Source organism: Balaenoptera musculus, chromosome 20 (genome assembly GCF_009873245.2).
Source record: "Balaenoptera musculus isolate JJ_BM4_2016_0621 chromosome 20, mBalMus1.pri.v3, whole genome shotgun sequence".
NCBI lineage: Eukaryota > Metazoa > Chordata > Mammalia > Artiodactyla > Balaenopteridae > Balaenoptera > Balaenoptera musculus.
The window spans coordinates 33,729,583-33,801,076 of NC_045804.1; the positions used below are offsets into that span (position 1 = coordinate 33,729,583).

Here is a 71,494-nt window from a genome sequence, read left to right on the forward strand (position 1 = left end):
GGGAAAACCTCCACCATCCCCTCTACATCCCGAACCCAGGTCTCTCCAGAGAGGACCAAACAGCAGGGCCCCTTGAGAAGAGTGGAAACACCTGGACAGCCAGGACTGTTAACTAGCAACTCGGTGAAATAACACTTCCCATTCCAGACAAAAGCAACATAAGGAACTCTTCCTCCAGCTGTTTTCACTGAGTCAATAAAGAGACGAAAGCAATTATCAGAGGAAGTTTAGAAAGCCTCAATTATATATGAAACAGATGTAGGTATCCAAAACTTTTTTAAAACTGGTGTCAGATCCATCTTGATGTGCTGTCTGGTGGTACTGTCACTCGGGTACTTGTCATCTCTCTCTTAGCCTCCTTGGAGGCAGCAACCATGTCTTAATCACCTTTGTATGCCCTTCAGTGCCTAACAGTGCCTGGCACATTGTTGGTACTCAGTAGACATCTGATGAATCTAGTTGAACATAAATGGGTAGGCAACCCGGCCTAAAACCCTTTTCAAGTAAAGAAACTGGATTTAGAGCATGCAATGTTTGAAACCCACCTGCTCTGGGCTTTACTCAAGCTGACTGGCGGAGGTTACTTCTCTTACTGCAGCCAGTCTGGTGCATTTCCACTCTCCCTTCTCAGTGGTCAAACCGGCCTGACGTTAGTCCTTCCCTCTCTCTCCAGCCCAATATCAAGATGTGTACACCTGGAGAAGCAGTGCTTCAAAAATGTCTCTATCATCATGGCGAAATGGTGAAGCTTCTGAGGTATTAAGCAATCCATCATAACATTTGTGACCGGTTAACTTTAATTTGTCAAAATAAATCTGCAGTTTTTGCATGTTAGTAATACAGTGCTGGTATTGACAGGAAAAATCATCCATCTGCTTACATAGAAACCTTCGTTTAGGAGCACACCTTAGGAGGGAAATGGATACACAATAAAAGGCAAATGTAGGCCAAGCAGCGAGCCCTAGAGCGTAACAGGCTGGATGTCAGATTTGAGGATGATCTAATACAACTGTTTAGCTGCCAATCTGATAAAGGGGAAGCTCTCAACCAGGTTACAACCAGAAGAGAAAAACAAACTCTCTGCTTTTTTCGTGAGCGGTGGCCGTCGTGCCTTCAACACTTGGTTGAATCAGTTCATCAGCATCAAAACTCAATTCCAGTGCCAAGACAGGAGAATTTCACCACACAACCTACTCGGCCCCTGCTTTCAGTGGACCACTGCCACCCCCAGCCTGCCAACTCTCTCCCTCCCAGAAGAAGACACGACATGGGTTTATTATTGCAGACAAGCTTAAGGTGAATAAAGAATGCATACAAAATATCATTTTAACTGAAGTCATACAATGAAGTCTCACTCCTGTTTATTATACAATGAATTGATAAAGCAATCATTCCTAGTATATATCTTTTTTTTTTTTTAAAGAACTAATACTTTCAGGGTTCTGACGACCACACTCTAGCCTGGGGGTAGGGTCCACACCTGCCCCCACTGAGGACTGCTCCTTGGGCCATTGTGGAGGAAGCTGGGGCCGTCTCAATCATAGAGGATTGTGATTGCCAGCCCAGCCAGAGAGAGACGGCAGGTCCCAGCAGGCAGAGCCAGAACCCGGTCCTGGGGCTGCATGCCAGGAAACTTTGGCTTCCTCCAAATGTGGCCACGACCTGCCCAATCCAGGCCTCAGCAGGGCCACGCCTGGGCCTTCCCTACACGAGTCCTTCCAGTAGTCCACACATAATGCTCTACATATTAAAAACAAACCATTTTGGTACTGTGGATAGGAACAGTTGTAACAAAGTCATAGCTACATATTTTTCTCTACATTTTGTTTATTGAGACAAACTAATTAAAAGGCACAAACATAGGGCATGTTTACATGGACATTATAACAAACATATACATTAAAAGTGTAGGAATGTGTTGCCTTCCTGCTAAACAGAAAGTTCCTAAGCTTTTATATATACAAAAGTTGTACAATTTAATGTCCTAAAGTACAAAAGATCATTTATAAAATTATTTTACACTAAGTACTATTTATTTCATTTTTTTACTACGTAGTTCAACCCCCTCGAACTGTTTTGTATAATGACACACAGATACCTGTCCCTGATGTAGGAAGTCTGCCTCTGATGCAAGGTATTTTGATGCTTGAACTGACACAGTGGGGTATAAATGGAAGTCATCCAGTTTGATAGTCAGTCCTGCAAACATTCTGCAAGATTAACACAACTAATGTCCATTTCTCTTAACTGCAAGATTAAAAAAAGGAAAAAAACCCAAAAACATATTGCAACTTAAAAAAAAAAATCACAGCGTCTTGGTTTTAGTAACTTTTTTTCAAAACACAATGCTTTAAAAACATTAATGTGTGGCATGATGGTGTAAAGAGTATCTGTCTCCCTAGCTTTTGGTTTCTACTTTATGTACAGAGATAAAACATCCTGCTAAGAAATAAAAAGCACATGTCTTAACGTGCACAATCATTGCTGGATTTCTGCAGGGAGTGCAGACAGCTGTCTCCCTGAAAACCCGACAAAGCTGATACAAGTGTTTTCTCAAAGAAAAAAAAGTGATGTCCATATTTACAAAGTTGAACAAATCTGCACAATACTTGATTAAGAAACAGAAGGAGAAATTAAAAAAAAGATACACTCTGCTTGTTCTGAAGGGGCATACTACCTAGTTAGTGGTTAGAATAAAAACTGTATACAATTTAATATAAGACATAAACTCTAGTGAGCAACTAACACACCTTTCCCTGTTGAAATATCAACAGACTCTGATTGGGAGAGAGAGGGGCATATCACATCCCAGTGCCTCCAGCGTCTTCCAATTAAAGCAATATATTTTAACTGTTCCAAAGTACTCCTTGACCCCTGGATAGGAGTCCCATTGGCCTCTGTTTGTTAGGAGTCTGCCTGTCCGCACACTTGACTTCTCCTCTGTCAGCTGCGGCCTTTTCTTACCAAAACACAATGTGTATATTTTGTTTGTTTGTTTTTTTTAAATTTTTTTAAAAAGTCAACTACAATGCTATATTCCATCAGGATTAGTATGCTGAGCAATATTTACATCTCCAAATATCAGGTCACAATCCCTATTATATGTTGAAGATAGAATGATAAATTATCATATGCTTTGCATATCAGAGCTGGTATCACCTTTCCCATAGGGAATGCTGCCTGAAATTAACATATTCCCAAAGGTAAAATGCATATTCTCTGAAATGCATTTTATTATGACAATGCATGTATTTACTCATAAAAACAATAAACACAGACAATTTTACACTAGCTCTCAATCCGTGGATTTAGAACAGGTTAAGATCAGCCAGCCACCTTGTATTTATGGGGAGAAGAGTTCTGCTAGTGTTCAGAATAAAATGATTTCTTGGGATCAGAAACAGTAATGCTGCTTTTTAATTTTGAAATGGGTTTTGTTTTATTATGATTGGTTTTAATTCCGGCATTTCATCTTGCCAACTACTATCCTGTTTAAGCAATGCTGTCAGCTAAAAGGAATTTCTGATTAAACTAAAGTGGTCCAGTGATAAGTGACATACACACCCTACTTTGAACAATCCCAGCCAAATTGGAGAATAATGCTACTACACTATTATTAACTAATGTAATAAATCTCCCAATTTCATGGTTTACTTTTTGCTTTAATAAACTAAAAGTTGCTGGTAAGTATTTACTTTAACCCATATTTTGATTTTATAATACTGTTTACCAAGGTGGTGATGTAGGCAAAGCTTGGGGTAAGAAAGGCATGCTCTCTACAGGCCTCATTGCTATATTGAGAGGGGCAGCTAAAGTCATAGGTGTGGGCAGGTTCATTGGAGACGTGATGGTGACAGGGTGTGCTATATTCACTGGGGCAGTGACGGGGGTGGGGAGGTTGACTGGGGTAGTGAGTGTTAAAGGAGAGGTCATGGATAATGGACTAGTTATAGTCACAGGGTGCCCTATGTTCATTGGGCTGGTTATGTTAACTGCACTTGAAACATTTACTGGACTTCTCATGCTCATTGCAGCTGCCACTGTGACTGGGTTTGACATAGTCCCAGACGACACAGAGGACGTTATATTGAATGGAGTAGTGAGAGTCACAGGTGTCGTAGCAGCCGTGGAGGTTTGGCACAGGTTAGCAGCTTCTAAAATAAGAAGACAAAATGGCCTTTAGATTCTCAAAACAGTGAACACAGTTCAGTTTCTGAATCAACTTCTTTTAATTAAAAAGGACAAACATTTAATAAATTAAATTATAGTTTTCTACCCTGTGGTCAACAGGAAGGGAGGATCCTTCTGAGCACAAGACTGGGGGCCAGGAATCCCAGCATGAGAGCAGACCTCTTTTCTGATGCTGTGCCTTTCACAAGACTGAGGCAACTGGCTTAGTCTTGGTGCTTTTGGTTTGGAGTTTAGATTTACTTACCTACCTCACAGTGATGCTGGAAGATCAGGTAATTTCTGCAAGGCACTCTGGGGGGCAGAGATATCAAGTAGGGCTAAGTATTCTCACTACCACTTCCATGTAGTTCCTCTGAATTCTAAAGACTTTCCCGGGAAGAACCAAGCACCCACAGGCCAGGCTAGAAGAGCTTGTTTACACAGAGCTGGGCAGATGGTTACACAATAACAGATCATCAGAAAAATCTTCTCACAAGGCACACTGTAACTAGCAGAGAGAGGTGTGTGTCCTCGATGCTATGTACGCTAAAGCCTTCTCACAGGTGAAGCCACATTCTGTTAAGGTTTTAAAAATCCATTAAGTAGGGATGGATAAACAAGCTGTTTTAATATCATCTGTTTATTTTGGTCTTAGGAAAATCATTTTAGTTAAATAATCCTGTTGTTTCTGGTTGTTTCTTAACGCTGTTTAGAATGAACAAGTATCCCTCAGTAGGTTTATGTTGTCCTCCCCACTCCCGTTTCTTCTTCTCTTTCTGAGGCTAACATAATCACCTACTTTATGCCTGGTGTCATTTAACTGTACGTATTCCACACACCACCCGCCATACCAAGGGGGACTAGCCAGGCTAGGAGACCCTGAAGTGAGTTGGGGGACCGTGGTCCTTGTTATCAGCAAAGCCTGGGCACTTCTTAAGGAAAACTTCCCTCAGAGGTGACACCCCTTACACCACCCCTCAACAAAATTCAGCACCACCTGCTGGTGTGTCAGAAAAGTGCAGTAAGAAGACAGACGGGGGTGCTGGCTGTGACTTGGCTGTCAAAACGGAGAAATGCATTTGAGACTGAAGATGGAGGTCTGCCCGCATGCCACGCATGGTCAAATCACCTCAGGTGGACCCCTGAGTCAATGAGCAGCCCTTCCTTGATCAGCATGATGTAACCTTGGCATTGTTCCATACTCTATATCAGGGATTCCCAAACCTGGCTGATGATCAAAATCATTTATCTAGGGAGGTTTTTTGAAAAAAACTGCTTCCCAGGAAATTCAATTGTGAGATTTAGATGGAATCTGGGAAATTTATCTATCTAAAAAGCTCCTGAGATGATGATCTGATTGTCATCCAGGTTTGGAAACTTATATTACCTTATTTAAGCCCAATATTTAAAAGGGACGTGCTGATTCAAGTTCAGGTTTTCAGGTCAGGAGTCTCTCCTCCCCCCAGACGTGACATTTACTAACATGAACACAGAAGTTTCTAACAACAGTGGTCGTTTCCAAAGAGATTCATGCAACAAATGGGAATACAATAGCATTTTGTTTCATGCAGATCAGAAGATGAGCTAAACAACTGAGTCTTATTGTGCAAGCACACTGAAATACAATACCAAACAGAAGAATGCAGAAGAAAAGAATGAGGGAGAAAACCAACTCACTTCTGAGGTGATGGTAGCATGCTATAAATATTCTCCTCCTGTTTTCACCAAGTAAGCTTTCACTTACTTGGTGGGTGTGCCATCTCCCCACCTCCCCTTCGTTTTCTTTTTAATCTAACCCTATCCCTTTCTGTAACTTAAACACTTTTACTTCTTCTCTGAGCAAAACATCCTTCATAATATGCTTTCAACCCACTAGGCAATTATCACGGCACATACACACATATAAATTTTTCTCCCCTACCCGCCATTCTCCACCCCTTCTCTTATCACAAAACATTTTATCAAAATAATGAGAAATATTCATCTGGAAGACAGGAATAAGCAGCACCTGAGGCAAAGTGGAAAGCCTATCTGAGCTGCTGCATTCTTTTCCTCCAATGCCAGTAGATACATGGAAAAGCTATTCCTTTTATCTTTTTCCAAGTACAGGATGTTTAGAAGGGATCTGAGGAAGGGAATAGCTGCACTACATGAACGCAAAGGATGGAAGAAACTACACAGCAAAGGAATTACAGCAGAGCCTACATGCAGGGGATTCCTTATGAATTTAAAATAAAACAGTAAGACATGACAAGGGTGGGGAAGGAAAAATGGAATTTAGGAATCTGTCCTGTGGCTGATGATACACTGACAAAATTATTTAACTGAAATAGCTGCACAGTAGTCCAGAAGCCAAAGCTACAACTACTAAGTTAAAAAACGGTGCTGAAAACTGATACTCCAACCGCTTCTTTATAAGGTATATATGAGAGAAAAGCAAACCATTCCCAGTTTTAGTAACAATTACAGTAAAGTCACTAACAACTGAAGTACATACATGATAAGCTAATGCCAGCCCCAGTGACAGACTGAATTAGATTAAGGGTGAGACCAAGAAAAAAAAGACATCAGCATTACAGAGTCTGAAATATGTAATAAATAATACAATTCAGAAAGAACACTAAAGAGCAGAAAATAACACAGTTGTAAGAAAATGAACTTATGTACACATGAGGATATTTCATCTACCTTTAAGAGTGGGACTATTGTAGAAACACAAAAAGGAGCCTTTAATGCACGGAGGTTGACATAAAAATGAACATAAAAAGGAACTCTGAGCATACATAGCAAAGGACCAAATTTGGCTACAAATGTGTAACAAAATTAAGTCAGAAGAAAGAACCTGACAAGAAGTACTAAGAATTTTTATTTCCTAGTAAAAAAAACTTATTTGGAAGCTTGGAAGCTTTGTTGCTAATAACTTTACCAGGTATTTCCTAGCATAAAAGCGTTTCCACGAAGCTGAATTCTCTAAGCTGTGGCTGTTTTACTTTGTTACTTGCACACTAGGTAAAAACACTAGCCAGGCTGTGAGCACTGGACGCCTCGTCTTACCTTTCTTTCTCGCTTTGACAGCTTCTTCCCACAGTCTCAGCGTCTCTACCTGCTTCCCTGGCCAGCTCGTCACATGCTGCTGCTGCTGCTGCTGCTGCTTCTGGCTGCTGGTCTCTTCACTCATGCACGCTGCTCCAAAGACAAAGACAGAAACGCTAGATTTACCTGGAAAAAGTGTGGCTATTTTTTCAAAATCCGAACTTAGATACTTTGACTCCTCATGCCTCTATGATCTTTATCATTTGACCGGATAGTTTTTTACTACAGTACATCTTTTGTGCTGCTGTGTCTCTACTGGTCAAAATAGATAAATTTTAAAAATCCAGAGAGTTAGGGAAAACCAACATAAAAGAATTCTTTGCTACATTAAAAAGCAAGCATCTTTTAGAATGGAACTTGGGTAATATTAGCATGGAATAATTAATGCTCATCAAAATATGTAACATACTTAGTTACCTGACCACAACGATGTACATTAAAAGTAAATTTCTGTAAAGTTAACAAAGTTTGACATGCTAGATAATAAATCCAATGTACTTTACAAAGAAGCAAAAACAAATGAGATTGAAACACATTAACCATTCTTTCCCATTCACTTTTGGCCACCTAGTCTGAGAATCTCATGTTTCTGCTGCATGAAGTACATATATAATAGAATACAGAATTAGGAAAACACTTTCTTCTGGTGGTTAGGGAGATCTTAGAAAAAAGCCTGGGTAAATGCAAGTATTGAATTTTATCCACAAGTCCCTGGAATATTCTATCTTTTCAACTCTGAATTTAAGGTAAGCAAAGCATTTAAACATTCAAATGGGTACGTTATCCCTTTTCTCTATAGATTTGGGTTTGAGAAGTAAAATTATGTAACACTGCTTTTATCTTTAGGTTATGAAGGACATGTTATTAATACTATCCGGAGTTAGGGGGCACTCATGCCTGAGAATCTTCCTAACATTAAATAACAACAGTTAAAATTGCCTGGCATAAGATGCAGCTTCCTAGTATGGCTTCTGCTGCCACAATCCTAACACACTAAAGCTTTTTATTCAAACCCCACAGAAGAAGGGACACACTGAAAAACAGCTGCAGGGAAACTGTGCTCTTCTAACATGGACGTTATTAGTAGACAGTACAGGATTAAAAGCAAAATTAGTGGAGAGTTTATCACTGTTGCCTGTATACATGTACGTAAAGCGTATTTCCAACACTAATATACACCGTCCATTGATGCGTGTTTGCATACTTTAGTAACAGAAGGAAACAAGTAAGGTGAACATTAATATAGTCCTGAGAACACATGTGAAAATATCTTCAATATATTATAGAAAAAAATCTAGATTCCATCAATCTGAAACGCAAAAGAAATACAATTTGAAGTGTCACCTACTTTTACTGATGCCTTGTTTACATGTATTACAGTTGATACTTTGGCTCTGCCCGTGTGTCTTTAAGTGGCTGGTGATGTATGCTGCGCTCAGGAGCTTCCCACAGATGTTACAGGATACCTTGCCTTCGTGGCGTACCATGTGTGTCCGCAGTCTGTCTTTGGTGGCAAAGGCAGCAGTGCACGTCTGCATGAGGGAGGAAAACTTTTTTTAAATATAGACTATCCTGTTCTACTCATTTTAAAGTACGTTATATTCTAGGTATTACCCTACTCACGTCAGCAAGCAGACTGAGTTAGCTGAATTTTAATTGCATGTGTTACCTAGAATTGTACTCACAATAAAACACCTGGTGAATTTTGGACGCTTACATTTTGAGGGGAAGAAAAAAAATATCAACAGAGTAGTGAAAAGATGTGAGCTGTAGAGTCAGTTAAACCCAGATTTAAATCCAGCTCCCTGACTCACTAAACAATGTAATATTCAGCAAGTTAGCTAACCTATCTGAATTTATTTCATCTGTAAAATGAAAATAATACCTACCTCACAAAATTACTGGTGAATTAAGAGCCTGGCCCAAGGCCTCATGGCAGGTAATCACTCAATGACACTAGCTTCCTTCCTCCAATTGGATTTTTCTTAGAATTCAAATCACTTACTTAATAAAATCAGTCATTAACAAATTTAACTGAAAGGAGCACAAAAAGACTTCCAGCAAAAAACCAGAATTACTGACGCCTAACACGGTCATTTCATTTAGCAAGATTCTTAACCTTTTCATTACCACAACTTATGTTATTAGAGAATGCTCCAATCTGGCGATAGCAGACAAAAATCCAGTAAGTGGGTAACATTTGGGAGAAAATTCATATTTTCTTCGATCACGGTTAGAACAACCTCAATCATCAGCCCAGAAGTTAATTTAAAACACTGCATTCATTTATTCATTTCAAATAAACAACGACCTTTGCAAGACAATAAATTTTTTTTCTTATAACAATAAATACTGTTGCCCAAGGAAAATGAAATGTAGCTTAACAAAAACAACATTTACATTTTTAAATGATCTTGCCTCACAGAAACAGAAGCTGTCATTTATATTTTATAAAACCAGAATTCAAATGGACCACATTTACTCAAGTCAGTGATTTTAAGACTATTCAAGAAAGGTGAGATTTGACTGGCTCAGACCTTCTGGATAATGTGCATTAAGTGCTACACTAAGGATAAGTCATTTTAACTCTTACTTGGCATTTGAAGGGTCTTTCTGTTGAATGGACATGTTTTACGTGACAGCTTAAGTGGTCAGGCCTGTGAAAGAGAGAGTTTCAACAGAAGATGTAATGGAACACACATAGAGAAATGCTACTTACTGTGATGTTTACATGCTTGGCAGATATGGGTGGGGGACATTTTAAAGAAAGCTAGCAGAATTACCAACTCCCCCACCCCCCAGTGCAAGCCTCCTTACCTCTCTTACCATAAACAAAAGTCTTAGTCCTTTACCTGTTAATTTTCTCTCCTAGTCAACATCAAATCACATTAGGTCTTGATTCTTTACAATTACAAAATACCCAAAGTTTAGTCCTAACACTTGCCAGAGACAACTGCTACTACATTAACTTTAAAAGCCTTTAAAAATGAAAATTAGTGAAATGTTAGTAACCACAGAAAAATGGAAAAAAACGTTCTCTTAAAAGTTTTAAGAGATTCCAAGGTCATCCCAACTTCCAGGATATGTTTCTTTGATATGTGCAGTGAATCTCATGTCCAGCCACCCAAATGAATTGAAAACTAATGGTTTCGCAGTGATAAGAAGTACTGATGTGCCGAAAGAAGGCCTGAGTCCACCAAGGCACTTCTTAAATGAAATAATAAGTTAATCACTATGTCACCACTTGTCAGCCACACCAAACTGGAGTTAGACCTGGAGGTGTAATACTTTATCTGTCACCAATCTCCTCTAATAACACAGGCCTGCAAATATCTATTCTCACATAAACCTTCCAGATCACACAGAGATCGTACTGACACCATAATGAAAAAAAAGCAAAGCAAAATGCAGTACCTCGAGAAGCCTTTCCCACAAACACTGCAAGTATAGGGTTTGGTGATGCCTCCTTCGTGAGACCTCACATGGTAAGTCATCCGGTCCTTCCTCTTGAAGCGCTGATTACAAATAGGACACTCGAAGGGCTTTTCGTCCGAATGGGAGAGCTTGTGCCGATTGAGGTGGTACACATCTCGGAAGGCCTTCCCACACATCTCACAAGCATGGTTCTTCTTGACAGGCTTACTGGGTTTCTTGACAGACTGCGTCACGGGCATAGCTGTGGTGCTGGCACTGCTGCTGGGGTTGGTGCCCGAGGAAGATGTAGTGACTGTTGACAAGATGCCTGCAATGGTTGAGACCAACGAAGTTCGGCTGCTGTCCCCAGCGATGGTGGAGATAAGGGGAACCACCGTGGTGGGGGTTTTCTTTGGCCGGGACACCAACTTGATGCCTGTGTGGCAGGACTCGTGGCGCCTCAGGTGATAGCTGTCCCTGAAAGCTTTACTGCAGTAAGTGCACACAAAGGAAGTTTTGGGTTTTTCTTTTTTAATCCCAATGGCATCCTTTAATGTTTCTGGAGCAGCCTGAGGTTTCTGAGTTATTGGTATTGGAAGCAATGGTTTCTGATCAGGGGGCTCCACAGCAGAGCTCAGGAGGGGCAGCAAGCTGTTCTGTGCTGCCTGCTGTTGGTGATGGGAGGCTTCGTGGGCCTAAAACCAAACATTTACACTTCAGAAATTCAGCCTCTCACAATGACCTTCAAAATTCAACATGCTTCAGACAATAGAGACCAGACAATAGAGACCAGAAGAAACAACCAAGGAGCCTGTAAGCTACTCTCTGCAGCAGAGATCCAGCAACCACCTAGCTACTCTCAGAGCTCCCAATACAAAGCATTAAAATCACTGCACAGACACAAAACTTCTGCGAGTAAGTTGCTGACAGTGATCTTGCTTTCAAACAGCTGACTAAACTACACACCACCCTGGTTCATAAGGGACATACCAGCTGATGAAATGAGTCTGCATTAGTCTGTCAGTGCTGAAACCAAGTTTAAATAACTTGTCAAAAAAATTACACTCCAGACTTAACTATTTAACAGTACCTTACTGCAGTAATGCACAAGCCACACACTCACACACATACACATATAGACATGTAATCATCTACTTGTCTATTTTACCTAGGAAAATAGATGTCTCTCCCCTTCCATCAGAAACTCTGAGTGACCGAGGAAAGAGGCTGTTGCTAAGTAATACAAGGAATCTAGGTCTCTGAATACATATGCTAGTGGTTACATTTACTTTTAAAGTTTTCACTTAACTCTACTAAAAGATTTGGTTGAAATGGAATCTGCTATTAATCATCCTGGAAGGCATCTGTGAAGGCAGCCCCCAGCAAACACCTGTCAATTGTTTCTCAGTTCATTTAATCTTACACTAGAAGTCTGCATCCTTTAGCAACACTAGTTGTTCAAACCCTAAACTCAGACTAATAAGAGAAAACAAACTATAAATAATTTAAATTCCTTTCATTTTCATCTTCTTCTAGCAGTTGTAGGGCTAGTTAAAGTATTGGACATTTGCTGTTATAAAGTGCTTTTCCACTCCAAAACTGGGAGCTGGACACTGCTTGGAAATTTTCTTTAGCTGCACTGAAACCAAAATTTCATTGTGGGTCAGGTTCTTGGTATTTATGAGTAGTTACTCACTTGGTTTTGATTCTTCCAAAATTCTCCATACCTCTATACTGATAAACATTTAGAAAATGATGGAAAAAAATTCCTGAAATAGTTCTTCCTAATATGTTGTATTTGATCAACATTATTTTTGAAACTCTTGACAGTGAGCTCGAGCCCCTATGCTTGAGTTTTGTCATCCTAAAAGGATACATGCACTCAGAGGTAAGAGTTCTAAATATTTTAAGCATACAATGTCCTAGGAATGGCCCATCCCATCATCTCAGACACTCTAGACACTTACTTACCCTTTTCACTCTATAATCTAAGTTCTACATTACACTCCATTAAGTAAAAAAATACGGAGACAGACAAACACACACAGAGCTCCTCTCCTGATGAATAAGAACATTACCACACACAGCTCCATGTTTACTTGATAGCAGCACAACAGCTAAGCCTAGAACCAGACTTCCCTAAATCATCAGGAGGTGTCATATCCAGAGTTAACCACTTTCAATTTAATAATTTTGACTGAATCTTCCTTTGAGTCCTGGAAGTACTCATAGAAATTGTGTGCTTACTTATGAGTATCTTTCTGGACTTAGGGCTCATACTGAATTACAGTCCACTTTTAATTTAATTTATGGAGCTCCTGTAATTGTCAGGGTCTACCCAAGTGACTTTAGTAAAACTTTATAGAATTTGGACTCTAATCGTACCCCCTTTCCAACCTGGCTGTAGGATGCCCAAGCTTCCGTATAGTATACAAACGGTTAATAGCTGAAGATAGCTCAAGATATACAATTTCAAAGGCTAACAGATCAGATAATAGGGAAAGCAAATCTTCTGGACAAAGTTCAGACTTATAGTGTTTAGAGGCATTTTTCAATTCTAAACAACCATTAGTTCGATGGAGTACTAAAAGCACTTACTGCCATTTTACCAATTCAGATGTCTGTGGCAACATAAAGTATTTTTACAGCATTGCTGAAGCTCACTCTCACAGGAGGGTCACACCAGGTCCCTGCTTCTCGGGTGAAATGCTGTAGAATGCCTCGCCCACTACGGGAATCACTCTTTGAGGATTCCTAGGATCCCCACACTTCTATATGAAGCCTTCTAAGAGGGGAACTGGGTTTCCCCAACTTGTTCTCTGGGGGAGAGACAGAGTAAAATAACAACCATGGCCTGCCTTCAGTTAAGTGATTTTTAAAAATATATAACTTCTGGGTAGACTTTTATTTGACTAGCATCACCAAACCAAAGTTTTAATTTTATCTCCCATCTCTTTCAACTGCAAGGCTTTTTTAACCCTGCCCAAGCTTTCCTCTTCTGGGGCTGGCAAAAAACAAAACAGAAATGTTATTTCATCACCCAGGGTGGTAGAATATGGCACCATGAAATCTCCAGTGCCAGAGGGTGAAAGATTTTGTACTGAAGGAAACTGGCATCAGTGAGTCATATCTTGAGTGTCCTGTTAGGAGAATCATCCCTCAAACACTTTAACAGATATGGCTTTCACTTTCCACCAGGTTATTTGGAAAGCAAGCAGGTATTAAATTGTTTTAAAATATAAATTCAACAGGATGATCCAGGAAACAAATGAGAGAGTTTAACTCTCCATTTCCCCAGTGAAAATTACTTAAAACTGGAACTGAGTAAGTCTATTCATACCTTTCCAGAGAAAAGACTGAAATATTCTCTTTACCCATTCAACTGTCCTCGGCTCTAAATTATAAGTTTTCCAACAATTTTCACTGCACACATTGCCAAGCCCAGGATCAAATATTAGCTTTCACACTTCTCCATCAGGTGGGAAAAAAGATTTTAATAGCTGAAAAAAATTAAATAATATAAAATCTAATTAAACAGTTGATCATTAAATGCTTGGCATTTGCTTTCCCCAGGAAAAGAATAATAAAAGTATTCCAAAAGATTTTTCAACTAGTTTTCCAAAAATTAGTTACAGGGTTTTCCTTTACATAAAGAACTCTCGTTTTTTTTTCAATCTCCATTGAGAGCACGTTTAATATGGTTAATCTAAATCATTCCTCAAGTGAAAAATCACTGCAGTGGCCCATTAATCCTATTATTTTAAAATGACCATTTGAAAGCTTTTTCTAGAGAGGGCATTTGCCACCTTTACACCAACCTGGATGCAAGCTAGTTATATATCATTTTTTTCCAATGCATTTTTAAGTTGACTTATCACATTATCAAGCTCATCAAAGCACTTGTTAAAACAATACTAGATCACAATAAGGGCCAAGTTAGTGAATTCCGTAATTTTGGGTATGTTCAATTTTCAGAAGCCCGAATATATTTCAATTACTTAAAAATCAAATGACCACATTCGAAAAAATATGTCTTAAAACAATAAACCATCTCTAAACAGTAGGCACTGTTTGAATTATCCAGTTCCTTATATTAACTCCACTGGGATGGGTCCAGTGGCTGGGAGGATTTTTTTTGAAAATTCTGCATCCATTCCTGGTTAGTTCCAAAAGGTCTCAAGCGCCCAAGCTACGCATTTGGGATTTCACGAAGTTATTCAAAGAAGGAAAATAACTCAGAGAGGCGGGAAGAACGCACTTAAAGTGACGAGCTTCCTAACCTCCGGTTCCTAAGTTTCCCCGTGAGCTCATTACTACTGCCCACTAAGTGCTTCGTTTGCAAACAGAAACGAAGTGAGGAAAAAATAAGTTCTAGGTCTTCCAAATAGGGGTCCCCACCTCAGATGGGCGGGCTAGAGGACTGCCAACGCATCGGCTACAGTCACCTTCAAGTTTCTTGCAAAAAGTGAAGACCAACACCCCACGAATGACTCATCTGGGGGCTCTGTAAGCGGACTTTGTTTGCTCTCTCCACTGGCCGTCTCCCCCACTTGGTTGGAGGAAACGCTAGAGGTGGGACGAGAGAGAAACGCGCCCCAGGAGAAGGTGGGGCCTCCCGGAGTCCCGGCCCCCCCGCCACCCCCCCCACCCCCGGCCGGGGGATTCCCCGGGCTGAATGGGACGGCGGGAGAGCTGGACAGAGGGAGAGGGTGTCAGCTGCCAAGGCTCGGCACAGGCTTGGGAATGAAAACACGTAAATCCAACGAAAAAGTTTGGGGAGGGGATACACGTTTACAACACCCCCCAACTGGGTAAACATGAGGGGGGCGGCGGGAAGGGGGAGTGGCGGGGAGCCCAAGGATACCCGCTATTCGCGGGGACTCGGGGGGGGGGGCTTGTCATAAAGTCAACACACACACACACACAAAAAGAGGACAGGAAGGTGAAAAGAAAGGAGAGCGAGCGAAAAGATGGATGAAGTGGGGGGGGGGAGTGAGCAGGACCCGGGGACCCCCCTCACCCCACGGTGCGGGCCCGGGCCCGGCGCGCCGTGGCCGAGCGGACCGCGCTATCCAGCGGCCCGGCGCCCTCCTTTCTCTGGGCCGCGGGTGGTGACAGCGACCGGCCTCCTCCCTTCCCCTTCAGGGCGGGAGGGAAGGGTGTGTGTGTGTGTGTGTGTGTGCTAGGGGGGCCCGGGGGTCACCCCGAGGCCTGCTCTCTTCCCCGCACCCCGTGAGGCCGCCTCCTTTCACCTCAGCAGCCCCGCTCCGCCGAGGCGGGCGGGCGGAAAAACAAAGGGGGATTAAGGCCGGGCCGGAGAGCGGAGCCGGGAGGGAGGGGAGGAGGAGCGCCCGCCCGCCCGCCCGCCAGCCCCGGGCCCGGCCCCCCTGTCCCCCCCGTGTCCCCCCCGGGGGGGCCCCCCGTACCTGGAACAGGAACGCGGTCCAGTTGGCCTCCATGGCTGCAGCGGCCGACCCCCCTCCTCCCCACTCCCCCCGCTCGGGGAGCCTCCTCAGGCGGAGGAGGCGACAACAAAGCGGCGGCGGCGGCGGCGGCAGCGGCAGCGGCGGCTCCTCAACATGGCAGCGCCGAGCGCGGCCACTTCCGGTAACCTCCGGGACGCACCACCGCCGCGGCGAGCGCGGGCGGGGGGGGAGCCCCGACCCGGCCGCCGCCGCCCCCAGCGGCCCGGACCCCTCCCGAGCGTCCCCGCGGCCCGCTCGCCGCCTCGGAGCTCAGCCAGTGCCCGCGGGCGGTGGGGTCAGGGCCCCCGCGGGGGGGCTGGGGTGGGGCCGGGGGCGGGGATGGGGCGCGGCGTCCCCCCCCGCGGGGGTGTGTGGTGCTGCGGTCCGTGGCTCAGGCAGCTGGAACAGGGGGAGCTCAGGAGAGAAGATGGAGGACGCCAGGGTCTGGCGCTGGCTCGCTGGGCACGGCCGGGCCGGCTCCCGTGACTCAGACCCGGTGCCCGGCAGCATCGCGTCCCTCTCAGGCCCTCAGCGGAAGGCACAGGCCACGGTGGCGCCCGGGCTCTTCAGTTCCTTTCGCGCAGCACAGCCCCTACCTCCAAACTGGGGGAAGCCCCTTCGACTTGGAGTGTCTTTCCCCTCTGGTATTTCATCCCAGCGAAACCTTCCGCACTCTTGCTGGATACGCATCTACCTCTGAGTGGCCTTCCAACTCAAGCAGGGAATCCCACTGGGGTGCAGCCTCAGATCCTCCCTGTGCGGAGGGAAACACTTCCCACGCGTAGAGGTGTCATTACTGGGTTATTCTTGGGTGAAGGGCTGAGCTTCCCCATCCTCTTCTTAACTCCAGATATGATGTGAAATTCTACCGAACACCCCCCTCCCCGCCAAAAAAAATATTTTTTTTTAATTAAAGAGAAACTACAGACAAAAAATTGTTTTAGTGCTTTAGTACAGTCTACTTCCTCACCCCCCAAAACAAGAATCGAACTTCTGGTTGGACAGCGTCAGTTGTCACTGAGGTGACCCCAGCCTCTGTTTGCAGTTCCAAGTCTTCCGTGTAGGCGTCACTGCTACTGGAACTTTGTATGATGATGCCCTGAACATTTTCTATCACAGACAAGCTGTTATTAAACAAGTGCCTCCAGTCCAAGAAGTCTCCTGTGGCGGGAAATGAGGAGGCAGCCTCTATCAGTGATATTTTTGCAAACGCTGGCTTTAAAAAATTCCACAGATGGTCACATTATTTCAAGACTTAAACCTCTTTCATAACCGACTGTCTCTTATCTCATTCCCTCCATTTATTCCTCTTAAATCACATTCTAATCAAGGTCACCATCTCCAACTTCCCCCATACATACACAATAAAAAATAATATGGTTGAAGAATTCTATTGGTAAAAGAAACTGAAGAGGCATAGTAATTTGACAGTCTGTGTTTCCTTTCCATCGACTACACATATATACCCCCTTCCCACACTTTTCTTCCCTCAGTCACCAGAATGAAGGGGCTGGCAAACGTTGGTCTGGTTCCTTTTAGAGTTGATTCCCTACTGGACACTGCCTGGAGGCCTTGGGAACGAATGAGAAGTTCTGCAGTTTGGATCAGTGGCAGAAGCAGGTAACACATCAGGGAACCAGTCAGCCTAAGACAGGAGGGGACAGAAAATGATGAATAGTTTCTGATTACATTCCTCAGCTAAACTGCTACAGTGGCCCCTATGTCTCCTATAAATGTCCATTAGTCGCTTTTGGAAAGAGAAATAAAATGGTTCAGGAAGCCTAAGTTTATATATACATACAAGATAAGGAAAGAACTAAGATGTAAACCTAAGGAATTTTTGCTCTGACCTCGGACACTGGGTATTCTTTTGTTTTCATTCAATGAAAGCACGTCTCTGCTTCTTTCCTGTTTTAACACATTCACTTCCAGGTCTCTGTAATACATCTCCTCAGTCTTTCCCCTTCCCTGTATAGCCTCTCCTACTTTGCTGCCTTTCAAACTGTGGTGAAAATGAAGTTTCAGGATGGTAAGACTAGTACTTGATGAAGACCATTTTTCTACTGACAATATTGCCGCACTCTCTTGAACTTCTTTTCCCGGGATCTAGAAAACCTTTCTCTAGCAATCCTCCTCAAAACCTCTGGAGAGGGGTTTCCCCACTACCACAAAGTAGAGGTCAAGTAAAAACAGGCCAGTTCTCATTACTGAAGAGCTGGGATTCAGAAGTATCACTTTTCTTAGGTAAATGGCTAATTTTTATCTCTATCCATGAGATGAAACCAGAATTCCTGATTGCTCCGATTTTTCTTTCCCCTTAAAAACAAAAATTAACAACCTTTTAAATTCAGATGAAATTTTAAATCTTAGGATATTTTCCAGAGAAAATATCCAAAAGTTTGGAATGAGTACTCAAAAACAATCAGCTCCAACTGTTTTGAGGAATACAATGAAATTAGGAAGATCAAAGATTCCATTCTTAGGACAGAAAAAATCCTTAACCACAAACAAAATGAACCCCTCAAGCCTGCTTCCACAGACTACACTGGGGTCCAATCAAAACACTAGCAATGTCTGAAGACAATAAATTCATATTGATTATTGTAAACAACTTTCAGTGAATGAATCAATGGTGTTACCTCCAGATATGATGTATAACTGAAATGTCTGGTGTCTAACCCAAAAAATATATGTGCCTACATCCATCCAAATAAAATTCAGATTCCCTCCCCACCCGGTTCAGTTTCTTCTTTCCCATCTCCCCTGCCCCAGTGTGTATAACCTGTCACTTAAATCTTTTAGGGCCTCAGTTTCCTCATCTGGAGAATGAGGACAAAATAAATACCTGTCTCACAGAGACAGGACTGTGGATTAAATGAGAAATGTGTATAAAAAGCTTAGAACATTTCCTGGAATATAACAGGTGCTAAGTAGATGTTTTTATTGGTGCTACTGAAGTCAGGTTCTAGATTAATTCTGGGGCTAGGAACTCTGCATAAGAGCTCTGAGCCAGTTCTTCTTACTTTCTCTCAAAGTAACAGGTTTTCCCCATGCCCCATCCCCCTCTCCTTTGAAGAGCCCTAAGGTAAATGGCCAAAAGGCTAAGGACACATGACAAAGGAAGAAACCTACCAAGATCAGCATTTACAAGGACAACTTTTAGCAAACATTAGAAAGTAACAGGATATTTCCTTCCCATTTTGGAAAGGATTTTAAAATCCTGTGAGTACATTAAGGATTAAGATTAGATTCAGAATCCTAGGCATAGAAACCATCTCTGCTATTGTCAATTACCCTTCCCAAGAAAGACTAATCAACAAACCAAAACCAAATCAAATCCAAAACTGTCCATAGAGACTATCTAGTTAGAAGCAGCTTCAAATTGGCAGTTAATGAACAAACTCTTCATGCAAGAAAGCTGGAACTGACAATGAACAGATCTACTAGTAAAAAGCAAGACTGCAATATTTAGAAATACCAAAAACATTGGCCAGAGAGAAATGTTACCCTGTATTACCAGCCTCAGTGTAATGGGGGAGAATGGACACACACTCTACCAGACCAAAGGCAACAACCCACCCCACCCACCCCCACCCAAAAAAGAGACAAAAACAAGCCTCTCTGGGAGGAAAGCAGAAGTAATCTCCCCACCCCACCTCCCCACACTAAGGGCTTAAGCCACTTGCCTGTGGCCCATGTGGTCAGAAGCTGGGTTTGTGTTTCAATTCTACCACCTAAAGTGTCATCACTAGTTTATTTCTGTTTTAACTGGTAAGGTGAGGAAGGGGAAACAACGAAGAATTTTTTTTTTCCTAAATACCTATTTAAGTTCCTTGACAGCTGGAACATAGTCACAGAGAACAAAGGGACAGGGAACAAACCTACCCATTTTCCTAGTAGACATTTAGTTTAACTGGTAGTTGAGGGTCCTTAAACACTCTATTGTTTGTAAGAAGGGCCATATACCCAAGACGCCCAAAACATATCCAAAGCCATGGAAACACATTTATCACCTTAACTCTTTTTGAAAGAAGCTGCCAGAAATCAATGCTTAACCTATCAGTTTCTTCCACAAAGCATCTGAGTAGAAATACCTTCCGTTTTACAACTTCTGAATGGCTGACAGAGGACATCCAACAAATAGCAAGCAAAACAGCATAGGACACAAGAAGAAACTAAGATAGGTCAAAAATACACCAAGTAAGAAATTCAATACAACTGGAAAACATACTCTCAGGCACCAACATTTCTCCTTTGGACACCTGTTCCTCCCTGCCCTCAGATGCCCCAAGTCCAGGGTAATGGCTGAGCTTGAAAAAAAGTTGCCACTTAACAGGTCACGCAAACTTCATGGGCCTGAACCAACAACTACAAAGCTTAGTTCAGTTACATTATGCTAATAGTCAAAAACATAAATTAAATCCTTACATAAGCAGTTATTTTGGTACAAAGGAAAAGCTCTTTTCAGTGGTTATAGCCTCCACCCCAAATATATTCCACTGGTTAAAAAGAGGGATGTAATGACACTAAACAGCATTGTGCTAGTAGCCATCTGCATTACCAGAAAAATGATTCATTTGCAAAAAATAAATTAAAAAATAAAAATTAGTACTTGTTAATGCCTGTCCAAACGTTCTTGTGAAGAGTGGGGCAGGGCAAAAACATACATATATCAAGTGAATACTCTTTACCCAAACTCCCAACAGAAACATCTCTTCAATTTCTTCTTCATTATCAGACTTGAGGATAGTCCAGAGTTCAAATAGGATTCTGTTTCTCAGAAGTCTCCAAAGAGTTACCATATTAATACATGCAGATCTTATGGCTCCCTCTTTCTGAGTTGGTGCTCCTTCCTCGCCCTTTCATTGGCCTAGATAAAAAAAAAGCCTCATTGGGTCAATATGATCTTCGACTGAGGATCCCTCCACTCCTTGTAGTGAAGGAAACAGGAAATAATGAAACAAGTGTTGAGGAACCTATGTAGTATGTTCCTTGGGTGAGGGACATGAACAGTGGTGACCTAAGACACTGATGTGACATCACAAGACTAGTTAGCCTAAGCTTTAGGTAGGCTGCTCCATTCTAGGCAGCAATGCCAAGAGATGGCAACACAAGGTCAGAACAGCATAAGATCTGGCTAAGGCTCCAGGAGAGAGATTTGCTTCTTTAAGGATGTTTCTTGACTCCAAAGTCTCTGAACTAGAAGCTGCCTAAAGTTCTACAGTCACTTATCTGATCCAGGCATATAAGCAGGTGCAGGGAACCTGGCAAGCTGGTTGTTAAAGCTCTACACAGGGACAACAGCTGTACTCAGCCCTTACTCCTTAAGCTGGGGAATAAAACATCAAGCTTACCAGCTATCCACAAATACTACTTGAAGCATTTCACCCTTGGTTGCCTGAGCAGTGGCAGTAAGCTCTTTGCTAGACCTGAAGAAAGAGGACCACAATTCCTAGATTTTGACTTGATGAACAATTTACTATGGTACACAGGAAGATGGGTCAGATTCAGAGAATCTAGATTTTTCTCTGAAGTAATTTTAGTCTCTTTAACAAAGCACACATGGCTCTACTCAATTAGTTGACAGAATTAGCCCTTTACCCCCAAGGCCTGACACTGTCCTCTGCTAGCTTTCTGTTTTACTGACCTTACATAAGTGCCCCCCAACTCCCCAGCTCCCACCTCTTATTTTTCCAGCTTCCCTGCCCCCCCACCCAACCTCTCATTTCACTTTCTCTCCCCTTTCATTCAGCAGCGAATGCTCAGAGAGCAGATGGCAAGTACTCAATTCAAGCCGGTGAAAATGCTCCCTTAGCATCAGGTACAAGGCAATCCCAGAAACAGGAATCCTGGGGGTTGTGATACACACTATCTCTGCCTTTTAGTGATTTACACTTTAGATGGAAAAGGCATAATATGCTTATTCTTCACATATGGAAGAATATCTTCAGACCAATTTATTAAAACTAAATTTATTAAATAAATAACTAGTTTATTATTTAAATGACTAGTTATACTTAGTTACGTTTCTCAGGGACAAGAGGATTTTTTTTTGTTTGCATCAGAATTGACAACTTTTATTCCTAAAGTAATTTGTCCAGGACCTAAATAGTACCTTTAGCAAAACTCATGAAGCCTTAGGAATCCCCCACATATGTCCTATACAAAAGTTCATTTCGCTAAAGATCAGTTACTCTGATCACTTAAGCAAAGCATATGGAAGGATCCAAGTTGGTACTACAATCTGTGTTTAGCCATCTCCCCAGAGGAGAGCTGCAAAAACTGAAAGGAAACCTTGACTACTAGAGGTAGGTTTGGGATTTGTTCCACAGTGACCTTAAAACTGCAGGAATTTTGGGATGGAAACTTACCTAGGGAAACAGGGAAGGGAGAGGGAAAAGGGCACCCCCAAGTCCAAGAGCTCCAATCAGTAAAGTTTAATTTAGTCTCTCCTGGTGGCTCTAAGAGCCCTGGTAAACACCTGGTCCTAAAGATATTGCATGGATGATAGATACCTAAAGAGAATCAGCAGATACAGCCCAAATTCAGGCTGTGCTAATTCCAACCTAGAATGACATATTCAAGGTTTTGAAAGGCCAGCCGGGACACCCCAGGGACTAACTTCCTAGTTCATAATGGATTCTAACCAATTTGAAGACAAAACAAAGACCTCCTAATATGGATTCTCTCCTTAGAAAAATGGCTCATGAGTAGAACTGTGCCATAACTATTATCCTATTTCGGTAAACAAATATTTATCAAGCATCTATTAAACGCCAGGAACTGTACTAGTCAGTCACTGGAATACTTTTAAGAATCTCCTCCAGTAGAAAAATCAAAATTTGAAAAGAAATAATTATAGAACAGTTAGACTTTTATACAAAGTGCTTATAAGAGCACTGGGAAGGAAAATTTTAAAGGGGCTACTTGCTCTAATACTAAATGAGACTGCACCTCATTGGTTCTCACATAAGTGATAGCTTTGACACTGAAGATTGTCAACTAGGGTTGCTGAATATCAAAACTAATGCTTAAGAGGCTGTATGCTCAGGGCTAAGTATAATCTAGACTGTTACTGCTAACTGGAAAGTGGGAAGTCACCATGCACTGGCTTTTAAAACTGGTAAAGTAATTCAATCCAGTTTTGTGTATCGGATCTATTTTGCTAATACAAATTTGTGTAAGTGTATACTCAGCTAACAAAACAAATGCATGTTTATAAACATTTACCCATTCTCATAATCTTTTTATGCTACTGTCTGTGGGGCTGCAGCCTAGTAAGAGTGACTGGCCAGGCTCTGGCCACTGTCTGACCTGCTATCCATCTGTGGGGCCAGCCTGACCAGAGAGGGTCAAAAGTTTCTCTGATGCTAGCTGTGCACTGCACACTGGAAAGACCCACTTTCTTGCTGCTGGGCTCTGGGCCATGGCCACTCTGACAAGATTAACACCAGCTTTGAAACAGCCCCCATCAACTCGGATAAGAACGTGGATCAAAGACAGCACCATAGGACACCCTGGTGGCATCAGGTGGACATTACAGGTGGTGATCACTTGGGTCAAAGACTTATCTTCCCCCCAACAACCTCCCCACTGGAAAAAGGCTGTCTTTAAAAAAGAAAAGAAAAGCAATGTAGTAATAAAATAAACAGGAGTTTGTCACTAGAAAACATAGATTCAATTTCTGGGCCTGTCACTTTAACATCTCTGAGCCTATTTCCTCAAACCCCAAAATAAGGCTAATAACATTTGAGAATTAAAAGGAGTCAAAGCACTTCATAAAACAACTACTTCCATTAAGAATGATGAAGTATTTGTCCTATGTCCTTGCATTTTTCCCTCCAAATTTTCCATTAAGAAGGTAGAAAGGGCATGAACCCTTGAAGTCTCTACTTTGGAAATAAGCCCAATCTGATTGGAGGACCACACTGCATATCAGATCTAAGCTATGTAGTCCACCTGCCAAGGATTTCATGAACGTACTTATTTATCCATAAACATTTATTAAGGTGTGTATGTACTAACATACTGAGTATCTTGGAAAAAGTGTCAAAAAGTTATAATCATAGTCTTCGCTCTCTAAGAGTTTACCATGTAGCTGGGGGAAATAAAACATACATGAGACAACTAGACAACAACTTAATGGCAACATGCAAGTGTATGCATTATGTGACACTTAGTATGTTGAAGAAAAGCAAAGCAAAAATACAATGCAATTAGTCCAAGAATGCTTTTGTCTTTAGCTGATCATGAAGGGGTGGAAGAATTTTTAATGGCACAAGGGATGTGGGTGCTTGTAAGACTTGTGGGTGTCTGCTAAATGTTTGCTGAGTCTCTTGGCTTTGAGAGGACTGCTTATGCTAGCTGATCCTCAATCAGCCTAAAGACCAGGGTCAGGGTCCTGGAGTAATGTTAAGATTCCCAAACCAAGGAAATGCTATCCAGTTTTTTCACTCTGTACGTGAATGCCTTTATAGATAACTACTAATAAAAAAGAACCAAAATAATTCAATCCCAACAAGAAATCTGTAGAAGTTCTCACTGATACAGGACCACTAAATTCAGAGAGGATTTAAGGCTTCTTCTTTAAGAATCACGCTTAAGTAAGAAAGATGGAAAAAGGAGACCCAGGAGAAAGCAGCAAGAGAGGGAACTCCTCTGCTCTTTTAGGAGACAATGGCATCAATTCTTGAGATCTGTACTGAGAAGTGTGGCACATCTTGCAACAGAACCACTTTCTTTTTGACTTTGCAAGATTGATTTTGGGGGCAACATTTACTTTTCCAATTATACTTGGCTTAGGCTCGCATTTAAGTTACAGTTGACCCTTGAACACAGGCTTGAACTGCACAGGTCCACTTATACGTGTTTGTTTTTTTCAGTACATATTACAGTACTACACAACCCGCGGTTGTTTGAATCTACAGATACGTAACTGCACATACAGAGGGCTGACTGTAGTTATTTGGAAATTTTACACTGCGTGGAGGGATCAGCACCCCTAACCCTGGCATTAAGGGTCAACAGTAATTTGCATTTCCTAGCTTCACATCTGAGGAATTATTTGATGCAATGTTAGGATTATTACTTTCTTCAGTAATCTACCCAGTTAACCAACAGTTCGTAAAATAGGTTTCTATAGCACTTTGCTTTTAAGGAGTACTAAGTTCTTTCTCTTGCCAATCAATGTTTATTAAACTTGGCCAAATGGAGGTGGGAGACAAATCCAAATAGCATTTTGAAGAACTCCATCTGGCATGTAAACATTTGGCTCACTGGGAAAAACAAATACGACAAAAATTCCACTGGGTAGAAAAAGTTAACACAAAAATTTCAACAGTAATAAGATAAAATTGGGAGAAGACTAAATGCATCACAGAGAAGAGAGCTATTATATGGGTTTAGAAGCTTGCTTTTTTATAGTTTCAGAAATTAAATTTAACTTGATAGTGATAAGGATTTGAAGCTGCAGGGTGACTGCTAAGAGGGAAGGAGAAAAGTCTGAAAACATAAAATACAGAAGTAAAAACAAGCATGGTCAGTAAAATATTTACCAGATCAGCCAGAGCAGGGGAAGATGTGATTGAAAATGGTGATAAATTGTAGACTATAACCCATTGTTTCATACTAGGGAGTGACACTGTTTTAGGAAGATCAGATTTGATCGCCAGGATGGAGACGGGTCGGCAAAACCAGTTAACTAGTTTTTCATTACTTTAGTAATGAATTTGGGTGCACAGACAAGGATGTCAGTATGGCAAATGAAGATGGGACACAAATCCAAACAGCATTTTGAATAACTCTATCTGGCAAGTAAACAGAATCTCTTTATCTAGCTCAAGTCGTAGATACAACAGTACTGTGGCTGAGAACTGGTTATATTAAGTTGCAGAACTTGACTCTCACCTTGCTGCATGTTTACTACGTAGTTTTAGAGGACAAATGAGTCATTTTAGATTTTTTTTGTAGTGTGCTTGCTGTACTGCTAACCAACATTTTACATTCCTAGTCTTATGCTATGGACGTCACTCTTATTTTGTAATTCAAGTTAAGAAAAAAAGTCTCTAAAAATTGTTAGAAACATACCAGGAGGTAAAAGGATGGAAAATGTCTTAATGTTACTTAGCTTCTTCTATAAGTATCAACTGAATAAGGACTTATTTCCAACTTGGAAATAGAAGAAACTGAGACTCTATTAACTGGTTACTTATTCAAGATACTCAGAAAGGGAAGTAATGTGAATTTCTAGGTTTCTCTTCAAAAGCAATTGAACTGAGTGTCTCCTCAGTGCACAGCATTGTGCTATGTACCTGGGAAGAAAGGGGATGAGGTTATGGCCTGTTAGAAAGGAGATATATATAAACAACTCACTGATAAAGGCAGATTGGCTTAAGTTTTAAGATACAGTAGAACAATACTCTTCAGGAAAAATGATGAAGGACCAATAGTGTTTATTCAGTGACTATCATGTGCCAGACACTGTCTTGGTTCCTTAGAAAGTAAAAACTCATCAATCAAGTAAGATGAGGTAGATAAGTGGATAGAGCAAGCAAGGTAGGTGATAAATGCTATACTAGACATACACAAAGTCTGTGCCAACACAGTATGATGGATGTTAGTTTTCAGAGAGGTGACTCTTGAGATTATTCAAGGTACGTTGCACTTCTCCGAATGAAGAAGAGATGGACGGCACTGCAGAAGGAAGAACCAGAAGGACCAAATACAAGAAATGTTGGACAATGCCAAGTCCTGGGTTAGAGTATATCAGGGGGAAGGCTAGAGATCAGACTAAAAGGTAGGCCAGAGGCCAGGTTACCAATGGCCTCAGATTCAGTCCAGGACTTCCAAGTCCTAGTTAAAGGCAGTAAGGTTGTCTTTTGTTCAACTGATGTAGCAGCCCATTCCTAAGGATTAAACCTTAATGAACACCACAACCTGAAAGCTTATCCCAAACTTACAAAGGCTCTCCTAATACCCAGCACTTCAGGGTACAATTCTGCCATGCCATCTGGCACTTAAAACAATCTCCAAGTTTAGTCTTTTTATTTTACAAAGAGAATTCTAGATTTTCATTTGAGCAATTTAGGATTTATGGTCTCTCTTCACAAGTTAAATTAGGAAGATATCAGAGCTAACATTTTTAGAATTAAGGAAAGGCATAATCTAGTGCACTTTTAGTACTCTCAATCCAATTTGCAGCAAGGTTGCTGCTAGTCAGCAACTACCTTCTGTAGCCTCATTTGCTACATAAAATGTGAGTTTAGCAGGCAAAGTAATCTCTACTTTGTAAACTTGATTCTATTTTCTCTTCTAAAATACCTTTATTTGTCCTCTTTTAGCGTCTTATTCTTCAAAGTAGACAAGTTCCTAACATTTGTGTTTTAAGGCAAGTGCTCCCATATTGGTGCTGACTAAATTGGATCATCAAGTGGGCCTAAAAAACTTTAATACAATATTCTTAGTGACAATAAACAGGAAGCCTGTGTCCTTTACATTTTTGCAATGTAAAGTTGAAGGGGGGGGTGGGAATGACAAACGCTGAAGTGTTAGTTCCTAATAATTTTTGGCTTTCTTAAAATAAAATGGCATTAAATAAACATGTCAAGAGAAGTCTGTACTGACTTTGTGATCACAAGATACTCTGCCTACTGAAACAAGGCCTGCAGAACAAAAAAATAAGGCTAACCAACCTGATGAATAAACAGGGTTTTAAAGCACACTAACAATCATTGAAAGTCTCAGTAATGCCAAGAAATAAAGATTGGTATCACTCCCCAAAGTGTTTCACACCATAAAAACAAATGATAAAGGTTTCTGAAAGCATACTTCATTTTTATATCGTATGACCAATTTTTGGGCTAGACTGGGGGGGGGAGGTGCGCACACATCTACTCCTGTACCCAATTCTTACACTCTGGTCTTACTATTCCATACCTGGAGATATACAAGGTAGGCAGAGAAACAAGCAGATTCACATCTTTAGCATTTTCTTCTAAGTCCCAGAACCTAGACAGTTTTCTGATTTACAGATTTACTCATCAAGTACTATTCAAAACCTAAATGAAAAGGGAAAGAATTCTGCCCAACAGACGGGGAGGCAAAGGTAAAGTTTCAGGAAAAAAACTTAGACCAAAAACACTTAACTTTGGCGCTGATATAGAGGATTAATATAATTTCCCCCTTGCTGTATGGATTCTTTACTCTAGGGTATTTCCTGGTTGATTTTGTATCATAGCTCCCTCTGGTGGCTAAGTGAATTTCCCTAGCGTTTACTCAAATAGGGAGTGGAATAGACCATTGTAAAAAAACCCAAACAACTCATTAGGCATTTGGCATCCCTACAAAATTAATGTTTGTTCAAAGTATATTTGGTGAGGATGAATATAGCATTCTAGAAAAGCTCTGTTTCTACTATCTTCACATTGATAATTCTATTAATAATTGTAAAAGGAGTTAAAGATACTTTAACTTGATGGTTGAATGTTAACTCCTTTGAACTTTTTCTAAGAGATGAAGATGAAACACCCAGGATCTACTTAACTACTTAAGTGTTTATTCTGTTTCATTTGTGTTTTGCGTACCTACCTAACCGGGAACATCCTTATGCAAAGGCATGCTTGATTTTTCTCTCCCATAACCCAGTGAGGCATCTATTTTGAAATGTTTATTATGAGATTATTTCTGCCTAAATTAACTTGTATTTGATAGAGACTACAGAAGCACCAAGCGACTTTTGTAATAAAAAAAAAATCCTTCTCTCCTTCCATCCCTACAAAATCACAACCACATTCAAGGCTGTCGGGTATAGCTTTCAAAGTTAGCAAGAAGCACTGCCCCCCACCCCCCAAGTTCTCAACCGTAAGAATAAGCTGGTTTAAGTATACCGTAACTTCTTGGATCTATATTTAAAGCAAAAGTTTTTGCCAGGATTACTATTTATTCAATAGACAATCACGAGAGACACAATGAACAGATGTTTCCTTATAATCTCTTTACTTCATGCCAATCCCACCTTTTCCTATAGGATCATATTGATCAATGTTCCTGTAAAAAAAAAAGTACTGGAAAAAATTACCCCCAAATAAGAGTATTCCACCATATAGGATGGGATGGCAGAATATTTCCTTCAATGGAGTACAACTGATGAGAGTCCACCATAGCAACAGAACATAAAGAAATGTGAGTCATACCTTTTCTTGTGGCTGCTTCAGTCTAAAAAGACAGGGAACTTACAGCTCAATCAATAAAGGATCCACAGTAACCGGTTTGTTTTCATTCACATGCTCAAAACTACACAGAAACTTTCGCTCTGTGTATCCTGTAACAGTTCTACAATCCCTTATCTGGAACTCTTTGGGGCAGATGTATTTGAAATTCAGAGCTTTTTGCACTTTATAAAGGTATCATATATAGACCCTTTATCACATAACACTCTCAGCAAAACCTATGGCAACTGACACATCAATATTTCTGCAGGAAGACAATTCAGTCACAGTTAAGTGCAGAACAAAGGCATCGATTTCGGTCACATTTTATATTCAATTTGCTCCACAACAAAAAACTTTGTTTTTGGAGTTTTGGGATAAGAGATTGTGAACCTGTTTTCTGCCTCTGCATTCTTCATACCATGACAGAAATAAGCTAAACCAAAGGATGGTTATAACAGAACTTCAGTCTAATAGAGTTTCTCTCCTTTTAATACCATTTATGGTAAATACAGACATATAACTTATTTTGTTTGCAATTTCATTACAACTTCATGTACAAAGTAAGCAAAAAGGCACACAAGAAATTCATCTTCACAGAAACTTGAAAAAAAGAACACCAGCCCTAATGAGCAAATATATTTCAAAGACAAAACTGAGAAAGTTAAAATTCTAGAATCATATGGAACTTAAGCACTACGAGTGGATACATGAATAATGGAACATATTATTAAACTATAAAATTTAGGGGAAAAAAACATTTTAAATGAGGGAAATCTGTTCATATTCCAAAGAGTATCTTTTTTAAATTAATAAAATTCAGATCCCAAACAATTAGGAATCAGAAAATGGGTTTCTTACCTTTTGTTTCCAGAAGGATGTGGGCTGAACAGCAAGGTGGGTTACTCAATCTGACGTTATGAAAAATAATTGCTTCTTAGAGACTTAAGTTTTTCCTTGGTTAGAAAATAATAAACTAATTATAGGCTCCCTACAATATCTAAGGGGACATAAATAGGGAGAAAAGGCGAAAATCCAAGACAGCTTTTTTAGTTCCAAAAGGGTGTGACTTTCTTCTAATAGCTGCTAATCTAGGTAGAGATATAAGGTCCATTTCCTAAGACTGAAAAACAGCAAGTCTGCCTCTCCCCTTACAGCATTTAGCTGTCTGGTCTTACTGAACTGGAAAACCTGCGTCCCCCTACCTTTCATACACAGTTAAGTCCTCTCTAATCTGAAACAGCCTATATACTAGGGAAGTAATATTTTCTATCTCACTTCAGTCAGGGGTTGGAACTACTTTTAGTAGAACACATCTTTCAGCGTAGCTTAAATGCAATTTAAGTGATGGCAACTTAACTTTGCCAACTTTGAGCGATGGCAATTTTCATTTTGGTCCTGTTTCCAAAATATTCAATGAACACAAATGAACCCAGGCTTGCTCAAGTCTAGCTCACATTAATCTTTCCGAAGTTAGTCATTAAAAAATACCAATTGTATATTCTACAGATGAAACAGAACTTAATTGTTTTACGTCCCTAAGTCTGCTCTTGAATAGTTGTTTTGAATTCTCACATAATAACTAGAGTTACTCCCTTAATGAATCTATACCAAGTGTTTTGCTTAAATACTTAAAATGGAATCCTAATTTTGAACTTCCTATCCCTCCTCTTCTTCCTGACATTCCATAAGGTTCATTTAAATGTATTGGTTGGGTGACCTTATGCAAATCCCTTTGGGCCCATTTTCTCTACTACCAAGATTATTTCTAGTGTTTCCTAGGTTTGAAATTACGTCAACTGAATAGCAATCTTAAATTCTGCTCCCAAGTATAATTAACACCCAAAGGAAATGTTACGACTTAGCTATCTTTTGGGTGTAGAAAAAGAATGGTTTGATGTTCTGGCTAGCTATCAGGAAATCAGAAGATTAGGAATTCTAAGTAAAAACCCCTCCCCAACTCTAAACTGAAAACTTAGCACCAAGGGGCTATCAGGTAAAGATACAAAAACCAGTAGACTACAAGATGTAATCACTGCTTTGGTATGTTCTGGATACAGAATAACTTTATGGTTGAGAAGACTTCCAAGGCAAAATTCTAAAGAATGCCCAGCTTTTTATTAGCAATGACTTACTAAAATAAGCAGTTAATCTTCTAGTGTGCTATTCACACTTCAAACAGAAAATGTAATTTACGTTAAAAATCCTAATCTGTGAATTTAATAGTTACCAATTTTTTAGATGAGTTTACTTTTATTGAGAAACTCAAAGGCTAACACCAACATTAATTTACTAGTCCTCACCCGATTTTGCACAAAACCCTATGCTCTCTAGATGATCACCAAAAATAAAGCAGCATCTATAAGCTTTTCATCATTTTAAAATCAAAGCTCTGAAGCTTATCCTTCAGAGACTAGATCACCCCCTCACTTACCATATTACATACACAATTGCCTTATTCTCATTTTTTATCTTCCCCTGAAGACTTTTTACAACAATTAACAGATGGCTAATACCATTTATTAGAAAAGTCCTTTCAAGAACCTTTAATTTACTAACACATAAACACAAGAATTGGAATCTTATCAATTTAAAGTATTAACTGAGACTAGTCAACCAGTAAAAAATCTTACAAGAGGAAAAAGGACAACCATGCATAGTTTTTTTAAAAAAATGTTTATTTTTTTCAAAGAAAAACGGCAATAGCCAATTGGAAACCTACTTAGTCTTCAACTCCAATTTTGTTTTCTTTAAATTTAGAAGTGACTTACTGATTTACTATTTTAAACAAACCCCCCCTTTCCCCTTTAAATGTTTACCATCTACTCGTGCTGAATCCTTCCAAGGAGATTGCTCCAGCGTATATCTCCAGGTCCTCGCTTTGCTCCTTTTACCAAAAAATGCAAAACACAATTCCATCGTGCATCTTAAGGGCTCCAATCGTCAAAAATAGGAAAAAAAAAAATCTTTGGAATAGCCAATTAAGTTGAATAAAAAAAAAAAAAAAATCCACACGAATGCGGTTTGGTTGGGGCAGGAATCCACTCCTATGTTCCTGGTAATCTGATCCCGCTCCATGAATCCTTGTAATTCATCCTCCCTATCCTATCCACATTATGATTTGAATCCAATGATCCAGCTCCAAGGATTGGGATCCAGTGAGCCCTCTCCAATCCAAACCTTTATAACCAGCAAAACCAAAAAAGAGGAGGCAAAATGTTAGATACTGTAATCAAAAAAGGTTTCTGGGGAATGATGAGTTATGTCTGTCATCAGTTTAACAGATGTACATCAATAACTATCAAATTCCCCAAAACAAGTTTCTGAATGGTGTTCAGATAAATTTTAGAAACTTAATTATCATAGAGACTAATTGGAAGAAGCATTTTATATTTACAGTTCAACTGATAATGCCAACACTTGTTACTGTACAGCGTATTACAGGTTTTGTGGTTGCAAAAAGTTATGTAGTTGAGAAGTTTACTGGTATTGCTACCCACCTAAGTCTAAACTAAATCTAATGCTCCCATCTGTAATTTAATTTGTAAATTAAAGTGTTTTAAACATGAGTCAATTATGAATATTAGTTTAAAGGGGAAGGTGAGACTTAAAAGTATTCCCAACTAGATTATCTACACCAATACGTTGGAACTCTATATTTTGCTTTCATTTTGTCTTAAAAAAAATGAAGTAGCAACGCTATATCAGTCACACAGAGGACATGCAGATTTAGCAGTATTGATATTATACTCTATCCGGTTGGAATAAAAGACACCCTGTACCCACATGTACACCAACAGCAGGTCACACATTAACAGTTGTAACTAAGCATTGTGACAAATTAGCCAGTTCTTCCCACATTAGTCCCTATTAAAACAAAAAAAGGGAAGGGAGCAAAATAAATTGTTACAAAATGGGCAACGTAATTTTGCCACAATTGCCAAGGTTTAAAGAGCAAAGCAATTGTAGCTAAAGGTAACTGCATAAGATGTTTGCAAGTGTTTTAAGGTAGATGTATAATCATTTTAAACCCTTGCCTTTTAGTATAAGGTCAATACTGCCAATTTCATCTGTGACAATAGCACTTGGAGTCATACCATTGCCTCCATTATTGATCTGATCCTCCTCAATCCTCCTTTTGACAATCCTAAAATGATTGAAATGTGCTCCACAATCCTTAATCCAAAGCATTCTTAATCCATCTCTTCAGATATGTCTACAGAAAGACACATGAAAAGCAAGATAAACATAAGAACTTCCCCAGGTAAGATAACCACAAACACCCCCAACAACCCAGTTCACACAAACCAGAGCAGAATAGACATTTACATAATATCACAGTCTGAAGAGCATGGAGAGTTAACTAAATTTAAACAATCCTGTCTATGACATCACTTAAAATACAATTTACCAGAGATGAGGGGAATGTAGATGTTAGGAGCAAGGGGATATTACACAAGAATGCAATTCAACACTTTAGCCCATTCTGAACAAAACAGTTTGAATTAAAAAATGAAAAGATTGTACTGAATAAAGGAAAACTGTATACAACATGGGTTCTACAAAAAGTGTCACCAATCATCTTATGTACGAGAGCGAGATCTGCTATGACGGGGAGAATAGCGTGGTGATCCTCTGCTTCTCCTTGGGGAATAACTGCGACTCCTGCTGTTGCTTCTGCTACGGCTTCTGCTACGACTACGGCTTCGAGATCGAGATCTTCCATAACTTGGACTTCTGGGCCCATCAACTTTAACCCGGATGTAGGCAGTTTCTCCCTATTGAATAGACAGAACTTTCGATTGAAAGATCTAAGCTTTCACCTGTCTTCAGGCATGCTGAATACAATGTAACTTAAACCAGAGGCACTTTACTGGGTTTACTCGGACACCCTTGCCTGAATCTTACCTTCAAATTCCACTGTTAAGACCACTGTATCCAATTCTGGCCAAACAAAAGAATAAGTGTATAACCTACCTCATGAGATCTAAACTTAGTGTTATCCAGTTTTCGAACTGCATAGGTCATATCTTCTTTCCGTACAAACTCCACGACACCAGTGCCATCTCGGTAAACATCAGCATAACATACATCACCTGCTTCACGCATGTGATCCTTCAAATCCTGCCAGCTTCCACTTGGAGGCAGTCCTGAAAAAGTTATTTTTTTTCAATACCAATTATCCTAAATTTCACATTAAACTTAAAATTTACATTACAACAAAGATTACTTTAAAATTAACGATTATTTTTAACATCCTAGGTTAAGGAGCTGTTAAGATTCCGGAATCAAGAGCCCAAAATTATTTGCAAAGTAAGGGTCTTCATATTCTAGGTACTGCAACCTAATTTGGTAAATCTCAAATACAGTAATTCTTGTTTACTAAGTTCACCCATGGCACTAAAATAATTTAAGACCTGGCATGAAAACTTGCATTTGTCAAACTGGTCATGCAAGGAAAACTTTAAAATAGTTTCTGCCCCCTTTCATCAACTCGCACGGAACGGTCAACTCACCGGAGACAACCACTCTGTTTTCAGAACGCCTGGACGGGGGGCCATAGCGGCCTCGAGGAGCCCCGCCACCTCCACCCCCGCCGCCGCCTCGGCCTGTACCACGGCCGCTTCGAGGAAACTCCACCCGCAGACGGTATCCATCGTAATCATAGCCGTCGCGACCGTACACCGCGTCTTCCGCATCCCTGCGTGATCACAGAAGAGCAAAGACGTAAGGAAAAGGACCGGGAGGGGCGGCTAACTCGGTCGGAGAGCTAGCGGCCCCCCGCACATGCGCACCTGGGGTGGAAGAGCCCACATGCGCTGCATAATAGGAATGGCCCCTCCCCCACCCAGAAGCACGCCAGGCTGCCGACCACTACGGCAGCCCTCGGCGCCTCAGTTTCCCGCTCCGAGCCTGCGAGTCGGCTCTGGGGACGTCCGGAGGGCCCAGCCACCAGAGAAGCCTCGCCGACTCGGCTCCTCATTCCACTCCTGCATGAGCGATTCGTCTTGCTCCCAACCTCGGAGCCCACCTCCCCATTTTCTATGTGAAGGCCTTGGAGCCTTCCCCAACTACTCCAACCTATTTCCTCAAGGCAGGAAGACCCTGACCGCCTCACCGCGGGTCCTCGAACTCAACGAAGGCGAAGGGCGGTCCTCCGCGGCGGTTCTTCAGATCGATGTCGCGGATAGCACCGTATTTGTAGAACACGTCCTCAATGTCCTTGGTTCGGATGTCTGGAGGTAAGTTCCCCACGTAGATGCGGCAGTCGTTGTTCCCTGCCGGCCCACGAATCACACCACCTCCCGACATGGCGGCGACGAAAGGCGCGGACTCGAGAACAGGTCTTCCCACCAAGCCTAGCCAACGGCAGAGCAAACCCACAGCTACACCACGTCTCCCGCGGCCCCTCCAAAATGGCGCCTTTATCAGCTCGGCGCACGGATATGGGGGGGAGGGAGGAAGAGAAGCGGGAGGAAGCAGCTATTCGATCTCACTACGCACGCGCAGAAGCGTAACGGGTGCTGCGAAAGGGACGCTGGCGCACGCGCGACGTCACCCTCCGCGCGAAGGGAAAAAAAGTTCCCGCGTTCCCGATTTTGTGGAGAGGTTCGCGAATGAAGTGACCGGCTGAGTGGTAAAGATTAAATACAGAGCCCTCATAAAAGGGGTTATTAATCTCTGTCGAGTCCTAAAGAATAATCAGTTTCCTCAGGAATGGGTCTCTTAAAGCAACGGCGCCCTGAAAGGATTTGGTGAAACCTAGCCGAGAGCTTTGTCCCACCATGCTCTGCGGTGTTAACGGTCTTTGGCGGGAAAGACTCACGGGGGCGGAGTCTAAGGGGGCGGGACCGGGCGGTTGCTCCGGAAACGGGGGCGTCCTTGGAGAGTGCGCCTAGTTCAGGAGTTGCGTTGTCTGTGATTCAATGCAGAGCCAAGCCGTGACTTGGTCTGACCGCCCCATCTCCTGCGAACTGGCCGTGGGCTGCTTACCTAAGTGTCTCATGGAGGGGAACCCAGCTTAGATTCCCTAGTAAATAGTATACACTAAGTACCGTACCACCTTCGGTTCAGAACCGAGCTTTGTATATAGCTCAATTGAACACTCCTTGTGCTAGTGGCGGTGATTCGTGCTCTGACCAGTCATTGGTGGTACCTGCCACCCAGGACCCAGACCTCTGCTTCTCTCTTCAACAGCGTATCGCTAGGCCCAACGCAGCGGAAAGGTCCAGTGAAGGTTGCAGAATGAATTGTGCCTGTTATTTCTCCAACCGCTTTCAAAGAACGAGAAAAAGCGCTCCTGCCTCTGTGTATTGCAGAATCCTGAAGTTCCTTCCTTTTTTTGAAGTCATTAGCAGGCCTCTCAAGTAATATGAATGAGCACAATGAATGTGTGAGGACTCCTGTGACCACTGGAGACCACAGTTGCTGCTCAGGACTGATTTCTGGTAGCATGCTGGTCCAGGGAGATAAGAACTTTTTACATCTCTTCCTCAGAGACATCTGAAATCTAGATTTTTATATGAAATGCTGGGGTTTTTAAATATTAGTGATGAATTCAAATTAAAAAACAACAACAACAACAACCCTGCAGTCATAAATATGCTAAAACAGATCTGCACCCTAAGTGTAAGGATGATTTTTTTTCATATTATGTATTTATTTGCAACTCCCTCTCCCCAGGGATGTGAGGCAGTTTACAGAGATACTATAAAACATTACTAAAACTGGATGGAGAAATCATGGGGAAAATAAAGGAGGAGGATTAAAATGAAGGCATCGATAAGGTGAGTACACAAAATGCCTGCAGTAATAATTTGGTGAGTTCCTAGAGATGGACTGCAAATTTGCCTGTGGCCATCCCGGAAGTCACAGTAAAGAAGGGAACACAGTGTGTTCAAAATCCAAAGTGCCTTTGAAATTTTAAAAAATAGATTGTTTAGGAGAAGGGCATGTTTTCAGTTCTGAAAGTTGATTGAATGTATTTTACAAATGTTTCTAGTAATCCCAAAATACACATTTAATTTGCTCCTCAACAGATCCATAGAGGATCTTTGGTAGTCCTTGAAATCTCTTTGGTGGTTTCCAAAATTATGAGTATATGTGCATGTACTTTTTTGTCTGTCCTTTAGCTCAGGAGTCCCCAACCCCTGGGCTGAGGACCGATACTGTTCGTGACCCGGCCGCACAGCAGGAGATGAACGGCAGGCGAGTGAGCAAAGCTTCATCTGCGGCTCCCCATTGCTCGCATTACCGCCTGAACCTTCCCACACCTTCCCACTCGCCCCGCCGTCCGCGGAAAAATTGTCTTCCACGAAACTGGTCCCTGGTGCCAAAAAGGTTGGGGACCGCTGCTTTAGCTCATCCTTCAATGACATATTTTTAAACTGAGCTTTCAATTTAAAGAGAGAAGACCCTGGGAATTTCCTGGAGGCCCAGTGGTTAGGACTTCTTCCTTCCACTTCAGGGAGCACGGGTTCCATCGTTCCATCCCTGGTCAGGGAATCCCACATGCGCGGTGCGGCCAAAAGAAAAAAAAAAGAGAAGACCCTGATAATTTTTCAATGAGAAGCTGACCAAAAGGGACACTATTTCAACAGATTTATTCAGTTTCTAGCACTATCCTACTTGGTTAGCAGCAGAAGAGATGAGAGTTTTTAAAGAATTCCAGGCACATCATGTATTGGTTCTTACATTCAATATTTATTTACTGAGCACATTTTCTCTCTAACTTTATCCATCCATTTATGATTATTCAGATTCATCTTCTGTTGATTAATGTTAAGTCAGTAGTAACTGAGGTGGTTTAAACATAGGTGCTTTTAATTTCAAGGCATTTTCATTCCAGAAAAATAAGAAAACCATGAATTTGCTTTGATTTATTCTTGTCCAGTTTAGTGCAGTCATTTCTGATTCTGTTCAGTTCAGAAGAATACAGGGTAAAATTTAATAGAGAGTGAATAGGACATTCTTGTTTCTCTCTTGGCCTATTTTACTGTGTTTGAGTGTAACCAAATTGTAGGTTCTGGGGTCTCTTGTAACCGAAAGTGGGGTTCGGCCGCTCACCGCTCAAAAGCCAATAAAGAGGCCAGGTTGGTGGAAAGCAAAGTTCGCTTTATTTTGGATGCCAGTGACTGTGGGGGAGGGTAGACGCCTGTCCAAAAGGCCGACTCCTCCCCCCCCGCCCCCCCCCCCCGACAATGGGGGCAAGAGCTTTTATAGACAGAGGGAGGGGGCTACATGCAGAAATAATACAGTCAGCTCTGACAGTCATCTTGAAATTGGTCATCAGTGGTCTTACCAGTGTCATCGTGATTGTTTTAGGTACAGTTAATCTTCAGTTCCAGTTTCGGTTTGTTTCCATTTCTTTGAGGCCAGTTCTCGGAATTGTGGAAGCTTATGTCACGGCTACAGCCTGGTCATCATGTAGTTAACTTCTTCCACCTGGTGGGGGCTTCAGTATCTATAAGACAGCTCACAGGATGTGGCTCAGAATATTATCTATAGCCCTTAAGGAGTAACTAAAAGTCCTTGACTATGCTTAATGACTAAACTAGTATTATTTGGTCTCCTCTGTTTTCCTTTGTTTCTTCATTTTCTCACTTCTCTGATTAAACTTATCCTTCGGCTAAAGTTTTTCCACAGACAAAAGGCAGGCTGGGACTTCCTTGGTGGTGCAGTGGTTAAGAATCTGCCTGCCAATGCAGGGGACACGGGTTTGATCCCAGGTCCGGGAAGATCCCACATGCCACGGAGCAACTAAGCCCGTGCGCCACAACTACTGAGCCTGTGCTCTAGAGCCTGTGAGCCACAACTACTGAGCCCGCATGCCACAACTACTGAAGCCTGCGCGCCTATAGCCTGTGCTCTGCAGCAGAAGCCACCGCAATAAGAGAAACCTGCGCACCGCAATGAAGAGTAGCCCCCGCTCGCCGCAAGTAGAGAAAGCCCGCACGCAGCAATGAAGACCCAACGCAGCCAATAAATAAATAAATAAATATTTTTTAGAAAGGCAGGCTAAGGACATGGGTGCGGGAGGGGCAAGGACCATAGGGTCCTGCTCTGTTTCCCTATGACAAGGTCAGGATGTAGCAAGAAAAGTCTGGATGGCTGTTTATCAATGTCTCCTTGGGTGGCATTAGCTTGGAAATTATTACATTTAAGGGTATGATCTTATACTATCAGTGTCCCAGAGTAGATTGGCATGTTTTAGTCCACAAGAGTGAAAAAGAAGAAAGCAAATAAACCAAACCATTTGTTCATTTGTTGGGGGGTGAAGCAGATTCGTTTTTGATAACCGTGATGTTCAAATTGTACACACCAAGAAAACTTTTTGTCAGGTCTGGAAAACAAATCAAGCGGTTTCTTAGTAAATAAGGAATCAAAACAAAATGAGGTGAATCGCTTTGAGAGATGTCTCATTCAGATCCTGGTGAAACCTGATAAATGATCCCTGCCCCACAGCAGAGTGTACCTCTTCAAAGACAGGAAGATTCATACCCTCTGGATTTTACATCTCTGTTCCCTGAATAGTGCTGGGTAAAGACTGGCAATTCTCTTTCTGTAGGCTAATCTTCATGCAACCTTTTCTCTGAACAGTGTACTATACAATTGATTAGATCTTTGCTGACCAGATTACAGCCACTTCGTTTTGCCTCCTGAGATTACCTCCTCATCTTAATTAGGGCTTTAGAGTGTTTCTAAACTCCTCAGTTACACAGTCACAGACAGTTTTGTGGATTGCTCTCACAACCAGCTAATTCATTAAGTATGGATTTTACCAGTTTAATTCTTAGAAGCTGCCTATTTCAACACTGTTGCTGTGTATGTAAACTTACTTCCGCAAAAAGAAACTTTAAATGCTTTCGATTCAATCCAGTAAGTATAAACTAGTGTAAGCACTATACTGTACCCTGGAAATAATTACTTGGGGAAAAAAGGAAATTCAAAGAGTTAGTTACCGTAAGGGTTGAAATCACAAGACCCAGTTTTTCAGTGATTTTCCTAACACTTAAATCTATGCCTGTGGTGATGGTTACACAAATCTGTAAATGTACCAAAAACCATTGAATTGTACAAGTAAAGCAAGTGAATTGTATGGTATGTAAATTATAACTCAATAAAAAATTTTTTAAATGACTGGGGAAAAAAATATCTCCACAATCAGCAAAATCACTCTCCAGTACCATTCCTCTAAAGGTGTTATTAAGGCTTGAAGGTGTTCTAGAGTAATTTGCACTGAAATATGCCTTCCCTAATCTGGAAATTCTGTTTTCAGTATTTGTGTATCAATCCCTACTGTCATTTCTGGGGATAACTGTTAGTTTTACTAGGTAAAGAGACACAAAGATTAGGAGCACTTAATTCAGCCGTGAATAGCAGTTACTTCCAGAAAGAGTTCACTTGCATAGTTCTCTATTCCCTTGTTCCACCTGTTTAGTGATTAATAGTCTCTGAAAAAGGAAGAAATATTAATAGTATATCTTTTTATTTCATTTATATTTGTCTCATCTTCCCTAGTAAACTAGGTTGAGGACAGATTTTTGCTGTAACTCCCTTTATTACCAGTACATTTTCTGTTAAAATGAATATTATTGACTATTTCCTGAGTGCTCTTTGAAAATAATGGGACTTTAGATGAGCAGAATGTTGTTTCTATGGAAACTGTATCATGTTTCTGTCAGTGGATAGACACAATGGGTACAAGGATTGTTTTTCATTTCACAGTGTAATAATGATAGCCACTTTTCAAGCCCAAGTAAATCATCTAATAATATAGTCTTGGTAATCTTATTTTAGGACTGGCCTCCCTCATTCTTTGATTCTTCTTGTTTTGTTTTTGGCTAATTCTGCCCATCTTTACTGTCCCATTACGGAAAGCAATAACATATGATTTTGCCAGAAAACAGCTCTCAAAATGATCTGTTACAAAGAGATGTATCTTTTCCATGTCTCCCTATTAATATTATTACTCCCTCTCTCCCTCTTCTTGCTTAAGTTCTTTTAAAAATTAAAACACCAAATCATCATATTGTACATTTCTTAATTGGAGTAAATGGCTGTTTAAAGAATTATAATAAAAATATGGCAGATATCCTTTATTTGCTAAAAATGCTACCTTTTTTGGCAATTTTATACTATGGTCCTATATAAGTGTTACCTGTTAGTAGTAGTAGTAATAATGGTATTATATGTTAATGCTGCTGTCAAGTATGTTAGAAATAATTTCAATAAAAACATTTTTATTTGAAATTTTGAGAGTGTGACTGATTTTTTCCCCTTTTATTGTTTTAAAAGTTAGATTCACTGAAAACTCTCAGAATTACTTTTCTAAATTTGCTTGCGGAGTTGAGTAGTTGCAACATAGAATACATGGCCCACAAGCCTAAAATATCTGGCCCTTTACAGAAAAAGTTTGCCAACCTCTGGCCAAGAGGGAAAAACCTGCTTTTGTAATTTTTGCCTAAACCTAATTTATAAATTCAGTTTTGTCATGTTCTTTCTCTAGTAGGTGTTTTTGATGGGTAATATCTTATATTGTTAATAGTTGTAAACATAAGTCATACACTTCTTCAAGTGATACTTTGCTTACACATGCTTCAGCAGCCATTACTACAGTGTAATGCTAAGGTAATCTGCCAGCCTGCCCAGCCCAGAAGGGAAGGTGCTGCTCTGTTCCAACTGGTTGCATTTTTTTGTAGTCTCGTTGACTCAAAATTGCTCGTCGTAAGAGTGCAGGTTTCTGTAATTGTTCTTGCATTGACGCAATGTCGTATGCAGAGTCCATACAGGTTCTGTTCTAAGTAAGTATCTGTTAATGTCCACTCACTGTGGAATTTGTAGATAAATTTCCAACATTTGCAGATTGTGTTCCACAGTTCTGGGAGCCCAGCAGCTTTCAGGCTGGTGCTAGTACCACCACTCTGGCCCCAGAGGACTACTAGATGTGGGTACCTGTGTAGTCTACAATCTAGACCCATGCCCATGGGATCCTTTCTTGTCGGGCTCCCACCTGCCTCCTTGTGGTCAGGAGCTCACCAGCTGCAATTCCTTCCAAGTTAATTTCTAGTCTTTGTAGAATCCAGACTCCAGGGGAGGAAAAGTTCTTTCCCTTAATTTAGAGTCTCCGTTTCCTGTCTTGGGATCTATCTTTATATAAGACAATTGAGAATGAGAATATTTGCTTCTAAAGGAATTTCCTCTCTTTTCTGCAGGAATATAACCTCTCCCTCTGCCTCCTTATGGGCCAACATTGATATATTTTCCAAAGTCTGGATTGTTCACAATTAATACCACATGTAGGACCTTCTTACTGCATAGTCAAGGTTGAACCTCATCAGCCAAACATGGTCCAGTACATTTTTTTTTTTTGCCAGTTTCAGTTCTTCTAGTAAGTGATGAAAAACAAGTTTGAACATCCTTTATGTGGTCTTCTGGATCTCAGTTTCTGATATACTGCAAGACACAGCTTAAACAGGAACACACATCCCCACAAAAACATATCTACATCCATATAGAGGTAAGTATTTCTGTCTATACATTCCTAATCCCCCATAATAATTTTGCAGTGGTATAGCCTGTGTTTGCCAGAAACAATGATTTATATGCCCAAGTATTGATAATATATTCAGCTTCTCAGTCTAAAATACCTGCGGTCAGAAAGCTTTCTTTATAATTTTTCCCAAGGTAAGTGGGTGTTATTTTAAATTTGTGCAACTGGAGAGCCCCATTAGGTAGGCTTCCTAACACAAAAGAAAAGAAACAGTGTAAAGGATTATTCATATCTTCCACCTTTATAGCTACAGTAACTGCTTGTCACCTTAAAATGTGTTTTCCTAGCTTCAACTAAATCCAGGTTTTAAAAAAAGCTATAGATATTTCTGTTAATGTTTTATCAAGTCACAATTCTAGAACGTTTCTTATAAATTCTTAGTTTGTAAGTAAATATATAAATATTTGGGACTCTAGTTACAGTTCCCATCTGACAATGTACTTTTTTTTTTTTTTAATTTATTTAATTTATTTATTTTTGACTGCATTGGATCTTCGTTGCTGCGCGCGGGCTTTCTCTAGTTGTGGCGAGCAGGGGCTACGCTTCGTTGCGGTGCGCAGGTTTCTCTCATTGCGGTGACTTCCCTTGTTGCGGAGCACCGGCTCTAAAGTACATGCCCAGTAGTTGTGGGACACGGTTTTAGTTGCTCCGCGGCACGTGGGATCTTCCCGGACCAGGGCTTGAACCCGTGCCCCTGCACTGGCAGGCGGATTCTTAACCACTGCGCCACCAGGGAAGCTCCCTGACAGTGTACTCTTAAAGTTCTCTAATTGCCCTTAAGAGAATATAATTGTCTCTCCCCAGTCAAGGAGACTGTCTCTCAACCTCTGTGACTTTGAAATTCCACCAAAAATAGCCCCCTTTTGATATGAGCTGTATAAGTAGGGCTAGACCAAGCTATTTGCCCCCTCTCCCCAAGATGACTTGTAATTTGGTGTCCCTTCAAACTGATATTCTTTAGCTTCTCAACTATTATTTAAACTGATTTTTTTTTTTTTTTTTTTTTTTTTTTTATAGCTACTTTATTTATTTATTTATTTATTTTTGGCTGTGTTGGGTCTTCAGTTCGCGCGAGGGCTTTCTCCAGTTGCGGCAAGTGGGGGCCACTCTTCATCGCGGTGCGAGGACCGCTCTTCATCGCGGTGCGCGGGCCTTTCACCATCGCGGCCCCTTCCCGTTGCGGGGCACAGGCTCCAGACGCGCAGGCTCAGTAGTTGTGGCTCACGGGCTCAGCTGCTCCGTGGCATGTGGGATCTTCCCAGACCAGGGCTCGAACCCGTGTCCCCTGCATTAGCAGGCAGATTCTCAACCACTGCGCCACCAGGGAAGCCCTCAACTATTATTTAAATAGGAGATTTAAAAGATTTTCTCAATTAAAAAAAAGAACAACAACAAAATAGAATATATTTCTTTAGACGTTTATGCACCAATTTGTATGCAACTATTTGAATGCCAAAGCCATGCCCTGACCAACTCATTGTCTTTCCTGCAGAGCTTCAAGCACGTTTGAGCCTTTGTCTTAAATAAAAGTAAGTACTTGTTCGGGGATGGTATAAAGTAATAGAGACTCTCACTAAGCATGATTTGCACTGTACCATGTTATTAAAGTGGTTTTCAAAGTTTACGACACTGTATTTAAAGACACCTATACCAACCAACTTCTGTTAGGTAATGCTTCAATAATAAAACAACCCCCCATATCTCAGTGGCTTAGCAAAATAGCCAAGGTTTACTGCTTGCTTATGTTACTTATTGGCAACTAGGGGTAGGCAGAGGCACTTCGCTGCGTATCTTATTCTGGAATCCGGAAATCTGGTATGGGTATGGTGGAAAGATGTGCTTTGAACAAGATGGGTTTTTGTTTAAATCTCCTATACCATTTACTACCTGTGTGATCTTGCATAACTCCCTTAACCTACTTAAGACTCTGTTTCTTCATCTATAAAATGGGGATAATAATAATACTTCTGGGGTTGTTGTGACGATTAAATGAAATAACGTGGAAATCAACTAGCGGTAGAGTGCTCTGCACACAGGTTTTCAGTAATTAACAGTCATTCTTATCCAGGCTCTAAACACCTATGTGCTTGGATTTTCAATGTTTTTGGCTCAGATATTGGTCCACTTTACTCCTCTTTGGAAGAAGGAAGAAGTGAAACTCAAGTGAGTCTGTCCTGTGACTAATTTGATGTTGTGGATAGACAGCTTAGTAGAAAAGAAGGTTGGAGGGCTTGCCTAAATTGATTTTGTTTGTTTTTGTTTTTGAAAGGGAAGATATGACCTATGCTGAAAAGAAGTTGAGAAATCCTCTCCATGTATTACATAGAGAAACAAAAGTGCCCCTGGCCACACAGGATGCAGCCTCTAGTGCTATCCAAATATGTAACTAGAGGAAATGTGATGTAGCTCTTTTGTCTTTCTATGTTTCTGAAGGATGTCTCCCTTGTGGAAAAGCTGACTGGATGATTAAAAACCTCCTGATCAATGTAATGCTTTTTTTTTGTTGCTCAGTGTTTATCTATGTGTTCTTTTTTTAACCAACTAGTTGGAAATACATCTCAGGTTCCCCCTTGCTAATCTGGTGTGCTGAGCAGGAGCTTGTTCTTGGAAAAGTACAGACTTTGGAGCTAAACAGATCTGAATTTGAATCCTGACATCTCTACTTACTAGTTGTGTTATCTGGGACACCTCCACTTACTAGTTGTATTACCTGGGGCATCTTCTTTTATTCACTGATTCGTCTATTTGTGTATTCATTCTCATTCAGAACGTTTCTCGAGCACTCTCACTATGCCACGGGTACAAACATAAAGCCACGTGACACCTGCCGAGGACAATTTGCCCTCGGTCTACCCCAGTAGCCAACAAACTTTCCTGACCACTCACACCATCAATAAAACATTTTTGAGCACAAGCCCTTCATATATGTACATTTTAATGTATTGTGTATGTGACTTCTACACAATCGTGCACATAATAAGACATTTGATTTTAAAATGTATAGTATTGTATCACATACCACCTGGGTGCATACACCCAATTTTAGGGGCCACTGGCCTAGTGGTAAGCTTATCTGAACTTCACTTTCCTCATCATTAAAATTGTGATGATGAAATCTGTTTCATGGTATTGTTGCTCATTCATTCACTTGACAAATTTCATTGAACACTCTCCAGTGCTAGATTCTGTCTGAGGGACTGGAGATAGAGTGTTAACTGTCCATTGTGTTTTTTACTAAGGGGAAACTTCCATTGGGGGGGATACTATTATACTTACTTATGTTTTAATTGATATTCAATGCAGCTGGCCTTCTGTATCTGCAGGTTCCATATCTGCGCGTTCAACCAACAGTGGATTGAAAATACTTGAAAAAAAAATTCCCAGAAAGTTTCAAAAAGCAAAACTTGAATTTGCTGTATGCTAACAACTAGTTACATAGCATTTATGTTGGGTTTACAACTATTTACATAGTGTTTACATTGTATTAGGTATTATAAGTGATGGAATAAGATTATTTTAAGGCAGTACAAGAAAAATTAAACATAAAATTCTCTCTCTGCCTGTTTGAGCCACTATCCCACTCCCCTTTAGCATGCATTGTGCATCTTCATTATACATTAACTAGATCCCCTTAGAAGACGCCTACTCACCAAAAAAAGCAATTTCCTCCTGGTGCCCTCAAGGTAACTACTTAGGAGATAACATTCCTGTCTCAACCCTGTAAGGTGTCACAATAACCCACTACTCACCTTGTTGGACTATGCAAACTGTCAATATGTTACTTTGATGTACAACCCTTTGTCTCAAAAACTTATATAACTGTGCCTTGACCTCCAACAGGTGGAACAGTCCTCAGAGCTTTCAGAAAGACTGTCTCCCAGGTTATAATCCTCAGGTGGCTTGAATAAAATTTTCCATTTCTCTCTTAGATTGACTATTGATTAATTTTTTGTTGACATAAGTAATCCAGAGATGATTTAAAGTATATGGGAGGATGTGTTTAGATTATATGCAAATACTATGCCATTTTATATAAGGAATTGAGCATCCACAGATTTTGGTATCCACAGGGAATCCTGGAAACAATCCCCTGCGGATACTGAGGGATAACTGTATATTAAAATTCTTAAGTTTTAAAATCTAGTTTTTCTTAAACTTAAAAATCTTGATAATTATTAATCTAATCATACGTTGTATAAAGGTAAGATCCATTATTTTTACTTATTCTATGATTAATATTCAATTAATACCTACATTTAAAAGATTAAATCCTCAAACATTTAGCATATTATATAAGTAGTTCATCAAATTTTATTAAACATTTGAAGTACACATTTAATATATCTGATTCTCTCAAACACTTCGAATTCTTAACATTAGTTCTACATTAGTCAGGGTTCAATGCAGGAAACAGAAACACTCTAGGTGTTTTAAGCAGAAAGGGATTAAATACAGGAGATTAGGTACTTACAAAATTGTTGGAAGAAATGGAGGAGTGGGCTCAAGGCGTACCTCTAGGTGTGACTCCCTGAACATTGCAGAACTGACCTCTCAAGAATGCTGCTTCCTCTGCCACAATCAGGAAAGTGGAGATCAGGAGGCCAGAACCTGAACAGTTGAGCCAAAAAAAAAAAAAAAAATATTGGCACACTGCCTAAAACTCTATTCAGGGGTCACAGAGCTGCAGTAGCCACTACCACAATTGCCTCGTCACTGAATTGTGCTTTCTGCCACTGCTGCAATTGCTTCTCAACACCCAAGAGGCTGGGGACTGGACACTGGCAACTCCAAATTTTACCAGCACTACGCACAGCAAAGTGTCAGGAAGATGGACCTTGCCACACTCCTATCTTCTGACTTATTTGATCATTGTTACTCATGTGTATAATGTGATTCCTCTGAGTGAATTGAAACCTCCATGAGGAAAGGTGTCATGATTTCTTTTTATTTTTCAGCCTGTAGCACAGGCACACAGAGTTTGTTCAGTAAACATACATCGATGCTTGAGTATTCAGTACTCAAGATATTTGATACTGTCATTTTGATGCCTCGGTTTTGATTGATTATTCTAATCCCCCATCTCCTTCAGATCAACTTCCAGTGTGCCAACCATAAGCAACTGAGCATGCACAGTAAGTACTGTTGAAGAACTGGATCACTTCCATTGGCAATTGGTCAGAGACATCCATTGTAGACATTATTATGTGGTTAAAAACATCTGCTGATGAACACGGGGAAGGGGAAGGGGAAGCTGAGATAAAGTGAGAGAGTAGCATTGACATATATACGCTACCAAATGTAAAATCGTTAGTGGTTAACAGCTGCATAGCTCAGGGAGATCAGCTTGGTGCTTTGTGACCACCTAGAGGGGTGAGATAGGGAGGGTGGGAGGGAGACACAAGACGGAGGGGATATGGGGATATATGTATACATATAGCTGATTCACTTTGTTATACAGCAGAAACGAACACAACATTGTAAAGCAATTGTACTCCAATAAAGATGTTAAAAATAAATAAACAAACAAATAAATAAATACCCCCCCGCAAAACATATCTGCTGGTAATAGATGGTTCGTAGTGGTTGTCTACAAAAGAAAGTTTTATAGTTTGTTATATTAGGGCACCAGTACATCTAACTTCATTTATACCCAGAGCCCTAACTGTACAAACATGTTGGGAATGGTACCTGTATATAACACTCATGGCCATCATGCGAATCTAATATAAAGAAAAATTTCCTAATGTAACACTACTAGCCAACCCAATGATTATAAAATTTGGGACTTCCCTAGTGGTCCAGCAGTTAAGACTCCGTGCTCCCAATGCAGGGGGCCCAGGCTCGATCCCTGGTCAGGGAACTATATCCCGCACGCTGCAACTAAAGACCTGGTGCAGCCAAATAAATAAATAAATATTTTTTTTAATTATAAAATTCTATTTAGAAAATTAACCAAATTCTCTTCAACTTTTAGATTAAAATCACAAATATGAATCAAAACTTTTCAAACAAATCATGATTCTAGAAGACTTCTTATTTTAAGATGGCAGAGGATAGACATTTCTGTCCCATTCTCAACTGAAAAAATACAAGTACGGAAATCAGAAATGCAAACCCAGTCTTTGACGAAACTAGAAGACATCTGAGGCCTTAAATCATACAGGAAAGTAGAAAGTGGAAGTAGAAAGTACATGGGTGACTTGGCAGATTGGCAGAGTTACAGAAGGGCAAAACTGGACACCCTAAGCAATAAGCTAAATTCTCACAAAACCCATGAAAGGCTCAGAAACAGGGGTTCCAGGTATCTGGGTGGGTGAGACTGACACAGGAGATAGACTCTCTGGAAAAGTTCAATTTGACCAAAAGCAGAAGAATTGTAGCCAGCTCTCCCTACAGTGAAGTCCTGCCCATAAATGGTGCTTCCAATTAAGTTTTTAGTGCTGGGGCTTCCCTGGTGGCGCAGTGGTTAAGAATCCGCCTGCCAATGCAGGGGACACGGATTCGAGCCCTGGTCTGGGAAGATCCCACATGCCACGGAGCAACTAAGCCCCTGCGCCACAACTACTGAAGCCTGCACGCCTAGAGCACGTGCTCTGCAACCACACTGAGAAGCCCACGCACCGCAACGAAGAGCAGCCCCTGCTCAACACAACTAGAGAAAGCCCGCATGCAGCAACGAAGACCTAACACAGCCAAATAAATAAATAAATAAATAAATAAAAAGTTTTTAGCGCCTTACTCCTGTATATGAATAGCCAGTCTAGGGCTGCCAGACATTTAAAGAAAATATCTAACAAGAGAGAGAGACTTCTAAGTGAATAAATAGGAAAAAGAGATTGGACGTGTACACGTGGTGTATATATAAAATAATCATGGAATAAGAAAGAAGTACTCTTGAAAATTCAAGATATGATAGTAAAAATTAAAGAAAAAACTAAACAGAGGAGTAAAAAGATAAAATCAAGGAGACCTCAAAACATAAATAAATAAATGAGACCTCTCAGAAATTAGAACAGAAAAACAAATAGATGACAATAAGGAGAGAAAGGATAAGAAAATTAGAGGATTAATTCAAGAAGTTTAAAAACTACTGGTGAGCATTCCAAAAAGGCAGAATGGTAAGAAGAATATCATCAAAGAGACGTATTTCCCAGAACTAAAGCATATGAATCTTCAAATTGATAGAGACCACCAAAATGCCCAGCACCATGAACAAAAAGAATACCCTCGCCAAATTACATCACTGTAAAAATTTAGAATACCATAGATAAAGTATTCTAAGAGCTTCTAAAGAAAAAAAACAGATCATATACAAACCTCCCCCCCCCCAACCCCCGAAATCAGAATATCGTTAGATTTCTTAGTAACAAAATTGGAAGCTAAAACAACAACAATAACAATAATGGAGCAAATCCCTTGACATTTTCTGAGTGAAAATTTATTTTCAGTGTTCAACCCTATACTGAGCCAAACTCTCAATCATGAATGAAGCCAAAATTTTCAGTGATGTTATCTTCCATTCACTATTTCTCAGGATGCTGCTGGGGAACTAGAAGAAAGAAGTAAACCAATTTCATTTATTGTGTTGTTCACCATTGCTTGTTTCCTCTTTAGTTCTTCTAGGTCCTTGTTAAATGTTTCTTGCATTTTCTCTATTCTATTTCCAAGATTTTGGATCATCTTTACTATCATTACTCTGAATTATTTTTCAGGTAGACTGCCTATTTCCTCTTCATTTGTTAGGTCTGGTGGGTTTTTACCTTGCTCCTTCATCTGCTGTGTGTTTTTCTGTCTTCTCATTTTGCTTATCTTACTGTGTTTGGGGTCTCCTTTTCGCAGGCTGCAGGTTCGTAGTTCCTGTTGTTTTTGGTGTCTGTGCCCAGTGGCTAAGGTTGGTTCAGTGGGTTGTGTAGGCTTCCTGGTGGAGGGGACTAGTGTCTGTGTTCTGGTGGATGAGGCTGGATCTTGTCTTTCTGGTGGGCAGGTCCAGGTCTGGTGGTGTGTTTTGGGGTGTCTATGGCCTTATTATGATTTTAGGCAGCCTCTCTGCTAATGGATGGGGCTGTGTTCCTGTCTTGCTAGTTGTTTGGCATAGGATGTCCAGCACTGTAGCTTGCTGGTTGTTGAGTGAAGCTGGGTCTTGGTGTTGAGATGGAGATCTCTGGGAGATTTTTGCCATTTGATATTATGTGGAGCTGGGAGGTCTCTTGTGGACCAGTGTCCTTAAGTTGGTTCTCCCACCTCAGAGGCACAGCACTGACTCCTGGCTGGAGTACCAAGGGCCTTTCATCCACACGGCTCAGAATAAAAGGGGAAAAAAAAAAGAAAGCAAGAAAGAAAGAGGATAAAATAAAATAAAGTAAGATAAAATAAAATAAAGTTATTAAAATAAAAAATAATTATTAAGAAAAAAGTTTTTAAAAGTAAAAAAAAGGTCATGAAGAACCTAGGGGTAACACAGGAATGAAGACACAGACCTACTAGAGAATGGACTTGAGGATATGGGGAGGGGGAAGGGTAAGCTGGGACAAAGTGAGAGAGTGGCATGGACATATATACACTACCAAACATAAAATAGATAGCTAGTGGGAAGCAGCCGCCTAGCACAGGGAGATCAGCTTGGTGGTTTGTGACCACCTAGAGGGATGGGATAGGGAGAGTGGGAGGGAGGGAGACGCAAGAGGGAAGAGATATGGGAACATATGTATATGTATAACTGATTCACTTTGTTGTAAAGCAGAAACTAACACACCATTGTAAAGCAATTATACTACAATAAAGATGTTAAAAAAAAAAAAGAAGTAAACCAAGAAAAAGGAAGACATTGGATGCAGGGAACAAGAGGTTTATATATAGAGAGAGAAAGGAAATTTCCAGCATGATGTCAAAGGATAGACCCAAGAGGATAATTCTGTAGCTTCTTTAGAGGACAGCTATTCTAGATTGGAGCTGGCCAATGAAAAAGTACAGGTGTGGTGCCTCTAGCAGGGGAAAAAGTAACAAATACATCATTGAAAAAATTGATCATTTAGAGCTTGTAATGAAACATTTCCATACTGGGGAGTATTGCAAGATTTAACTCAAGTTCAAAGAAATTTAGGTACATAAAAAATGAGGTTGGTATATCCATACAATGGAACATTACTCAACAATTAAAAAAAATAAGTTATAAAAAGACATGGATGAATCTTAAATGCATGTTGCTAAGTAAAAGAAGCCAGTCTGAAAAAACTACATACTGTATATATTCCAATTATATGACATTCTGGGAAAGACAAAACTATAGAGATGGTTAACAGATTAGTGGTTGTCAGGGGCTCAGGAGGAGGGGAGTAGAATAGATGAAACAAATGGGATTTTTTCTTAGGGTGGTGAAACTATTCTGTATGATACTATGAGTACAAGACCTAAAACCCGTGAAACTTTACAGCACAAAGAGTATAAAGTTTAATGCATACAAGTTTTTAAAAAATTTTATTGAAGTATAGTTGATTTACAATGTTGTGTTAATTTCGGCTATACAGCAAAGTGATTGTTATACATATATATTCTTTTTCGTATTCGTTTCCATTATGGTTTATCACAGGATATTGAATATAGTTCCCTGTGCTATACAGCAGGATCTTGTTGTTTATCCATTCTGTATATACTAGTTCTCATCTGCTCATCCCAAACTCCCAATCCATCCCTCCCGCACATCCCTTCCCCTTGGCAACCACAAGTCTCTTCTCTATGTCTGTGAGTCTATTTCTATTTCATTCATTTGTGTCATATTTTGGATTCCACATATAAGTGATATCATATGGTATTTGTCTTTCTCTTTCGGACCTACTTCACTTAGTATAATAATCTCTAGTCACGTCCATGTTGCTGCAAATGGCATTATTTCATTCTTTTTAATGGCTGAGTAGTATTCCATTGTGTATATATACCACATCGTCTTTGTCCATTCATCTGTCGATGGACATTTAGGTTGTTTCCATGTCTTGGCTATTGTAAATAGTGCTGATGTATACAAGTTTTAATTATCATTCAGGAGGTTTAGGGAACCCAGCATGAAATACAAAGTGTGATAAAAGAATCTAAATATATTGCAAATATATGAAGCAACCTCTCTGAAGCAGGTAGGGGAATAAAGGAAATGAGTGGAGTCTATAAAACTAAAGGCAAAAGGAACTGTACATAAGCACTGTACACTAGTTAATAAAAAACAAGTTGCTTCTGGGACTTCCCTGGTGGTCCAGTGGTAAAGAATCTGCCTTCAAATGCAGGGAACACAGGTTCAATCCCTGGTCAGGGAACTAAGATCCCACATGCCACGGGGCAACTAAGCCTGCGCGCCACAACTACTGAGCTCTTGGGCCTCAACTAGAGAGGCTGTGTGCCATGAACTACAGAGCCCACGTGCCCTAGAGCCTGCATGCCACAACTGGAGAGAAGCCTGCATGCCGCAACGAAGAGCCCACATGCCACAACTAAGACCCAATGCAGCCAAAAATAAATAAATAAATAAATCTTAAAAAAAAAAGTTGCCTCTTATTTTAACAAATCTGAAATCACTACATGTGTATACTGGAATTGAACAATTAAGTAGATGGATGGCTGATGGTGGGAGCTAAATTCTCATTGGAATGGTTGGAATTGTTTTATGGAATAAAGATATAATCATTTATTAACTAAATATATTTATTTTATAGCTCATCCAAAATTGCCACACATCAGCAGAACACCCAGAGAAGCAAATAATTATCTTTATGCCCTTGGATTAGGCAATGGTTTGTTAGATGTTGACACCAAAAGCTCAAGTGACAAGAGAAAAAAAATAGATAAATTGGATTTCATGAAAAGTAAAAACATCTTGTGCTTCCAAGGATAACATCAAGAAGGTGAAAAAAACCCACAGAATAGGAGAAAATATTTCCAAATCATTTCTCTGATAAGGGAACTTGTGTCTAGAATATAGAAAGAACTCTTACAAATCAATAATAAAACGACAAAATCTAATTAAAAATGGACAAAAGATCTGAATCGACATTTCTCCAAAGAAGATATACAAATTGCCAATAAGCAGCTGAGAAGATGCTCAACATTCTCAGCATGAGGGCAATGCAAATTAAAACCGTGAGATACCACTTCACACTTGCTAGGGTGGCTATAATCAAAAAGTCAGATAACAAGTATTGGCAAGGATGTGGAGAAATCAGCACCCTCATATACTGCTGGTAGGAATGTATAATGGTGCAGCCACTTTGGAAAACAGTATGACAGTTCACCACATAGTTAAACATAGGCTACCATGTGACCCAACCCTTCCATTCCCAGGTATATATTCTAGAAAAACATATGTCCACATAAAAACTTGTATATGAATGTTTATAGCAGCATTATTCATGATATCCAAAAGGTAGAGCAACCCAAATGTCCATCAACTGATGAATAGATAAACAAAATGTAAATTCATACAATGGAATATTATCTGGCAATAAAAAGAAATGAAGTACTGAAATATACTACAACATGGATGAACCTTGAAAACATTACGCTAAGTGAAAAAAGCCAGTCACAAAAGACCACTTAATATATAATTCCGTTTATATGAAATGTCCAGAATAGACAAAGTAGATTAGTGGTTGCCTAGGGTGAAAGTTGGGAGAAAATGGTGATGGGGGTATGTGACTGCCAGTGGGTATGGAGTTTCTTTAGGAGGTGATGAAAATGTTCTGGAATTAGATACTGGTGATGGTTGCACAACTCTGAGAATATACTAAAAACCATTGAATTGTACATTTTTAATTGTACATTTAAACATTGAATTGTACATCTTAATGGGTAAATTGTATGATATGTGAAATGTATCTCATTAAAATTGATATTTTAAAAAATGCCACCTAGCACTGTGCCTGGCCCATGGCAGAGACTGAAATAAAAGTTCTTTTTCCCTTTCCTCTTCCCCAAATTTCCCTACCCAGGACACCCCTGAAAGACTTCCTAGATTTTTTCACCTCTGACAGGATTTTACCTACCACTATCTTAGCAATCAAGATTTTCTCTTTTCACACAAATACCACACCCTTTAGATCTTACCCTTCTGCTGCCTGCTGTCACCCTCAAAGTAACTTCCTAAGATAGGACAGCCTGAGATGACACTCATTTGATTGCTGAGGGGCCAGTGACTAGCTTGAAGCAGCTTGATAACCCAGGCTCTGCACAGGCTGTATCTGGGCCCTCCACCTCTGAGGTCACTACACAGCTCTAGCTGGAGGTTTCCAAGACTCACGCCTGCCTCTCCTGCCCCTCTCTTCTTTCTCTGGTCCAAGCCAGACCATTTCTTCCCTCAGCTACCTTAATCAATGACAAAATGCTCTTTCTCTCTGGACGTCAGGTCTAGCCTTTAGTAAAAACTTACTTAAAATTAAAAAAAAAAACAAAACCCACCAACAAAACCCAGTAAATATTAATTTCTTCACAACTCCCTAAAACTTGATGGAGAAATGTTTCCCCAAGTCTCCTATTTACCAAAATCTCCCTCAATTAGTCCTACTGTTGGCTTGATGTTACTCTTTGGGCTTTCTTTGCTTATCTATAAAGAAAGAAGAGTTCAAGAGTGAATGGAGTCCAGATTATCTGAGGCTGCTCCAGTTCTTATTACCTTTACCTTCACATAAGACTTTCCTTTCTTTCGTCTTCTTTTTTTTTTATACAGCAGGTTCTTATTAGTTATCTATTTTATACATGTTAGTGCATATATGCCAATCCCGATCTCCTAATTCATCCCACCATCACCATCCCCCACTTTCCCCCCTTGGTGTCCATACGTTTGTTCTCTACATCTTTGTCTCTATTTCTGCCTTGCAAACCGGTTCACCTGTACCATTTTTCTAGATTCCACATATATGCGTTAATATATGATATTTGTTTTTCTCTTTCTGACTTACTTCACTCTGTATGACAGTCTCTAGCTCCATCCACGTCTCTACAAATGACCCAGTTTCGTTCCTTTTTATGGCTGAGTAATATTCCATTGTATATATGTACCACATCTTCTTTATCCATTCGTCTGTCGATGGACATTTAGGTTGCTTCCATGACCTGGCTATTGTAACTAGTGCTGCAGTGAACACTGGGGTTCATGTGTCTTTTTTTTCTTTTTGACTTTTATTTTATGTATTTTTTTATACAGCAGGTTCTTATTAGTTATCCATTTTATACATATTAGTGTATATTTGTCAATCCCAATCTCCCAATTCATCACACCACCCCCTCACCGCCACTTTCCCTCCTTGGTGTCCATACGTTTGTTCTCTACATCTGTGTCTCTATTTCTGCCTGGCAAACCAGTTCATATGTACCATTTTTCCAGGTTCCACATATATGCATTAATATATGATATTTGTTTTTCTCTTTCTGACTTATTTCACTCTATATGACAGTCTCTAGATCCATCCACATCTCTACAAATGACCCAATTTCGTTCCTTTTTATGGCTGAGTAATATTCCATTATATATATGTACCACATCTTCTTTATCCATTCGTCTGTCGTTGGGCATTTAGGTTGCTTCCATGACCTGGCTATTGTAAATAGTGCTGCAATGAACACTGGGGTGCATGTGTCTTTTTGAATTATGGTGTTCTCTGGGTATATGCCCAGTAGTGGGCTTGCTGGGTCATATGGTAATTCTATTTAGTTTTTTTTTTTTTTTTTTTTTTTTTCTTTAGACATCTTTATTGAAGTATAATTGCCTTACAATAGTGTGTTAGCTTCTGCTTTATAACAAAGTGAATCAGTTATACATATACAATAGGTTCCCATTTCTCTTCCCTCTTGCATCTCCCTCCCTCCCACCCTCCCCATCCCACCCCTCTAGGTGGTCACAAAGCACCGAGTTGATCTCCCTGTGCTATGCGGCTGCTTCCCACTAGCTATCTATTTTACATTTGGTAGTGTATATATGTCCATGACACTCTCTTACCCTGTCCCATCTCACCCCACCCCCTCCCCATATCCTCAAGTCCATTCTCTAGTAGGTCTGTGTCTTTATTCCCGTCTTGCCACTAGGTTCTTCATGGCCTTTTTTTTTTTTTTTCCTTAGATTCCGTATATATGTGTTAGCATACTGTATTTGTTTTTCTCTTTCTGACTTACTTCACTCTGTATGACAGACTCTAACTCCATCCACCTCATTACAAATACCTCCATTTCATTTCTTTTTATGGCTGAGTAATATTCCATTGTATATATGTGCCACATCTTCTTTATCCATTCATCTGTCAATGGACATTTAGGTTGCTTCCATGTCCTGGCTATTGTAAATAGAGCTGCAATGAACATTGTGGTACATGACACTTTTTGACCTATGGTTTTCTCAGGGTATATACCCAGTAGTGGGATTGCTGGGTCGTATGGTAGTTCTATTTGTAGTTTTTTAAGGAACCTCCATACTGTTCTCCATAGTGGCTGTATCAATTTACATTCCCACCAACAGTGCAAGAGGGTCCCCTTTTCTCCACACTCTCTCCAGAATTTGTTGTTTGTAGATTTTCTGATGATGCCCATTCTAACCTCATGGGTGTGAGGTGATGCCACATTATAGTTTTGATTTGCATTTCTCTAATAATTAGTGATGTTGAGCAGCTTTTCATGTGCCTCTTGGCCATCTGTATGTCTTCTTTGGAGAAATGTCTATTTAGGTCTTCTGCCCATTTTTTGATTGGGTTGTTTGTTTTTTTAATATTGAGCTGCATGAGCTATTTATATATTTTGGAGATTAATCCTTTGTCCGTTGCTTCATTTCCAAATATTTTCTCCCATTCTGAGGGTTGTCTTTTTGTCTTGTTTATAGTTTCCTTTGCTGTGCAAAAGCTTTTACGTTTCATTAGGTCCCATTTGTTTATTTTTGTTTTTATTTCCATTACTCTAGGAGGTGGGTCAAAAAAGATCTTGCTGTGATTTATGTCAAAGAGTGCTCTTCCTTTGTTTTCCTCTAAGAGTTTTATGGTGTCCAGTCTTACATTTAGGTCTTTAATCCATTTTGAGATTATTTTTGTGTATGGTGTTAGGGAGTGTTCTAATTTCATTCTTTTACATGTAGCTGTCCAGTTTTCCCAGCACCACTTATTGAAGAGACTGTCTTTTCTCCATTGTATATCCTTGCCTCCTTTGTCATAGATTAGGTGACCATAGGTGTGTGGGTTTATCTCTGGGCTTTCTATCCTGTTCCATTGATCTATATTTCTGTTTCTGTGCTAGTACCATATTGTCTTGATAACTGTAGCTTTGTAGTATAGTCTGAAGTCGGGGAGTCTGAGTCCTCCAGCTCCGTTTTTTTCCATCAAGATTGCTTTGGCTATTTGGGGTCTTTTGTGTTTCCATACAAACTGAAATTTTTTGTTCTAGTTCTGTGAAATATGCCATTGGTAGTTTGATAGGGATTGCATTGAATCTGTAGATTGCTTTGGGTAGTATAGTCATTTTCATGATATTGATTCTTCCAATCCAAAAACATGGTGTATTTCTCCATCTGTTTGTGTCAGCTTTGATTTCTTTCATCAGTGTCTTATAGTTTTCTGATACAGGTGTTTTACCTCCTTAGGTAGGTTTATTCCTAGGTATTTTATTCTTTTTGTTGCAAAGGTGAATGGGATTGTTTCCTTAATTTCTCTTTCTGATCTTTCGTTGTTAGTGTATAGGAATGCAAGAGATTTCTGTGTGTTAATTTTGTATCCTGCAAATTTACCAAATTCAGTGATTAGCTCTAGTTTTCTGGTGGCATCTTTAGCATCTATGTATAGTATCATGTCATCTGCAAACAGTGACTATTTTACTTCTTCTTTTCCAATTTGGATTCCTTTTGTTTCTTTTTCTTCTCTGATTGCCATGGCTAGGACTTCCAAAACTATGTTGAATAATAGTGGCGAGAGTGGACATCCTTGTCTCGTTCCTGATCTTAGAGGAAATGTTTTCAGTTTTTCACCATTGAGAATGATGTTTACTGTGGGTTTGTTGTACATGGCCTTTGTTATGTTAAGGTAGGTAGGTTCCCTCTATGTCCACTTTCTGGAGAGTTTTTATCATAAATGTGTGTTGAATTTTGTCAAAAGATTTTTCTGCATCTATTGAGATGATCATATGGTTTTTATTCTTCAGTTTGTTAATATGGTGTATCACACTGATTGATTTGCATATATTGAAGAATCCTTGCATCCCTTGGATAAATCCCACTTGATCATGGTGTATGATCCTTTTAATGTGCTGTTGGATTCTGTTTGCTAGTATTTTGTTGAGGATTTTTGCATCTATATTCATCAGTGATATTGGTCTGTAATTTTCTTTTTTAGTAGTATCTTTGTCTCGTTTTGGTATCAGGGTGATAGTGGCCTCGTAGAATGAGTTTGGGAGTGTTTCTCCCTCTGCAGTTTTTTGGAAGAGTTTGAGAAGGATGGGTGTTAGCTCTTCTCTAAATGTTTGATAGAATTCACCTGTTAAGCCATCTGGTCCTGGACTTTTGTTGGAAGATTTTTAATCACAGTTCCAATTTCATTACTTGTGATTGGTCTGTTCATATTTTCTATTTCTTCCTGGTTCAGTCTTGGAAGGTTATACCTTTCTAAGAATTTGTTCATTTCTTCCAGGTTGTCCATTTTATTGGCATAGAGTTGCTTGTAGTAGTCTCTTACGATGCTTTGTATTTCTGCGGTGTCTGTTGTAACTTCTCCTTTTTCATTTCTAATTTTATTGATTTGAGTCCTCTCCCTCTTTTTCTTGATGAGTCTGGCTAAAGGTTTATCAATCTTTTGAAACAATAAATTTATTTATTTATTTATTTTTGGCTGCATTGGGTCTTTGTCACTGTGCGTGGGCTCCCTCAGTTGCAGCGAGTGGGCGCCACTCCTCGACGTGGTGTGCGGGCTTCTCACCATGGTGGCCTCTCTTGCTGTGGAGCACAGGCTCCAGGTGCACAGGCCTCAGCAGTTGTGGCACACAGGCTTCAGTAGCTGTGGCTAGTGGGCTCCAGAGCATAGGTTCAGCAGTGGTGGTGCACAGGTTGAGCTGCTCCGTGGCATGTGGGATCCTCCCGGACCAGGGCTTGAATCCATGTCCCCTGCATCAGCAAGCAGACTCCCAACCACTGCGCCACCAGGCAAGTCCCAAGGTTTATCAATTTTGTTTATCTTCTCAAAGAATCAGCTTTTAGTTTTATTGATCTTTGCTATTGTTTTCTTTGTTTCTATTTCATTTATTTCTGCTCTGGTCTTTATGATTTCTTTCCTTCTTACTAACTTTGGGTTTTGTTTGCTCTTCTTTCTCTAGTTGTTTTAGGTGTAAGGTTAGATTGTTTGAGATTTCTTGTTTCTTGAGGTAAGATTGTATTGCTATAAACTTCCCTCTTAGAATTGCTTTTGCTGCATCCCATAGGTTTTGGATCGTCGTGTTTTCATTGTCATTTGTCTCTAGGTATTTTTTGATTTCCTCATTGATTTCTTCAGTCATTTCTTGGTTAGTTAGTAACATATTGTTTAGCCTCCATGTGTTTGTGTTTTTTACGTTTTTTTCTCTGTAATTTATTTCTAGTCTCATAGCGTTGTGGTCAGAAAAGATGCTTGATATGATATCAATTTTCTTAAATTTACCAAGGCTTGATTTCTGACCCAAGATGTGATCTATCCTGGGGAATGTTCCATGTGCACTTGAGAAGAAAGTGTAACCTGCTGTTTTCGGATGGAATGTCCTATAAATATCAATTAAATCTATCTGGTCTATTGTGTCATTTAAAGCTTGTGTTTCCTTATTAATTTTCTGTCTGGATGATCTGTTCATTGGGGTAAGTGAGATGTTAAAGTCCCCCACTATTATTGTGTTACTGACGATTTCCTCTTTTAGAGCTGTTAGCAGTTGCCTTATGTATTGAGGTGCTCCTATGTTGGCTGCATATATATTTATAATTGTTATATCATCTTCTTGGATTGATCCCTTGTTCATTATGTAGTGTCCTTCCTTGTCACTTGTAACATTCTTTATTTTAAAATCTATTTTATCTGATATGAATATTGCTACTCCAGCTTTCTTTTGATTTCCATTTGCATGGAATATCTTTTTCCATCCCCTCACTTTCAGTCTGTACGTGTCCCTAGGTCTGAAGTGGGTCTCTTGTAGACAGCATATATATGGGTCTTGTTTTTATGTCCATTCAGCGAGCCTGTGTCTTTTGGTTGGAGCATTTAATCCATTCACATTTAAGGTAATTGTTGATATGTATGTTCCTATGACCATTTTCTTAATTGTTTTGGGTTTGTTTTTGTAGGTCCTTTTCTTCTCTTGTGTTTCCCACTTAGAGAAGTTCCTTTAGCATTTGTTGTAGAGCTGGTTTGGTGGTGCTGAATTCTCTTAGCTTTTGCTTGTATGTAAAGCTTTTGACATTTCCATCAAATCTGAATGATATCCTTGCCAGGTAGAATAATCTTGGTTGTAGGTTCTTCCCTTTCATCACTTTAAATATACTGTGACACTCCCTTCTGGCTTGTAGAGTTTCTGCTGAGAAATCAGCTGTTAACCATATGGGAGTTCCCTTGTATGTTATTTATTGTTTTTCCCTTGTTGCTTTTAATAATTTTTCTTTGTCTTTAATTTTTGTCAGTTTGACTACTATGTGTCTCGGTGTGTTTCTCCTGGGTTTATCCTGCCTGGGACTCTCGTGCTTCCTGGACTTGGGTGGCTATTTCCTTTCCCATGTTAGGAAAATTTTTGACTATAATCTCTTCAAATATTTTCTCGGGTCCTTTCTCTCTTCTCCTTCTGGGACCCCTATAATGCGAATGTTGGTGCGTTTAATGTTGTCCCAGATGTCTCTTAGGCTGTCTTCATTTCTTTTTATTCTTTTTTCTTTATTCTGTTCCATGGCAGTGAATTCCACCATTCTGTCTTCCAGGTCACTTATCCGTTCTTCTGCCTCAGTTATTCTGCTATTGTTTCCTTCTAGTGTATTTTTCATTTCAGTTATTGTATTGTTCATCTCTGTTTGTTTGTTCTTTAATTTTACTAGGTGTTTGTTCTTTAATTCTTCTAGGACTTTGTTAAACATTTCTTGCATCTTCTCGATCTTTGCCTCCATTCTTTTTCCGAGGTCCTGGATCATCTTCACTATCATTATTCTGAATTCTTTTTCTGGAAGGTTGCCTATCTCCACTTCATTTAGTTATTTTTCTGGGTTATTTTATTTATTTTAGTTTATTTTAGTTATTTTATTTATCTTGTTCCTTCATTTGGTACATAGTCCTCTGCCTTTCATTTTGTCTGTCTTTCTGTGAATGTGGTTTTTGTTCCACAGGCTGCAATGGGGAATCTGGGAGCACACCTGAGGAAGGGATGAGTAAAAATGGGACTGAGGGATGTTAATCTGGTTGCGGTGTGCATGATGCATTTGAGGAGGGATATTTTAAGGCAGAGAGGCCAGTGAGGACATGATAGGGAATGCGTGTGCTAGAAATCCTGTGGTTTTATGTTTTACTTCCTAATGCTGCATGTATGAGAGAGAGAGAGAGAGATGTGTGTGTGTGTGTGTGTGTGTGTGTGTGTGTGTGTGTGTGTGTGTGTGTGTGAGAAAGAGAGAGAGAGGTCTCAGCCTGATGCTCAGCTAGAACTCAGACTTGTCGGGACTTGACTAGGGAACAGGTTAGGTTGCCATCCAGAAGCACGACCTCTAAACTTCAGTAATTTCCAGCAGGTCTATTTCCATCTTCCCTTGCCCACCTGCGGGCCTCAGCTGAAATCGGTCTGCTTCCACCCAGGCACTTACGTACAAAGAGGCCTATTGATGATACATTGTGAACAAAGAAGCAAGTGGCACCAACATCTCAACAGGCCCTCGCACCCAGCCCAGAGCGAATTACTCCCATCCCGACAACTGGAGCAGGTTCTGTGCTCCTGGCTCCTCCTGCACCAGAGTCAGCTCACAATTCTCCATCCTTCCTGTCGCAGGAGAGCTGGCGGACACTCAGGGCATCCTCAGAACAGGCCGGTGGTGTTCCACCAGCTGCAGACCGTGTTCAGGGCGACCTTGGGTACCGGTTCCCCCAGCTCGACCCTATAGAGGCAGGCAGCTCCTGGCCGGACACTCCCCTCAGGTCCCTTAGTGAGAATGGAGGCTGCTCTCTCATTGGCTTCTCTCTCCCCAGTAGTCAGTCTGAGGAGTGGGGTCTATTTATGAATGGCATCACTGTTTCTAGGTTTCTTAGGACAGCAATTGAACAAATCAGTATTTTTTTTGATTGAAGTGTTGATTTACAATATTGTGTTAGTTTCAGGTGTACAGCAAAGTGATTCAGTTATATATGCATATCTATCTTTTTTCAGATCCTTTTCCCTTATAGGCTATTACAAAATATTGAATATAGTTCCCAATCAGTATATTTTTTGAACAACTGTTACATTAAACAAGCACAACTCATGGGAAGTAATTATAAAGAAACTTAAGTTTTCTCTCTTGTTAAGCCTTTGAATTCGGTAGGGCTGCTGCGTCAGCTGCACCTGAATAAAAATTCAGGCAGCCCCTGAGACTTCCTTGATTTTTCTTAGGCTGTATTCACCTTAAGCCTGAATATAGACACAACTCAGTGTCTAAAATGTTTATATAATCACTAAAATTCCAAATATGATGTAAAATTAAGGCTTTTCCCCTCTCCTTCAGCCCAGGCTGAACACTCACAGTCGACAACACTTCTGTCTCTCCTCTTCCATCCTCTTAACTGTGGTTTTTGATGCTTACAGTGTTGGAGTGGGAACAAGCAGGAAAGTTCCCCCTTGACTGGTGCAGGGGTGGGAATCTGGCACTGGTGTTTTCTGGGCTTGCAGGTGTTTAAAGCTGACTTTTGTGGATACTTTATATCCCCTCCTTAGTTCAGGCTGCTATAGCAAAATACCATAGGCTGGGTGGTTTATAAAAACAGAATTTTATTTCTCACAGTTCTGGAGGTTGTAGTCTGAGGTCCGGTGGCCAGCATGGGTGGGCTCTAGTGAGAGCTCTCTCCTGGGTTGCGGAATGCTGACCGGTCTCATTGTATCCTCACGTGGCAGAAAGAGAGCAAGATAGCTCTTTGGCCTCTTCTTCTACAGACACTAAATCCCATTCATAAGAGCTCCACCCTCATGACTAATTACCTCCCAGAGGTCCCACCTCCTAACACCATCACATTGGGGTTAGGATTTCTACATATGAATTTTGGGGGGACACAGACATTCAGCCCATAACACCTCCATTGCTGGAGACCTGTCATATGCAGTCCTTTATTCTGGGTGATGTACTTTCCTCAGGCTCATCGTTTACTCCTTCCTCCATCCCTAGGAATCTGGCCATACCTCCAGCTTGTCCTGGCTGAGATCTCTTTGCCCCTCTAGGCTGTCCTCTTGGATAGGATCTTTGACTAACCTAGGCAACCCTCTCTCTCTCCCACTCACAGCTCTCACCTTTGTCCCAACAACTCGGCTTGTGGGATCTCAGTTCCCCGACCAGGGATTGAACCCAGACCACGTCAGTGAAAGCGCCGAATCCTAACCACCAGACCACAAGGGAACTCCCCTGGTTTCTCAGTCTTGACACCTCTGAGATAGGGGGTGGAGTGGAACTCATAACACAGCTTTCTCCAAAGAAATTCTCATCCAAAATCTTACCCTCAACTCTTTTGTACCTTAAGTAGTCTTTGCCACTTACTTTGTAAATCCTGGTGTAGCACTTCACTTTGGAATTTGGTATTTACTGTGATTCAGCTGAAACTTCTATTTTAATATCTACTTTCATTTGATTTAGGATACATCCATCTTGAACAAAAATGCTTCTATTATCTGAATCCTGAGTGTTGATATGACATTTACTTCTATTTTTTAGCATAAGATACTGTCTACCATTTGGATGTTTTTTCGACACCCTGCCTTTATAGATCCAAATCTGGACTGTATTAAGAGAGGAGGCTCTAATTAAAAAGAAGGAGAGGCAGCGTTTCAAGTAAACTCTGTAAGGCCGTGGGGCATCCTTGTGTGGTACTCTAACTCTGGAAGGGAGTTGCTGTCCCTCCCTGCTTTCCAGCATCTGCAGGGTGTGGTGTGAGGTGGTGGAGCAGTGACAAGGGCAGACTTCTTCAACGGAAGACTGAGACATCGCTGGGGACTCCCTGCAGGAAGAGGCAAGAGCCAAAGAAATTGGGAAACTTGGGCAAAACATGACCTTGAGCAATTTACTTCTCTGAGCCTTGGTTTCTACATCTGTAGAATGAGAACAGTAATCCCTATGTTCTTCACAGCTGAGAGCCTATGAAGTGCTTTCTAATTTGAGAAATGGGTCACGAGGGTCAGGAATAGGGACTTGTCAGTAGACACACTATTTAGTCCCCCATCTTGGACTGTGTGGACCTTGACATCAGGGTCCGTGTCATGTTGTTTTTCTTCTGTCTCAATGTGAGTACAATTTATTGGATGGAATGGTGGTGCTGTTGGCCTGTGTCTCTTTGGAACGTTTGTGGTGTGGATTTACCTTGCGGAGCTGCCTATTTATTTCACACGTGCTCTCCATCAGGCTTAACCCGCAGAAAGTGAGTGAAGGACCAGTGTTTCTTCAACTTCATCACATCCCAGAAAACCCAAGCCAAAGCTCTTTAGTGATTTATGTGATTATTTTGGTTCATTTTCCAAGGTATTGAACCCAGTTCTCTTTGCTTCTACTTTTGCTGTGATGCCAATTCTCATTTCTAAAAGAGTTTTCTTGCTTTCTCCCTGATTCTTTCAATAAAGTTGTTTTCATCTTCACTCGTCTCTGGGTTTTTGGTGTGCCCTGTGAACCATATTGACTCGTTCAGACAGGGGTGTGGAGGAAGTCAGACCAGGAAACCCCAGCCACCTCCACCTAATGCCTTTCTTTTTGTGATTACTACAATTGTTGCCTAGTGGAACAGGGAGCCATCAGCGGGGTTTTCACCCCCCTATTAGTATTACCTTGTAATTTAATCCCAATTAGACTCCCAGAAACATAGGCATAGGAAACAAGTAGGCAAAGGAGGTAGATGGCCGAAAGTAACAACAGTCAGGGCTTTTCATCAAACACACTGTTTTCCAAAGGTGCAGGGCCAAGGAAGAGTGAGGTCGGAGCTTGGAACAAAGTAATTGGGTAAATGATTAAAAGGACTTGAGTTTTACTTTCCGGCCTTGAGGTTGGGGTCTGTGAGCATTGATCTCATGGGCTGGGCTGAGCCAATTTGTTTAATAGCAGTAGGGACTGAAAGAGGTCTTGAGAGATGAATCCCTGCCCCCTTCACCTTCTCTCCTTGGGGTCTATGGGAGGAAGGTCTCAGAGGAGGTTTTTTTGTTTTTAATCTCACCTGGTTTCCTCCCTTGGGTCCCTAAGCAAATCCTTATGTTTATGTTGGAATCAACCTCCTTTCTGAGGGACTCACCGAGGCCCAGACCTGGAGATGACCATTCCCGTTGACTATGTGTCCTACTGGAAAGTGTAGTTGCAGGCAGTGTATACAGCTAGGGCTGGAAGTAGAGGATTCTGAGGTAGAGATGTCCTTGGGAGGAGGAGTGTCCTTAGATCCTTACAAGGGACTGTTGTCCTACTCAAGCTTCAGAATCCTAGGTTGCAGTATAGAAGGGAGGAATCCCAGTGTTTGAGGGCCCAAACGACAAGGAAACGATTATATCACTCTCCTCCATGGGACTGATCCAAGAAAAGCCAAGTGTGAAAGTTCAACCCAGCCCGGTCCTTCATTCTTCAGTAACAACAGCCACCTTCGGCCAAAGTCAAGTTGTTAAGGGCAGAGATGGTTGAGAGAGCTGTGGGGATGCAGCACACAGTAGGGGGAGATTGGAGCAGAGCAGGGCGAGCAAGAAGCCGTGAGCCCAAGCAGCTGTAAGCAAAATCACGACACACTCCGGAAGCCTTCTACTTCCCTTTACTCTCTCTACTTCTCTTCTTCCCAATCAGGAGCCAGTCCTCCTATAAATCCACTCATGTATTTAATTACTGAGCACCCTCAAGGGTATTAGGAGAAGTTTCTAGTATTCCAGAAGGTTCTGGAAGCCCAAGGCTCCTTTCCTCCAACCAGAAGACAAGACCTGGGTGTATGGGAAGAAGGACTTCTCCCTTCCTCTGACTCTCTTGGCATCACATTCTTCACTTCTTATGGTAACCTTGTGATCCTATGTTGGGGGTTTCCAGGACAGTTCCAGTTTTAAACATTTTATCCTATTGTCCTCATAAGTACGTGTGAGGCCACATGCCCTGAATTTGTTATGGAAAAAAACTGTGAGTACAATCTTAGCTCAGAGTATTTCCTGTCCAGCTGAATCTATATAAACCTTGCCCTTCCCTGGCACCTAGCCATAGTGGCATTTGGAAGATTTGCTGGAATCCCAGCTAAGGAAAGGTTAGCTTGTGGTTTGGTGTAGGAGCAAAGGATAGGTGATCTCCTGTATCTTGAAGCTTGATTCTGAAGGCCCCAAAACTTACGCAAAAACCCATCCTCATGGGCTTCCCTGGTGGCGCAGTGGTTGAGAATCTGCCTGCCAATGCAGGGGACACGGGTTCGAGCCCTGGTCTGGGAAGATCCCACATGCCGCGGAGCAACTAGGCCCATGAGCCACAACTACTGAGCCTGCGCATCTGGAGCCTGTGCTCTGCAACAAGAAAGGCCGCAATAGTGAGAGGCCTGCGCACCGCGATGTAGAGTGGCCCCCGCTTGCCACAACTGGAGAAAGCCCTCGCACAGAAACGAAGACCCAACACAGCCAAAAATTAAAAAAAAAAACCCATCCTCATAATGAACAGAGATTCAAACTTGCTTTTACCTTTAAGTCTCAGATGTGGCTATGTGGCTTCAGCTTTTCAGAATTTTCTTTTCCACTAATTCCCTGATAGAAATCCATTTAAGAGGGAACAGAATCTTTTGCTCTATAATGAGAAATGAGAGTTAACTGGCCTCTTCCACCTGGGGCACTGTTTTTCACACTAGAGGTCTCAACCCACTGTTGGGTCATGAAATCAATTTATCAAGAGAACATATCAGAATACATTACACTTGATTTGGATAAGTATTGTTTCATGAAACTTTTGTGTCTTCTGTTTTATCTACCTATATGTATGTGTGTCTTGGGTCACTATGTAAAATGTATTTTTTTTTCCTGGGGGTCACAGGAAAAAAAAGTTCAAGACTACCCTCCTAGGAGAGGTCACAGAGTTCACACTGAGACTGAAACTGCTAAGGCAGACCCTCCCCCAGAGTTGGTTCCTTAGGGAAGGAGAAAGAGTAGGCTGCAGGGGGTGGGGCGGGTGGGATGGAGCCTGACCAAGGGCGTGAGGACAAACAGTGTAGAAAGGAGGAAGGGGCCTGAGTAGAAGCCCACTTCCTATCCCCTCCACCACGGCAGCCAAAACGCACTGAGGGCCAACAACACACCAGGCACTCTGCTGAGTACCTTAAATGAGTTATCCCTTTCAAGTCTCACCACACCCCATAAGGAAGATGAGTACTATTATCACTGTCCCATTTTATAGGTGGGGAAACTGCGGCTTGTCAACTACAAATTGACATTTTCCACTGACACTTGCCATCTACCTCTACAAGGATTGAATCATATGCGGCTGCAGCTGCTGACTTTCAACACCCCCTGAAAGGAGTTCAGGTGGAGAGCAGAAATGAGGCCCTCTGTGCTTTGGGAAAAACTGGCAGAACAGGTCTTCAGATAGTTAGATGTTTTCAGGAGCCAATTTTATGAGCCCAATTCTTGTACCTCCTCATATCTAGAAAAGCTCTAAAATCCTTCATGGTGACGTCTGCTCCTCCTGAGTAGCACTAACCCACACGAGACTAGCAGAAATCTTCTGTAAAAAAATATGTGCTCGACTGCATGTACTCATGTACTCCCCCTTCACCAAAATCACATATATACTGAGCTTCTCCCCTGCCTCTTTGGAGCGATTTCTCAGAGCTATCTGGGATGCTGTCTCCCGGGCTGCAGTCCTCATTTTGCCCCAAATAAAACTTACCTCACAGGCTTCCCTAGTGACACAGTGGTTAAGAATCCGCCTGCCTGGGGCTTCCCTGGTGGTGCAGTGGTTGAGAATCTGCCTGCCAATGCAGGGGACACGGGTTCAAGCCCCGGTCTGGGAAGATCCCACATGCCGCGGAGCAACTAGGCCCGTGAGCCACAACCACTGAGCCTGCGCATCTGGAGCCTGTGCTCCGCAACAAGAGAGGCCGCGATAGTGAGAGGCCCGCGCACCGCGATGAAGAGTGGCCCCCGCTTGCCACAACTAGAGAAAGCCCTCGCACAGAAACGAAGACCCAACACAGCCAAAAATAAATAAATAAATAAATAAATAAATAAATAAAGAATCCGCCTGCCAGTGCAGGGGACACAGGTTCGAGCCTTGGTCCAGGAAGATCCCACATACTGCGGAGCAACTAAGCCCATGCGCCACAACCACTGAGCCTGAGCTCTAGAGTCTGCGAGCCACAGCTACTGAGCCTGCGTGCCGCAACTACTGAAGCCCGTGCGCCTTAGAGCCTGCGCTCCGCAACAAGAGAAGCCACCGCAATGAGAAGGCCACACACCGCAACGAAGAGTAGCCCCCGCTCGCCACAACTAGAGAAAGCCTGCGTGCAGCAACGAAGACCCAAAGCAACCAAACATAAGTAAATAAAATAAATAAATTTATTTTTAAAAAAAACCTTGCAACTCTCACGTTATGCATTTTTTTTTTAAGTCTACAGGCTCAAGAGGTTAAATAACCTGCCTGAGGTCACACAGCTTGTAGTTGCAGACAACTTGGTCTCACACTCAGGCGTGCCTGATTTTTCAGCTCATGCTCTCATGCAGCCACAGTAAGGAGTTCCTCTTTGGCCTAAGAACAGGATTTGGTGTTGGCCCAGTATCAATGATCTAGGTAGGCCAGCCATGGGCCTTGCCCCTGGGTGCAGGGAAGGCAGGGCCAGGAAGCAAAGGAGTCCGGGTTTCGGAGCCCAGGGCCAAAGCTGGTGGCTGCGAGGGTGGCAGCCCTCCCCCAGCCCTGCTCCTGCTTGAGGCAGGTGGCAGCTTTGCCATCGCAGAATATGCAGCTAATTATAACCAAACAATGAGCAATCACAGCCTGCTGGTGGTTTAGCTCTCGTTAGAAGCCTGGCAGGCTTTTCATCAGGACTTCCCTGCCTCTTGAAGGCAGTGGCAGGAGCTCTGGGCTCCAGCTCCCTCCCCGCTTTCTGCTCCCTCCTCTCTGAGCTAGGTCTGTCTAATTCGGTGAGTGTTTCCTTAGCTTCTGAGGTGCGCAGGCTGTGTTCAGTGTTGCGGGGGGGGGGGGGGTGTGTATCTGAGGCAGAACTTTGTTCCTGCCTTCAGTGAGCTCACCATTCTCCCAGCAGTCTATTGATCAGAATCAAAAAAACCAGACCCATTTGAGCCTGGCAGAGAGGAGAGAGGTTTTGGACAGCTCTGTGTCCTTGGCTGCGTCTCTCTGAGGTCCTTTCTTGGGCATGGTGAGAATTTATTTCTGACCTTTAATAATGTGGGGTACAAAAGCGCTTGCTCTGTATAAATGATCTCTAATGGTGCTCATTTTTACAGGATGTCACAGGGAGAGGAACTCTTTCCAGATCTTGGGACATGTAAATCTGGGCCAACAAGAGAGATGCATAAAGTCACTATAAACCTTGGAACCCAGGAGAGTTTCTCAAATGCCTTTTCTTTTTTTTTTTTTTTTTTTGGCTGCTTGCACAGCTTGCAGGATCCTAGTTCCCCAACCAGGGATTGAACCCCGGCCCTTGGCAGTGAGGAGTCCTAACCACCAGGGAATTCCCTCAAATGCCTATTTTAAGGGCTTTGGGAAGGGTATCAGGAAATAGCCTCAGACTGTAGAGAATCTGCCTCTGAGAAAAGGTACACTGGTTATTGTTCCTGGGCCAAACTTCAAAGTCCTTCAGGTTTATCTTTTGCCTCTTCAGCCCTCTTCACCCTTCCTAACATCTAACTTCCTTCAGGTGTACTCTGGGGACCATTCTTCTTGCTTCCATATTAGGGCTTCCTTATCTGCTATCAACCAATAACATTAAGGCCTTAGTTGAAAATCTGTCAAGATAGTATCCCTCCAGGAACCATCATAAACATGAGGGATACTTGGGTCTGGATCACTGAGGAATCCCTAATGCCTCCCTAGCAGAGTGCTTGCTCAGAGGAGTAGAACATGGTCCATAGTTGCGGGGTGAATGAGTGAGAAGCTGGGAGGGACATGAAAGGGCATCTGGTCTTCATTTTCCAGGTGAAGGCCTAAGGCCCAGAGGTAGAGTGACAAACTGTCTCAGTTTGCCCAGGAATGAGGGATTTCCATGACATGGGACTTTCAGTTTTAAAACCAGACAGGTTGATCACCCTATAGGGGGTGGTGATGAGTAAACCCATGTAGGCAAAGTAGGAAGGAAAGAGGACTTGGTCAGATTTTGTTCAGCAGAAAGATGGGAAGCATCTTTCCAGAGGCCTGTGGGAAGGCAATTCTTAAAAGAAGAAATAGATATGGCCAATAAACACATTTAAACAGTTTGAAATTACTGGTAATATCAAAA

General features: G+C 41.1%; 2 protein-coding genes and 1 long non-coding RNA gene across 10 annotated transcripts; 1 reads left to right on the plus strand and 2 right to left on the minus strand.

Moving 5' to 3' along the window:
* Window positions 1–1,406: 1,406 nt before the first annotated feature.
* VEZF1 (vascular endothelial zinc finger 1) lies at window positions 1,407–16,412 on the minus strand. Of its 6 annotated transcripts, none has more exons than XM_036836715.1 (7): window positions 16,104–16,412; window positions 13,276–13,496; window positions 10,678–11,372; window positions 9,857–9,920; window positions 8,612–8,813; window positions 7,225–7,356; window positions 1,407–4,154 (listed from the first exon to the last, which is right to left on the minus strand). In XM_036836715.1, the coding sequence occupies exons 2-7, from the start codon at window positions 13,279–13,281 to the stop codon at window positions 3,727–3,729; spliced, it is 1,527 nt and encodes a 508-aa protein (XP_036692610.1). In that variant the 5' UTR covers window positions 13,282–13,496; window positions 16,104–16,412; the 3' UTR covers window positions 1,407–3,726. The 6 variants fall into 6 exon arrangements, with proteins under 6 accessions (XP_036692610.1, XP_036692611.1, XP_036692606.1 ...); XM_036836716.1 differs by having other exon boundaries at window positions 7,225–7,353; window positions 8,612–8,795; window positions 16,104–16,405; XM_036836711.1 differs by lacking the exon at window positions 13,276–13,496 and having other exon boundaries at window positions 16,104–16,411.
* Window positions 16,413–17,077: 665 nt separating this feature from the next.
* SRSF1 (serine and arginine rich splicing factor 1) lies at window positions 17,078–35,790 on the minus strand. 3 transcript variants are annotated; one of them, XR_005017690.1, is made up of 6 exons: window positions 35,466–35,790; window positions 34,864–35,048; window positions 33,445–34,497; window positions 32,167–32,527; window positions 20,834–21,012; window positions 17,078–17,787 (listed from the first exon to the last, which is right to left on the minus strand). XR_005017690.1 is itself a non-coding variant. In XM_036835627.1 (4 exons), the coding sequence occupies exons 1-4, from the start codon at window positions 35,657–35,659 to the stop codon at window positions 33,931–33,933; spliced, it is 747 nt and encodes a 248-aa protein (XP_036691522.1). In that variant the 5' UTR covers window positions 35,660–35,788; the 3' UTR covers window positions 32,005–33,930. The 3 variants fall into 3 exon arrangements, 1 of the variants encoding a protein (XP_036691522.1); XR_005017689.1 differs by lacking the exons at window positions 17,078–17,787; window positions 20,834–21,012 and having other exon boundaries at window positions 32,005–32,527; window positions 33,445–34,125; window positions 34,325–34,497; window positions 35,466–35,786; XM_036835627.1 differs by lacking the exons at window positions 17,078–17,787; window positions 20,834–21,012 and having other exon boundaries at window positions 32,005–34,125; window positions 34,325–34,497; window positions 35,466–35,788.
* On the plus strand, window positions 35,071–41,596 carry LOC118886219. The gene is made up of 3 exons (XR_005017691.1): window positions 35,071–35,589; window positions 37,031–37,134; window positions 37,480–41,596. It is a non-coding gene; the product is annotated as an uncharacterized LOC118886219 (long non-coding RNA).
* The last annotated feature ends 29,898 nt before the right edge of the window (window positions 41,597–71,494 follow it).

What these genes read in the sequence shown, in the direction of transcription:
- SRSF1 (XM_036835627.1), bottom strand. Translation starts at nt 35,659, where the DNA reads ATGTCGGGAGGTGGTGTGATTCGTGGGCCGGCAGGGAACAACGACTGC. An exon ending in GTTGAGTTCGAGGACCCGCG is followed by an intron (nt 35,049 to 35,465) that starts GTGAGGCGGTCA and finishes GTGATCACGCAG; the next exon opens with GGATGCGGAAGACGCGGTGT. An exon ending in AAACAGAGTGGTTGTCTCCG is followed by an intron (nt 34,498 to 34,863) that starts GTGAGTTGACCG and finishes TAACTTTTTCAG; the next exon opens with GACTGCCTCCAAGTGGAAGC.
- VEZF1 (XM_036836711.1), bottom strand. Translation starts at nt 16,136, where the DNA reads ATGGAGGCCAACTGGACCGCGTTCCTGTTCCAG. An exon ending in TGTGGGAAAGGCTTCTCGAG is followed by an intron (nt 9,921 to 10,677) that starts GTACTGCATTTT and finishes TCTCTTTCACAG; the next exon opens with GCCTGACCACTTAAGCTGTC. An exon ending in AAAGACCCTTCAAATGCCAA is followed by an intron (nt 8,814 to 9,856) that starts GTAAGAGTTAAA and finishes ATTTAAAAAAAG; the next exon opens with TTTTCCTCCCTCATGCAGAC.